At 35.9% G+C, this 72089-nt stretch overlaps 1 protein-coding gene, 1 long non-coding RNA gene and 1 pseudogene across 7 annotated transcripts; 2 read left to right on the top strand and 1 right to left on the bottom strand.

Moving 5' to 3' along the window:
- The first annotated feature begins 27500 nt into the window (after nt 1-27500).
- Nucleotides 27501-28933, top strand: LOC139893007 (uncharacterized). The gene is made up of 5 exons (XR_011774302.1): nt 27501-27811; nt 28169-28234; nt 28319-28417; nt 28549-28641; nt 28732-28933. It is a non-coding gene; the product is annotated as an uncharacterized lncRNA (long non-coding RNA).
- Nucleotides 28934-37231: 8298 nt separating this feature from the next.
- LOC139893006 (uncharacterized) lies at nt 37232-57688 on the top strand. 6 transcript variants are annotated; one of them, XM_071876139.1, is made up of 11 exons: nt 37232-37583; nt 38432-38607; nt 38754-38806; nt 54756-55016; nt 55287-55416; nt 55508-55820; nt 55902-56025; nt 56104-56153; nt 56236-56368; nt 56904-57050; nt 57138-57688. In XM_071876139.1, exons 9-11 carry the CDS (start codon nt 56333-56335, stop codon nt 57480-57482), a joined length of 528 nt encoding a protein of 175 aa, XP_071732240.1. In that variant the 5' UTR covers nt 37232-37583; nt 38432-38607; nt 38754-38806; nt 54756-55016; nt 55287-55416; nt 55508-55820; nt 55902-56025; nt 56104-56153; nt 56236-56332; the 3' UTR covers nt 57483-57688. The 6 variants fall into 6 exon arrangements, with proteins under 6 accessions (XP_071732240.1, XP_071732237.1, XP_071732239.1 ...); XM_071876136.1 differs by lacking the exons at nt 54756-55016; nt 55287-55416 and adding exons at nt 39415-39471; nt 39558-39657 and having other exon boundaries at nt 55734-55820; XM_071876137.1 differs by lacking the exons at nt 37232-37583; nt 54756-55016; nt 55287-55416 and adding exons at nt 38297-38321; nt 39415-39471; nt 39558-39657 and having other exon boundaries at nt 55734-55820.
- A 202-nt stretch (nt 57689-57890) lies between these two features.
- On the bottom strand, nt 57891-70621 carry LOC139889633 (replication protein A 70 kDa DNA-binding subunit B-like; annotated as a pseudogene).
- Nucleotides 70622-72089: the final 1468 nt, after the last annotated feature.

The raw sequence follows: 72089 nt of genomic DNA, 5'->3' as shown, positions 1-72089 counted from the left end.
TGATCACCCAAATGTTTAGCTTATTTTCTTTAAATTTTTGCAATTTTTTCTTTTTTGCATTGTATTTGTTGCATATGTAATTACTTTGAAAATGCTGATAAAATTTTTTACTTGCGGATATTATATGTAAAATAGGTTACATGCGTTTCCTGGATACTTAAGGGGTGACCTCTAGCCCCCTTGCGACATGTGTCTGTTTGGTTACAAGACTATAATGCCATGGTTGGTAAGGGGCATTAGTTTGCCCCGAGCCAAACAACTCGCATATTAAAAGGCTGTCAAGTAGACTTAAAACAATGAACATTGGTTTGCTTGTGTTTATAACATTTTCTAAATATTGGTTTACTATGAGAACTCTTAAGTGAATAAGCATTGGGTTGTTTGTTCAAGCTTTGCCTAACTGCACACTATGTGTACCCCTACTATGCTACAGTGGAATAAACGTTGTAGGTTATGAGCATAAACAAGTTTTGGTGCGGATACACACATGAGTTTTTTTGCGCATTATATTGGATTATTTACGTAATTCTCAGTTTTGCACATGGTTTTAGCTAACTTATGAGAATATTTGTGGATTTTGAAAGTTGTCTTAATTCACGATAATAGACAATAATCATCACACACATACACATAAAATTTAAAGTATGTAAATAAATATATAACAGACACAATTGTAAAATTGTTCCAGCACTCAACCACATTGGACTTTTAGTGACAAAATATTGTAATTGTTCGTTTCAAACACGACACGCAAGAAATTAAAATTCGGCGGCAAGCAGTTCCTCCACGATCATATTTTCATCCGCGCAAAGTTCATTCAACTTAGGGATTTCAATCTTCACAACAGCCGCTTTCGCTTCCTGATGTGTGCAAGGTGGTGTACAAAATAGTTATATTTTTACTACAAAATACTATTAAATACGATACAATTTTACACAAGTTATTTATTTATTTATTGAATGGATATACCTAAACCTTGCTACAATACTTATAGGCAGTGTACCTAATCGTACAGTAATGTAGTTTTTAGTAAGTCCGGTTCGTCCTCAGGGAACTCGCCAAGTTTAACGCTATATTTTTTAACTTATAATTGTAAAAATACAAAAATATATATAAGTAGTATTATTATTATAAAAGGGGGTTTTTACCGTTTAATGACCGGTTTGTCGATTTTAAAACTTTAGTCGCAGTTAAAACCTAATGTAAAATATTAAAAATAAATATAACTTAATTTAAAGCGTAAAGTAAATAACGATAATGAAATTGCGATAAATAAAAGTGCGATAAAATAAAATTTGTGATAATTAAAAGGTACGATAAATAAAATGACAATAAATTAAAGTGCGATAATTAAAAGTGCAATTAAATATGAAATATATAAATTATGCTTATTTAAACTTCCGTAATCATGATGTTTGACGTGTTGATTTTAGTTTATTACCATGGGTTAATTGTACCTTGTCCTGGATTATTCAATATGTCCGTCTGGTTTTTGTCCATAACAATCCATCAGTCATAAATATAAAGTGCGAGTGTCCTCGTCAAATTATCCTTATATCCGAAGTCAAATATTCCAACTAATTGGGGACTTAAACTATAATTACACCAAGTGTCCTTGTATATAATTCACCCCTGTTTTAATAAGTCCATTAACTATTAATTCATTCCCGTGTCCGGTTAAATGAACGATTATTAGTACTTATAAATATCCCGCCCATCGTGTCCGATCGAGTGTATATGGTTATTTATATGTACGTCCAATTGTAAATCTTTATATTAAATTAACAAACTATCATTTAATTAAACAAATATAAAGCCCATTAATAGCCCATAGTCTAATTTTCACAAGTGTTGTTCTTTTGTCCAAACCCCAATTATGGTACAAAGCCCAATTACCCCGTCTTAATATTTTAGCCTAACATCACGATTACTTTGGCTTAAATAAGCATAATAATAACTTAGCTACTAGACATTAATTTAAAAAGGTTGAACATAACTTACAATGATTAAAAATAGCGTAGCGTTACACGGACAGAATTTCGACTTACACCCTTACAACATTCGCTAACATACCCTTATTATTATAATTTAAAATTAAAATTAAAATTATAATATATATATATATATATATATATATATATATATATATATATATATATATATATATATATACGTGAGAGAGATAGAGAAAAAGATATATAAATTCGTCCAAAAATGCTGAAATTTATAGATGTGGCTAGGTAACTGGTGCCATGCGATCGCATGGATTCTTCTCTTCCAGGCCATGCGATCGTATGGCCTGCTTTTCCAGGTCACATGTCTTTGTTTGCTAGTTTGCCGACGGTTTAATAAATAAATATAATATATAAATAATTTTAAGAATTATTTAAATATTATATTATATTTATGTGCATAGTTGACTTGTAATTTTTAGTCCGTTGCGTCGAGCGTTGAGAGTTGACTCTGGTCCCGGTTCCGGATTTTTGAACGTCCTTGCGTACAATTTAATATCTTGTATTTTAAGTTTTTCAGCTTGTACTCTTGTAATTTTGAGACGTTTCTCACCAATAATTTGAACCACTTTGATTGTACTTTGTACTTTTTAGCTTTTTGGTCGTTTGTGTCTTCAATTCGTCGAATCTGTCTTTTGTCTTCACCTTTTATTATTTAACGAATATCACTTGTAAATAGAACAATTGCAACTAAAAGCTTGTCTTTCTTGAGGGATAATGCTATGAAATATATGTTCGTTTTAAGAATTATCAAATATTCCCACACTTGAGCGTTGCTTGTCCTCAAGCAATATAGTCTTGAAATAAAAATACTAGAATCACTTCTTTATTCTTCACACTTTATACATCAGTGATTTCTATACGGCGGTATAAACAATGATAGTAACGTTGTGGTTTACAGTCCCACATGACTATGAAAATTTAGATCCTTAAGGAAATTGGATCTTTATGAAAACATTTGATCTTTTGAAAATTCAATCTAGCTTTTACCCTAGATAAGTTTTCCGGAATAACCCTTCACCGGTGTTTGCGAAATTGTTTTTGTGGGTTTGGTGGGTTCCAGATTTGAAAATTTTAGCTCAAAACTTGCGGTTTTGTGTCACCCACTTGCTAACCTTGTATTGGGAAAGCAACACGTCCAGTATACTTGTTCCGTATATTACCTTTCGGTAAACTACCATCCGGTTGTAAAGGAAAGCGTTGAACAAGCAACTGTTAAGGCAATGTCCCCTGACATGCTTTTAATTATGGTCTATATCGTGTCGGATGCAATTACTATCCTTTGTAGGAGCAATAGTAAAGCTCACCCTATAATTTTTTGGTCTGGCACAAGGTCCTGTCTTTGACCATGCTATGCAACCACCGTTCATATGGTTGATACCCAATTTGGTTCAGGTGACCTAATGAATTCCAGGTGAATTCCTAGGATTTTACGTTCAATGGTAATGAACGCATTGAAAATATGTTTTTAGAAAACAAATCGGTTTGTAATTTTGATCAAAATATTTTCTCGTTCAAGCTCGAGTTTAGATATCATCGAATTCCATGAGTTTGTAATTCTCAATCTTTAAAAGTCAATCTCAAGGATTGAGTAATATCAGTCTTAAAAGCTAATTTTTGATCTTTTAAGGAGATTATCCTTTCTGGGGATCTGATTCATTAGTCTTATCAAGCTAATTTGCACGGTGCCCTCTCCATTTTACGAGACAGATCCTCTCATGGTTAGGATAAGTCTGACCACTTGGCGACCCTGTTTGATGCTGAGGTCCGTGGATTTCCAGCTGATTTTCGAGAAAACTTTTCAAGGTTTTTCGTAGACTCTACAACTGGTCTGGACGACAACTTCATGACCTAAATTAAAAAGCGCGCTTCTTTTTCGGAAGACTTTACTTCCTTTTAATGATGGAATTGATTCATCGTGTAGAATCATCTTTCTTTCAAATATATTACAATTTTTCCGACAAAATGGTTAATTTTGTCCAAAACAAAAGTATCTTCAATTATTTGTACACAAATATGTGATATATGTTCAAAATAACTTGGTAAATATTCCCACACTTGGCTTTTATTTTCCTTTCTTTTCCTTTTTATTGTCCTCTATTCCATTTTAAATGAATTCTAACATTTTGGGTTGTTTCTCAATTTATGTCCTTTCCGAGGTAACAATAATTTTGGTATTAACACCTAGTTTTATCGTTCATAAATATGTATAAACATGATTTTGAGTTCATTTAATTGAAAATTTTGAAAATTTTTACTAGAATTGGGTAGTCAGTATATAAGACTAGGGCTGTTCTTTATTATCAGAGAGCACTAGATTCTAATACAACTACTGCGTTACTAGTATTTTTAATGGTAACCAAGTGTATAAGTTAAAATTTTAAAAATTCGAAAGAATTTAACCCCTTCTCACACTTAAGATCTTGCAATGCCTTCATTTGCAAGAAATCAGTAACAATTTAAATTATTGAGGGTGATTAGCGTAAAAAAATGATTAGAGCGGATTGTAGCGAGAAATTTGGTGAAATTTGGGTGAAAAATGGTGATTTTTGGTGATAATATGTGTGTGTTTTCGTATATGTGTGTGTGTAAAATATGGAGACAGAACACAGCTCGCTGGAGCTTTTGATCCTGGCCAGATATTGGCCTCCATGCGATCGCATGGATTTGTAGGCCAAACCCCATGCGATCGCATGGGAATCTGGTATTTTTTTTATATATAAAAACCTTATACTAATAAAACATAAATTAATAAAATTTTAAAAATTTGTTTCTTTTTAGGAGTGAGGGTGTTTCGGATCGTTGTCCTAGTCCGTCCCTCGATAAAATTTTAAAATTTTTCATTTTTAAGCGCAGTTTTAAAAGCAAAGATTTTTGGGTTTTTTAAATGTTTTTGACATACTTTAATTCAATAACATTAAAAATAATGATAATAAAAGTTCTCGTCCCTCCCTTGGGTAGAGCAATTTCGGTTCAACGACCTAGTTTTCAACTCACGACGAATTTTAAAAATCATATTTTTAACTTAGTGAAATAAAGTAAATTTTTGTTTTTAAATTCACAACAAACTTAAATTTAAAATGCATAAAATTAAAAATTCATATTCATTAAAATTTTAAAAATTCACACCAAATTTATATTATAATTTTGTTTTTATACATACAAACTTATATTAAAAACATAAATTTTTTAAATATTTACAAACTTAAATATATTAATTTAAAAAGTTTACAATAATAATTTAAAAACAAAGTAAAAATAAAAATTAAAAATCTTTTTGGTCTTTTATCCCACTTTAATCAATCAAATATTATCAAAAATATACGCCCCTCTTTTCGGTAAAGTAATTTTGGCTATATTACCTAGTTTTACTCCTGACGAATTTCTGAAATATTTTGGGTTGATTGATTAAAGATATTTATACCTTAAGAATAAACGGTAAATTTCGCAGTGATGTAATAAATTTTTGCATGATATCAATAATTTCGGTTACGCATACCTAATTTTATTGAATACCAATTTAATACTTTATAGCGAACGATTTAGCGTTTATTATCAAAAGGTTAAAAGCAATAAAATAAAAATAAAAACTGTACATACTTACCTGTGAGAAAGAATTCTCAGAGACCTGCTTTAGCCGACTCATAGGAGAGTCGTGTGATTTGGTTCTCCATAGCTACGTATGCAGAACCTCGAATCTTCAATATCTTTTTTTCTAAACATATGAATGATCCTTCTCTGCATAGAGTAACAAATTCGGTATTTGAATATGTTTGATTATTTGAACATTTACCTTCGTGTGACCATTTTCCGCATTTGTAACATCTTTCAAGGTGTCGTGCTCTTCTTTTTGTTGCGGATTTTGATTTTCCTTTACCAAAATGTATCTTATGATGATCTTTTCTGAGTTCTTTTCTTACTTCGTCACATCTGCTTCTTATTACTGACACCAGGTCACTCGGAAGTGTGTCATTATTACATTTAGTAATCAAAGCGTGTAGCATTAGACCATAGTTCAGATCAAAGGAATTCTTCATCTCGTAAAACCTAAAAAAATAAAAATTCAGAATGGGGGGAGAAGACTAGTTCTTTAGGGTCTGCTAGGGAAAGACCATTCGGATTCCATTCTCAGAAACTACACGAAAACAGAATATCTAACTCTAACAGAAATATATATTACCCTAAAAAGATTCGAACCTTTCCACACTTAGTTAGCTGTGGTGTCGAAATTGTGATTAATTTCATCTTCAACTTCCATTAGATTATCTATTTAATGTTTAACTCTGTGACCATTAACCTTAAATTCAATCTCATTTGAATTTATTAACTCTACTGTTCCATATGGGAAAACTCTTTTGACTATGAATGGTCCAGACCATCTTGATTTCAATTTTCCAGGAAATAGCTTGAATCGTGAATTGAAAAGAAGAACTCTGTCTCATTCTTTAAATTCTTTTGAACTTCTGATTCTTTTATCATGCCATTTCTTCGTTCTTTCTTTATAGATCAACGAATTTTCATATGCTTCATGTCTTAATTCTTCTAATTTGTTTAGTTGACTTAACCGTAGACGTCCAGCTTCATGTAAATCAAGATTACATGTTTTCAAAGCCCAAAATGCTTTGTGTTCAATTTCTACTGGAAGGTGACATGCTTTTCCATAAACGAGTTTAAAAGGTGTGGTTCCAATTGGAGTTTTGTAGGCTGTTCTAAAAGCCCATAGTGCATCCTAAAATTTCATGGACCATTCCTTCTGATTTGATCTTACGGTTTTCTCTAGAATACGTTTTAACGCTCGGTTGGTATTTTCAACTTGTCCACTTGTTTGTGGATGATAAGCGGTTGAGATTTTATGAGTTACTCCATATCTTTTGAGAACTTTCTCAAGTTGATTATTACAAAAATGAGTACCCCGATCACTTATTAAAGCTTTTGGTGTTCCAAACATTGCAAAAAGACGTTTTAAAAAGTTGACTACAACTCGTGCATCGTTAGTTGGGAGAGCTTGTGCTTCCGCCCATTTAGATACATAATCAATGGCAATGAGAATGTAGAGATTATTATGAGATTTTGGAAATGGACTCATAAATTCAATACCCCAAATGTCAAATACTTCACATACTTGAATGACATTTTGTGGCATTTCATTACGTTGACTTATTTTTCAGGCCCTTTGACAAGCATCACAGGATTTGCAAAGAAGGTGTGCATCTTTGAAAATTGTAGGCCAATAGAATCCAGCATCGTAAACTTTTCTTGCTGTGAGCTGAGGCCCATAATGCCCTCCTGTTGGTCCTGTGTGACAATGGTTTAAGATTTGACTGGCTTCATCTCCGAATACACATCGGCGTATTATTCCATCGGGACAACTTTTAAACAAATGTGGATCTTCCTATAAATAGTGTTTTATATCACTAAAGAATTTCTTTCGTTTTTGGTATGATAATCCTTTTTCCTCCACATACTAAGTAGTTTGTATAGTCTGCAAACCATGAAATTTTATTATAATCTATCTTCAATAGATATTCATCAGGAAAGTTGTCTTGTATGGCCGATTCATTTAGAACTTCTAATTCAGGATTTTCAAGACGAGAAAGATGATCAGCGGCGAGATTTTCTGCTCCCTTTTTATCTCGGATTTCAATATCGAACTCTTGTAAGAGTAAGATCCAACGGATTAATTGTGGCTTGGCATTTTTTTTTGAAAATAGGTATCTAAGAGCAGAATGGTCAGTATAGACCACCGTTTTTGCTAGAACGAGATATGAACGAAATTTGTCAAAAGCAAAGACAATAGCAAGGAGTTCTTTTTCAGTAGTTGTGTAATTCGTTTGTGCTCCTTGTAACGTCTTACTAGCATAATAAATAGGTTGAAATCGTTTTTCAATCCTTTGTCCTAAAACGGCTCCCATTGCAAAATCACTTGCATCGCACATAAGTTCAAACGGTAGATTCCAATTTGGAGTTATCATGATCGACGCATTAGTAAGTTTTTCTTTAAGAATATTAAAAGATTTGATGCATTCATCTGTAAAGATGAATGGAGCATCCTTTTCTAGGAGTTTATTCATAGGAGTGGCAATTTTAGAAAAATCTTTTATAAAACGTCGGTAAAAACCGGCATGCCCTAGAAAACTCCTAACTCCTCTAACATTGGTGGGATGTGGAAGTTTAGCAATTACATCTACTTTAGCTCTATCCACTTCAATTCCTTCCTTTGAAATTTTATGACCAAGAACGATGCCTTCTTTAACCATGAAATGATATTTCTCCCAATTAAGAACTAGATTTGATTGTTCGCATCTAATAAGCATTCGTTCAAGATTAACTAGACATGATTCAAATGTATCACCGAAGACTGAAAAATCATCCATGAAAACTTCCATGCATTCCTCTATCATGTCGTGAAAAATCACCATCATGCACCTTTGAAAGGTTGCAGGGGCGTTGCAAAGTCCAAATGGCATGCGTTTGTAAGCAAAAGTACCATAAGGGCATGTGAATGTGGTTTTCTCTTGATCTTCGAGTGCTATTGGAATTTGAAAATATTCGGAAAAACCGTCAAGAAAACAATAGTAACTATTTCCGGCTAATCTTTCCAATATTTGATCAATGAAAGGTAAGGGAAAGTGATCTTTTCTGGTGGCGTCATTTAATTTTCTATAATCAATACAAACACGCCATCCTGTTACAGTCCTAGTAGGAATAAGCTCATTTTTTTCATTTGTGATGACAGTCATGCCACCCTTCTTAGGTACGCATTGAACTGGGCTTACCCATGAACTATCAGAAATTGGATAAATTAAATCTGCATCTAGCAGCTTAATAATTTCTTTCTTAACAACATCTTGCATATTCGGATTTAGTCTTCTTTGGCGTTGCACATACGTTTTATGACCTTTTTCCATAAGGATTTTATGTGTGCAATACGAAGGACTTATTCCTTTAATATCATGAATCTTCCATGCAATAGCTGGTTTATGAGCTTTTAGCACAGAAATGAGTTGAGATTTTTCATTTTCAGTAAGAGAAGACGATATTATTACAGGTAATTCAGATTCACCATGTAAATAAGCATATTCTAAATGATTTGGAAGTGGCTTTAACTCTAATGTCGGTGGTTCTTCTATCGATGATTTATATCGATATCTGTCTTCCTCTTTTAGCATTTGAATTTCTTCTGTTGTTGGTTCATATCCATTAGCCATAAGTGTAGCTAACATTTCAGTTTCATCAATTGGTTCAGTTCCTTCTCCTAAAGAACATTCTCCTGTTCCTTGTAATTCTGGAAATTCTTCTAACAATTCTGCATGTGAATCTATAGTTTGAATATAATAACATGTATCATCTGCAGATTGCGGTTGTTGCATGGCTCTATGCACTGAAAAGGTAACACTCTCATCCTCTATACTTAGGGTCAGTTTCTTACCAAATACGTCTATTATTGCTTTAGCAGTGTTTAAGAATGGTCTTCCTAATATAAGAGGAACTCGAGAATCTTCTTCCATGTCCAGAATAATAAAATCTACTGGAAATACTAAAGTACCAACTTTAACTAGCATGTTCTCCATTATCCCTCTAGGATATTTTACTGATCTATCTGTCAGTTGTATGCTTATTCGTGTTGGTTTCAATTCTCCAAGGTCTAGTTTAGCGTATAGTGAATACGGCATTAAATTTATACTAGCACCTAAGTCTGCCAATGCTTCTATTGAACTAAGACTACCCAGAAAACATGAAATTGTGAAACTTCCTGGATCTGAAAGTTTTTCTGGTATCTTATTCAATAGTACTGCAGAGCAATTAGCATTCATAGTAACAGCCGAGAGTTCTTCCATTTTCTTTCTATTTGTGATTAGATCTTTCAAGAATTTAGCATATCTAGGCATTCCTGAAATTACATCAATGAAAGGAAGATTGACATTTATCTGTTTAAACATATCCAAAAATTTAGATTGCTCGGCTTCAAGTCTCTCTTTTCTCATTTTACTCGGGTAAGGAAGTGGTGGTTGGTATGGTTTAACATAAGGTTTAGCCTTAACTGTGTTATCTTTATTAACCTTTTCAACTACCGGTTCTTTTTCCTTATCTTGCTCAGATTGTGGTTCTTGTGAAGTAGGAATAGTGTCCTCAGAAATTACAGGTATTTCAGGTGGTTTAAGTGTAATACCACTTCTTGTGGTAATGGCTTTAGCTGTTTCATTCCGGGGGTTAGCATTTGTATCACTAGGTAGACTTTCCAGTTTTCTTTCACCTATCAACCTTGCTAGGTTACTTACTTCTTGTTCCAAATTTTGAATAGAAGCTTGTTGATTTCTAAATGCTTGAGCATTTTGTTCATTGGTTTGTTTCTGAGATGTGAAAAATTGAGTTTGAGATTCAACTAGCTTCGACATCATGTCTTCTAAATTTGGCTTTTTATCATCGGTTTGTGGTGGTTTATTTTGAAAAATAGGTCTTTGCTGATTGTAAGTATTATTAGGTACTTGTTGATTGCTTGGACCTTGTTGGTTGTTGTATGGAACATTTCGGTTATAATTCTAATTTTGATTGTAAATTGGTCTTGGCGGTTGATAATTATTCTGATAATTATTTCCAGGCCTTTGGTTTATGTATGAAACATTCTCTCTTTGTTCCATTGTTAGTTCAATACTGAGACAATCTTTTGTCAAATGTGGTCCTCCACACTGCTCATAACTAATTCTTATTGAGTGAATATCTTTAGTCATCTTTTCCATTCGTCTTTCGACAGCATCTATCTTTGCAGAAATGGAATCGAAGTCATGACTAGAATCGGCTCTAGCTGCTTTAGATGATCTAACGATATCTTTTTCTTGGTGCCACTCATGTGAGTGGGAAGCAGTGTTATCAATAATTTTGTAAGCGTCAGTTGCGGTTTTCTTCATAATGGAACCACCAGCTGCTATATCGATGTCTTTTCTTGTAATGATATCGCATCCTTGGTAGAATATTTGTACTATTTGACAAGTGTCTAAACCATGTTGCGGACATCCTCTTAATAACTTTCCAAATCTTGTCCATGCTTCATATAAAGTTTCATTTGGCTTTTACGTGAACGTAACAATTTCTCCTTGAAATCTCACGGCTTTAGATGCCGGAAAGAATTGTTTAAGAAATTTTTCAACTAAAACATCCCATGTATCAATCACCCCTTCAGGTAACGATTCTAACCAATCTTTGGCTTCTCCCTTTAAAGTCCATGGAAATAACATGAGATATATCTGTTCATCATCAACTTCTCGGATTTTAAATAGTGTACAGATCCTATTAAATGTACGAAGATGTTCATTTGGATCTTCCTTCGGTGCACCACTAAATTAGCATTGATTAGTCACCATGTGTAGAATTTGTCCTTTGATTTCATAATCTGGCGCATTAATGTCAGGTTGAGTAATTGCGTGACCTTGGCCAGTGCGTTTAGCTCTCATTCGGTCTTCCATACTTAGAGGTTCCAGATTTTTCATGATTGAATTTGTTGAATCTGAATCACTAGAGGATTCTGATTTAATGGGTTGTTCCTCGACAATTTCTGTTTGAATGATTGGTGGTTCCGGAGGAAAGATTAGTGGTTCAGGATCTCTGAATTGTCCCTGAATATCCTCCGGATTCTCAATTGTGAGGTCGGGTTCAAAAAATGGATTATCGAAAATTTGAATTGGAGTACTTGGTCGACTGGATGACGATTCTAAAGAAAAATCAACAGCAACAATATTGGCTAGATGTCTTGATCGAGTTACAGGTGGTGAACGTACAAAAGGTGGTGAACGTTTTGCTCGGTGCATTCACTGAATATCCTATTAGTTAAAAAAAAAAATAAAAATTATATAAGTTATCAAATTAATAGACTTTTCTGCTTTTGCCCACGTTTCGAATAGCCAATAGATGCAGCAGGGAGCCAGAACCCTTTAAATCGGAAGCTCACAACTCAGCCACTAATAAATCCAACTATTACTACGAAACAGAAAATTTGGATGTCTATCAATTTAACCACTTAAAATAATTTTTCGTTGAAATTTAAAGAAATTTTAGAGAAGAAATAAAAAAAAAAAATTTAAGTCCTAAAAACTAGAGCGTCGAGGAATAAGAAAGAAAAAGAGCGCGTCGGAAAAACGTCGAAAAATAAAAGGTCAAAAAATAAAAATAAGAAAGTAGCGCGTCGAAACTTAAAAAGGAACTAAAAACTAAGAATTAAAAGTTGCGTCTAAAAAATATTAAAGCTTAAAAGAAATACTATATCCAAAACGGTAATAACTTAAAAAGTACTAAAATTTATAAAACGGCGTCGAAAAATTCTAAAGCACCTAAATCTTAGTCTAAAGAAAAAGTACTTAAGGGATTTTACGGCAAATCCTAAGAGTCTAGAAATAAAAATAACTATGGCAAAAACTATGACTTAAAACTAAATACGAACGAAAAATACAAATATTACGCTAAAACAAATAAAAAGATACAAAATATAAAAATAAACTTAAAGTTGTAAAAAGTACAATTTTTATAAAAATATTATTTTTATATTATTTATTTTATAAAAGTATTAATTTTTATATATTTATAAAACTAAATAAACATAAAATACAAATTAATTAAAAACTAAAATTAAATAATTAAAAACACTAACCCTAATTAGGGTTCTAATTAAATAATAATAATAATAATAATTACCCCGTAATTAATGTTGAACTAGGTCAACTTCGGCGTGTCAGACAGCCTCATGCGGTCGCATGAGTTCTACGCCTCTGGGCCATGCGATCGCATGGCTCTTGGATCCTGGCCAGAAGACTGGGCTGCAACAGTGTCAGGCCCGAGTGTTTTACTTTTTTTTTCTGTTTTAATTTTCTGTTTTAATATTCATAAAAAGTATTTATATAAATTAAATAAAACTTATATTTTTACAAACAAAAATAGAAATAGAAATATTTATAATTTATATATTTTATGAAACTCTTAAAAATATAAATATATTGTTATTCTTTTTATGGTTTTTGTATTTTTAATAATTAAAACGTATTTTTACAAAAGCGTATTTTTACAAAAATAAATTAAAAAGAAGTAAAGTATTTTTTTTCAATATTTTTTTATATATATAGCGTTTCGCTTTCGGCGTTTTAGTGTCCCCGGCAGCGGCGTCAAAAATACTTGATGTGTGCGAGGTGGTGTACAAAATAGGTATATTTTTACTACAAAATAATATTAAATACGATACAATTTTACACAAGATATTTATTTATTTATAGAATGGATATACCTAAACTTTGCTACAACACTTATAGGCAGTGTACCTAATCGTACAGTAGTGTAGTTTTTAGTAAGTCCAGTTCGTCCTCAGGGAACTCGCCAAGTTTAACGCTATATTTTTTTTAACTTATAATTGTAAAAATACAAATATATATATAAGTAGTATTATTATTATAAAAGGGGGTTTTTACCGTTTAATGACCGGTTTGTCGATTTTAAAACTTTAGTCGCAGTTAAAACCTAATGTAAAATATTAAAAATAAATGTAACTTAATTTAAAGCGTAAAGTAAATAACGATAATGGAATTGCGATAAATAAAAGTGCGATAAAATAAAATTTGTGATAATTAAAAGGTACGATAAATAAAATGACAATAAATTAAAGTGCGATAATTAAAAGTGCAATTAAATATGAAATATATAAATTATGCTTATTTAAACTTCCGTAATCATGATGTTTGACGTGTTGATTTTAGTTTATTACCATGGGTTAATTGTACCTTGTCCTGGATTATTCAATATGTCCGTCTGGTTTTTGTCCATAACAGTCCATCAGTCATAAATATAAAGTGCGAGTGTCCTCGTCAAATTATCCTTATATCCGAAGTCAAATATTCCAACTAATTGGGGACTTAAACTATAATTACACCAAGTGTCCTTGTATATAATTCACCCCTATTTTAATAAGTCCATTAACTATTAATTCATTCTCGTGTCCGGTTAAATGAACGATTATTAGTACTTATAAATATCTCGCCCATCGTGTCCGATCGAGTGTATATGGTTATTTATAGGTACGTCCAATTGTAATTCTTTATATTAAATTAACAAACTATCATTTAATTAAACAAATATAAAGCCCATTAATAGCCCATAGTCTAATTTTCACAAGTGTTGTTCTTTTGTCCAAACCCCAATTATGGTACAAAGCCCAATTACCCCGTCTTAATATTTTAGCCCAACATCACGATTACTTCGGCTTAAATAAGCATAATAATAACTTAGCTACTAGACATTAATTTAAAAAGTTTGAACATAACTTACAATGATTAAAAATAGCGTAGCGTTACACGGACAGAATTTCGACTTACACCCTTACAACATTCGCTAACATACCCTTATTATTAGAATTTAAAATTAAAATTAAAATTATAATATATATATATATATATATATATATATATATATATATATATATATATATATATATATATATATATATATATATATACGTGAGAGAGATAGAGAAAAAGATATATAAATTCGTCCGAAAATGCTGAAATTTATACATGTGGCTAGGTAACTGGTGCCATGCGATCGCATGGATTCTTCTCTTCCAGGCCATGTGATCGTATGGCCTGCTTTTCCAGGTCACATGTCTTTGTTTGCTAGTTTGCCGACGGTTTAATAAATAAATAAAATATATAAATAATTTTAAGAATTATTTAAATATTATATTATATTTATGTGCATAGTTGACTTGTAATTTTTAGTCCGTTGCGTCGAGCGTTGAGAGTTGACTCTGGTCCCGGTTCCGAATTTTTGAACGTCCTTGCGTACAATTTAATATCTTGTATTTTGCGTTTTTCGACTTGTACTCTTGTAATTTTGAGACGTTTCTCACCAATAATTTGAACCACTTTGATTGTACTTTGTACTTTTTAGCTTTTTGGTCGTTTGCGTCTTCAATTCGTCGAATCTGTCTTTTGTCTTCACCTTTTATTATTTAACGAATATCACTTGTAAATAGAACAATTGCCACTAAAAGCTTGTCTTTCTTGAGGGAAAATGCTATGAAATATATGTTTGTTTTTAGCATTATCACTTCCCTCACACGCTCCTCGGTACCTTCCTCAAGTTGCGCACTGATTCTTACGGCAATGGAACATTAAGCTTATTCAACTTAGGGATTTTATTCTTCACAACAGCCGCTTCTACTTCCCTCACACACTCCTTGGTGCCTTCATCAAGTTGCACAATGATTTCCTGCGGTAAAGGATCAGGAAGTGTGCAATGTGTAAATCAAATGACATGGTTAACATCACAAAATAAAAACTTGGCGTGCGTGTGTGTGTGTTATCCTACCCTTGCCACTTGGCACAATGATTGTTGGCCTTCTATCTGCCCATGACCAATTCATGGAGATCTTTCCAAGTTTGAGTACAATATTATCGTAAGGCCGATGTACCTTGGTGTTACTGCATTTCGATAGGAGGCGCTTTTCATCATCATCATCAAGTGTGGTAGTGACATTGACTCTCGCAACCAACTTATTTTGCTACATCAGGGTTTGGTCGAGCGTAAACAAAGATTGGTCTGGAATGTAAAGAAAAAGGATGGTAGCACTAGTCCACATTATTAGTAAAATTATGTAGGATTAACGAACACATTATTAGTAAACTTCTTTTACGTGCAATGATAACATGTCAAGAATATGATTCTAAACAATGATAAGATGTCTAGAAATGATTTTTTTTTCGTGCAATTATAAAATTCTTTTGATGTTTTACATTTTAGAATATGATTCTAAACGATGATAAGATGTCTAGAAAAGTAAGAATAATTTCAAAAATTAATGAATGATCATTAATGAGAAAGCTTTAATATTCTCTATTTCAAATCAAAGTAATTGGTGAGAATGAATGAACTGAATATATTTTATTTTATTATTATTATAATTCGTGGGTTTTTTGACATTACACCTAACAACTTTTATTTATCGATTGAATTGACATCTAATAATAAGTACTATTAAGTAAACTTAAGTAATTAGAAAAAGAAATAAAAAATATATTTTCCTCATTTTTGTCATTTTCATTACAACTTTTAAATTTACATGTTAGTTAGTGGTTAACATTGTTGCGTTAACGTTACCGTGTAAATTTACATTTTTATGTTTTTACTTTGTACAAATAATGTATAACATTTTTCATTAACGAATTTATATATAAAAATTTACGCTAGGTTTATGTTTAATGTTTAATGTTTTTACTATTAGAATGTATATGTTTGTATATTGTATAACCTATAGTTAGCCCAATAGCAATTATGTAAAGCTTCATTAAGGTCCATACACTTTTAGGGTTTCATGTCTATATATACGGAGTATCAAATTAGTGAAAGGAATTTATTATTGAGAGATATTCCTCTTTATGGTATCAGAGCCATAATTTTTTTAAAAAAATCCACTTGCTGACTCTCCTGCATGCGCTTACCATGACATCTGGCATTTACCATTTGGTGACTCTAGAATACCTTCATTTTGCATATGACACGTATTGTTCACTCATTGATTAATGTACCATCAGTTTTCAATTTTAATTACTTCCTCTTCTTTATTCCATTACTACTTCCTCTACAAATTCTTCGGGATGTGTGGTTTTTCAATTGAAAGTTCTTATTAGTTTGTTTTGTTATTGTTATTAGTTATGGTTCAAAGGTCTGGATTTTGTTTATGGGTCTTTCATGTTCAGATCCATGCTCACATCAATTCCCTTTCAGTCGTTATCTTCATATTTCTTCTTCCTCATCTTAAATCATAATATCCCGTTTAGGTTTCTTAAAATCCTCACGTGGAATTCTGTTTTTAGATCAAAGAAAGAAAAAAGTGATTCATAATTTATTTTGCTAGAAAGGTAATTCATAATTGAATTGTCTTGTTTTGGTGGTAACACGTGTGGACTATTGCTATCATCCTTTTCTTTACATTCTAGGCAAGGGTAGCAGTTGGTTTATATTCGGCCAATGAAGGGTATTGTTTGATCATGTGGGCAATGTATTGTGGTGTCAGTGGCGAAAGCATGAATTTTTTTCATTAGGGGCGAATTTTTCTAAAAAACATAGCAATTCTTTTGGGCAAAATATGAAGGTTTTTTTTTTTTGACAAAATATGAAGTTTTTGGGCAAAATACAAAGGCTTTGGGGGAAAAATATGGAGACTTTTGTGAAAAAAAATTCACTGAGGGCAAAATCGAAAAATTTAAAAAATTTACATTGAAAATTACAAATTCACTGGAGGCGGACGCTCCACCCTGCCCCCACATATTTCCACCCCTGTGTGGTGTGAGGACGGACGGTTGGTCCCTCAAAGATATTTCGTATGATTTTGCCATCGTATATATGTGTGATTAAGTATAAACAGAAGAAAGAGAAGTGGGTAATGACCTTGGATTATGATTGGAAATTGTATTCATTGACGGAATGTTGGCCAGAGGAAAATTTGCGGAGGAAGATGGAGTGTTTTGAAGGGTTGTGTGTGAAAAAGTGAAAAGTTGGGACCCGTTTGGCTCAAGGAATCCAATAATATTCCGGCGAAATTAAAATTGAATTTAAATATGAACGTGTATAAATTCAATTTCAGTTACGCCGGAATTTCATTAGATTCTGTGAGCGAAATGGGGCCTTATGTAGCGACCCCGACAAATCGTCAAGTGACGGCGTCGACTACGTAGGTCCCATTACATGGTCATAAGTCTTTAAGACAATGTTTGACCAAAATATGTCGCATTCATTTCAATGTAAAAGGGTGTTTCAAGTTTACAAAAGAAGTTCGACGGCTAGTTACATTACAATGTTAAACGTACAATTGAAACCTATGCGACACAATTTAAAAGTAGCCAAAAATATGCTCCAAATATGCATGTATACTCGACATCCAAGCAAGTATCAAAAGAGTGTGGAAGCATGTATCACTTAAGCATTCAAAACCTGAGAAAAACATAGAAGAATCTGTCAACGAAAACGTTGGTGAAATCATAGGTTTAGTAAGTAAAATGTATTGAACCACAAGGTTCTTTATGAATTGCTTAACCAAAATCGTTCACATTCCAAAATAGTATTTGTATCACGAGCACCCAATTATCAAGGCTTAACTGAATCTTCCCTCTGAATTTTTGAATTTAGTGTTAGAACTTACACTATACATTGTTGAAATTATATTTCATTCACTAACGGTAGCGAACCGTCTGAATGAGGGTTTGTTAAACCCGTATGGCCACACAACATAATTACACGCTTACACTTACACCCTGCAAGTGGAACTAATGATAATTGGATTGAGGACTTTTGTTCAAACTCGTATGCATCTTTGTATTCGTATTTGTTCACAATGTAAAAGCATGAAAAGTATATAAGTATGAAATGTATGTGTTTCTCAGCCCACGATGTAAAGAATAAAAGTGATTAAAAAAAAAGTGGGACTATGATCTCACCTTGAGTGCAAGAATTAATAAAGTACTTCAACAAGTAAACGCGTGCAAAGACAAAGCTAGTCTTGACCTAAACATATATGTTATATCAATAACGGTAAACACAAACGGTCAAAGATGTTCAATTAGTCCTATGGCTCGTTACGACTCGATTATAAAGCATGTGAATCAAATTGTCAAGTTTCATGCAAGATACAAGTAAAGAATCATGTTAGAAAGATTGCATAATTATTTGGTTAAGTTTGACAAAAAGTCAAACTTTGGTCGGGTCAAAGTCAACGAAAAAGACAATATGTTCGGGTCGGGTCCCGGACTATTTTTCTATGCTAATTATTCATATATAAGTATATTAGAACAAGTTTCATGTGAATCGGAGGTCGATAGCTAGTCAAACATTTCGCGTGAAATGTGCCAAATGAAGCAGAATCTGGCCAGGCTAATCCGCGCGCCGCGCGGGGATGGGGCGCGCCGCGCCACCATCTGGGCAGACACTTTTCTGTTTTTCACAAGTATGCACGAGCTAAAACCAAATAACCACATCTTATGATCCGCAAACAATTAGAACATGTATCTTATATCATCGGAAAGGTAATTTGACGAGGAAAACACCTAGACACATTTCATCAAGCAATTCAACACTTACAACAACCCAAAACCGCATTAAACGTTCATAATCAAAGTTTCAAGTTCTAAAAACGCATTTCATGATTCGGGCAACCAATTTACATGTATGATATGCCGTTTTGAAGGTAATCAAGCACACATTGCAACCAAACACTTATCAACAACAATTCATAGCATTTGATGAACCAAAAGTTCATATAAAGCTTATCAAATCCTAATCCAAGTTCACAAAATCACTAATCATGTTCTTGAAGTTTTCTTAATCAACCTATACACCAAAACGAAGCTAATGATACTAGTAACACAATTAAAATATGGACTTTAACAATCTAACAACATATGAGCATCCAAAACACAAGATTAAGCAAGCATTTTTCATATTCAAGCTAGTTACACCAAAAACAACAAATCGAGCATACAAATTACATACACGACATCACAATGAGCCATAGACACTAATTAACAACTTTATAACTCAAAAATCTCAAGAACACATAAAATTAGTGATTTTAGAAAGTTACCCAAATGAGATGAAGTTGGTATCAAATTGAAGAGGATGAAGAGAGGATTCCAAATATGTATTTTGTTTTGATTGAAGTTTGCTAGATCATGAATGGATGATGAATCTTTGTAATGGAGAATTTAAGAAAAATAGGGAAGTATTAAAGAAAAAGAGAAAATGGAGAGGATAATGAATGGAGGAGGTGGTTTGACCACTTTGACCTAGTCAAAGGTTTGGTCTTTTGAAAAGTCTAGTCCCTCTAGTTTGTAATCGGGTGCGGGAATTAACCAAACGAATTATTTTAAGTTACACGAGAGTACGGGAGACGTTATAATCCAATAACGAAAATATTGTAAGAATGTAGCTAATGGAGGATACGAATCGAGATACCGAGGATATAAAATAAAATAAAAAAAGACGGCGTTAAAAATAATTTAACGAAAAAACGCGGGATGTTACATTATCCACACCTCAAAAGAAATTTTGTCCCGAAATTTAGTTGGAAGTAATAATCGACGTCTCTTACTCGAGACCTAGTGTTGTAACTCTACGAAGGAGTGAAGGCACTTTCTTGGACATTCCACGAATCCGGATAGTCGGGGTGTTACGTAGTGTTGAGGTTTGGGTTCACGATCCATGATTTCAACCAGTTTTCCCATGAAGGAGAGTTTGTCATCAATGTTTGGTGCATCTAGAAGGATTGCACATTCCTGTTCCGCAGGACACGTTACTAAGTTGTTACACGAAATGTAAGGTAAACGGAAACTTAATTGAGTCGGCAGCTCTAAACGGTAGGGAGCGGTTCCAATGCGCCCCAAGGTTTCAAAAGGATCAATATTGCGGATATAACCTTCCTCGATTTCCCAAATGGATTACACCTTTCCAAGGTGTAGTTTCTCAATATTACGCGGTCACACAATGGGACTTTGTGAGGTTTTCATCTAAGTTTGGTATAACTCTTATGGCAACTACGGGTCGTCTCGAGCACTTCTCGGACTTGAATGATCTCAATTGTTGTTTCTTGATGAAGTTCAGATTTCGGTGTTTGCTTGCCACATGCGTTGGTCCAACGAATAGGGGTATGACATTTGCGGTCCTATAGGGTTTCGAAAGTGCGGCGTTAGTACACGAATGGTAACCGTAGTGGGAGAAATCAACTAAAAGCGACCATACAAGTTTGAAACATGTCCTTCCATGATGTAATTCGTTCGTTTGTTCAGTTCGTCGGTTTGTGGAAGATACGCGGTACATATGTCTAAGCGGGTTCCCAAGGTCTCTTGCGAAACGAGAAGTGATACGAGTATTTTGATCCGAGGTAATTGGCAATGGTACACCGTATTGGAAAAGAATTCCGTAAGATATGTTTGAACAAGTTAGTTAGGGTTCGAAAATGTTCGTTAGGACTATTCACCCTCGTGGCGAATACTAATGTAATATGAAGAGTTTCTCTATCCATTGAGAAATGTTACAAGGAGTTTCCTCATACGGGGGTGCGAGCGATGAAGATAGAAGTGAAATGAGAACTTAGAGTAGAGTGAGTTTACATCTCGAGGTTGCCATATCGTGCATCTAGTTGTCAAAAGTTGAGGTTTGAAAAAGAAACAAGATAGTACACGAAATTTTATAGTTCGGGGTTGAATAGTAGTTGACCGATTATCCGAAACACAAGGACGTTAAGTCAAAGAAGAGTGAAGTATCCTTGGATCATGGGTTGTCTTAAGTCCCAGTAATATCAGACGGTAACGGTGAAATAACAGAGGTATGTAATATGGTACGTGATGACGAGAAAATTGATCGGATCCAATATTAAGTATTCAAATTTTTCGTGCTAAATAACGATTTTCAGTTTTCCTTTATTTCGAGTCGAGAAAGTATGCCTTTCTGGCGTTCAAGTAGAATTATTTCCATATTTGAGTTCCATCTGGTGCTATACGAATTAAGCTAGCAAGGTTGGTGTGAATAATCACGTTCAAGATTCGGGCACGTAGAGGTTTAGATTTCTACCTTAATGAGTTATCGAGGGTAAAGAACAAGCATCATGAGGAAAAGTCGAAATTGAATCTTTGGTAACAACCGGTGAGATCTAAGATTTTACGAGTATAAGTCTGAGTTGGGAGAGTTCCCTGATTACGTGTGGCTTGATTTCGAGATTGGTTGTAATGCCTCGACCATTAGCATCATGGTCTAGAAAATTGGACTTTGTTCAACAAAAATTCCCACTCGGAGAATTTGGTATAGAGTTGCTCTTTTCTCAACAGTTCGAGCGTAAGACGGTAAAGTTGTTCGTTTTCCTTCTTCACTTGAATAGGTTAAGATATCATCAATAAATACGATAACGGATTTGTCTAGATAAGTTTGCATATGCGGTTTAGGAGGTTCATGAATACGGACGGAGTCCTAGAATGGTACTAAGATAGATTTACAACTAACGTTGCGAGTTCGAAAATGGCTTAGGAAACATCGTCACCGGAACGGATGTCGTTTTAGGACGCACCCGGGATTCATGCAAAAATCATGAGGTCATGGATACAAGGAAGAGGGTATCGGTTTCCAACCGAAAATTACTTAGTTAGCAATCATCTAAACACAATTGTAGGGAAAATAGTTTCTCCTTAACGAATAGGTTTTGAGCTCCTTAGTTCTATAGGTGTCAAGTCGAAATTATTAACGTATCCCCTCCGATAAAATTTATAGGCACACAATATTTCCATCGGTCACTTAAATTGCCTAAGTAGGGTCTAGGGAAAAGGTGGAGTGCAAAGGGTACGAGTCAAAGTCTTGGTTATAAAACGTCTAGCTGTAACCGAATTGAATAAGTATGAAATATACGGTTGGTTGTGAAGAAACGTACCCGTGACTAGTCCATCGTCGTCTCGGGCATCCTAGGTGTCGATGTTGGAAGTTCAACGGCGGGTGTTGGGGTTGATTTTCTTATTTGGGCACGCACTCCTAAAATGACCCGGTTGGTCACATTCAAAACAAACACCCGTCTTGGGTGCATTGGGCTCCTTTTGAGCGACGGGAGCGGTATTCCTACAATCATGGGCTACATGGCCACTTCTTTGACACTTCAAGCAAAATGGTTTGCCACATTCGCCTAAATGATGTTTGTAGCACTCGTTACAATACGGTAGGTGTCCGGTATAACCTTTCTTGCCGTTGGGGATGAAGGGCTTCTTTGCGAGGTTGTTGTAATTGCTTGATTGGGGGGCTTCCCATTTTCTTTTATTGTCACCCGACTTATCCTCGGCTTTAGGTGCCGGCACTTCAATCTCGTCCACTGTTTCAATAAATTGACGGGCCATATTCAAAGCCTCTTGGTGGTTAGCGGGTTTGGATGACATTACTCCTTGTTTGATGCTCTTGGGGAGACCATCCATGTAAAGTTCAACCCTTAAAGATTCGGGGTTCACAAGATTTGGGCACATCAAAGCAAGTTCGGAGAATCGTTGATTATAGGCCTTAAGGTCGTTCCCGACCGCTTTCAGAGCTCTTAGCTCTTGTTCGAGCCTTCGGGTTTCTTCGCGAGGAAAATATTCGGTGATCATCTTTCCTCTTAAGTCGGCCCAAGAGAGAGCGTGGGCTTCGTGGATACCCACAGATTGTACATACGAATTCCACCATGTGAGAGCGATACCGGCGAAGGTGTGAGTGGAATATCTAACCTTGTCTTGGTCTCGACAACCGCTTATGCTAAAGACGGCTTCCGTTTGCTCAAACCATCGGGTGAGCACAACCGGTCCCCCGGTTCCATCAAAAGTGTGAGGTTTGCACCCCATGAAATTCTTATAGGAGCATCCTTCGTTGGAATTTCCGGCTCCATTGTTGTTATTGTGATGATTGTTGTTATTGTTGTTGTTGGAGGAGTAACCGGCCATGGCCGCATCCACGGCAGTGGCTATCATACGTTGGAGGGCTTGTTCGGGAGTTTCGGGAGGAGCGCGTCGACGAGCCATTATTCCTTCAAAACACAAGAATATCGTTGGTTAGTATTCTCAATAATACTAACCGTGATATGGAATGAGGATAAAGAGAAAAAAAAATTTCCTTGACTCGCCTTAAATTCTTTATGTCATAATGTCGGAACGTCCATGTGAATCACTGTAATATAATCCAGGAAATTATATTACCCTGATTCACATGTGCATTTAACATTACTTTATAAAGTCAAGGTGGCGCGTCAACAAAATTTATCAACGTGAGATTAAGATCGAATACGACTTAGATATGATAGAAAAGTTCGAGTATAATGCACAAATAGTCAAGTAATTCCTACTTCAGTCTATATGCCGGTTGTAGTCTAGATTCACCTATGTACCCTATGACTCGTGGTGGACACAAATGAACTCTAAATCCCTACAACCAAGGCTCTGATACCACTTGTAGCGACCCCGACAAATCGTCAAGTGACGGCGTCGACTACGTAGGTCCCATTACATGGTCATAAGTCTTTAAGACAACGTTTGACCAAAATATGTCGCATTCATTTCAATGTAAAAGGGTGTTTCAAGTTTACAAAAGAAGTTCGACGGCTAGTTACATTACAATGTTAAACGTACAATTGAAACCTATGCGACACAATTTAAAAGTAGCCAAAAAGATGCTCCAAATATGCATGTATACTCGACATCCAAGCAAGTATCAAAAGAGTGCGGAAGCATGTATCACTTAAGCATTCAAAACCTGAGAAAAACATAGAAGAATCTGTCAACGAAAACGTTGGTGAAATCATAGGTTTAGTAAGTAAAATGTATTGAACCACAAGGTTCTTTATGAATTGCTTAACCAAAATCGTTCACATTCTAAAATAGTATTTGTATCACGAGCACCCAATTATCAAGGCTTAACTGAATCTTCCCTCTGAATTTTTGAATTTAGTGTTAGAACTTACACTATACATTGTTGAAATTATATTTCATTCACTAACGGTAGCGAACCGTCTGAATGAGGGTTTGTTAAACCCGTATGGCCACACAACATAATTACACGCTTACACTTACACCCTGCAAGTGGAACTAATGATAATTGGATTGAGGACTTTTGTTCAAACTCGTATGCATCTTTGTATTCGTATTTGTTCACAATGTAAAAGCATGAAAAGTATATAAGTATGAAATGTATGTGTTTCTCAGCCCACGATGTAAAGAATAAAAGTGATTAAAAAAAAAGTGGGACTATGATCTCACCTTGAGTGCAAGAATTAATAAAGTACTTCAACAAGTAAACGCGTACAAAGACAAAGCTAGTCTTGACCTAAACATATATGTTATATCAATAACGGTAAACACAAACGGTCAAAGATGTTCAATTAGTCCTATGGCTCGTTACGACTCGATTATAAAGCATGTGAATCAAATTGTCAAGTTTCATGCAAGATACAAGTAAAGAATCATGTTAGAAAGATTGCATAATCATTTGGTTAAGTTTGACAAAAAGTCAAACTTTAGTCGGGTCAAAGTCAACGAAAAAGACAACATGTTCGGGTCGGGTCCCGGACTATTTTTCTATGCTAATTATTCATATATAAGTATATTAGAACAAGTTTCATGTGAATCGGAGATCGATAGCTAGTCAAACATTTCGCGTGAAATGTGCCAAATGAAGCAGAATCTGGCCAGGCTAATCCGCGCGCCGCGCGGGGATGGGGCGCGCCGCGCCACCATCTGGGCAGACACTTTTCTGTTTTTCACAAGTATGCACGAGCTAAAACCAAATAACCACATCTTATGATCCGCAAACAATTAGAACATGTATCTTATATCATCGGAAAGGTAATTTGACGAGGAAAACACCTAGACATATTTCATCAAGCAATTCAACACTTACAACAACCCAAAACCGCATTAAACGTTCATAATCAAAGTTTCAAGTTCTAAAAACGCATTTCATGATTCGGGCAACCAATTTACATGTATGATATGCCGTTTTGAAGGTAATCAAGCACACATTGCAACCAAACACTTATCAACAACAATTCATAGCATTTGATGCACCAAAAGTTCATATAAAGCTTATCAAATCCTAATCCAAGTTCACAAAATCACTAATCATGTTCTTGAAGTTTTCTTAATCAACCTATACACCAAAACGAAGCTAATGATACTAGTAACACAATTAAAACATGGACTTTAACAATCTAACAACATATGAGCATCCAAAACACAAGATTAAGCAAGCATTTTTCATATTCAAGCTAGTTACACCAAAAACAACAAATCGAGCATACAAATTACATACACGACATCACAATGAGCCATAGACACTAATTAACAACTTTATAACTCAAAAATCTCAAGAACACATAAAATTAGTGATTTTAGAAAGTTACCCAAATGAGATGAAGTTGGTATCAAATTGAAGAGGATGAAGAGAGGATTCCAAATATGTATTTTGTTTTGATTGAAGTTTGCTAGATCATGAATGGATGATGAATCTTTGTAATGGAGAATTTAAGAAAAATAGGGAAGTATTAAAGAAAAAGAGAAAATGGAGAGGATAATGAATGGAGGAGGTGGTTTGACCACTTTGACCTAGTCAAAGGTTTGGTCTTTTGAAAAGTCTAGTCCCTCTAGTTTGTAATCGGGTGCGGGAATTAACCAAACGAATTATTTTAAGTTACACGAGAGTACGGGAGACGTTATAATCCAATAACGAAAATATTGTAAGAATGTAGCTAATGGAGGATACGAATCGAGATACCGAGGATATAAAATAAAATAAAAAAGACGGCGTTAAAAATAATTTAACGGAAAAACGCGGGATGTTACACCTTAGCATTTTGGGTGTATTTTTGGGATGTAATCATCATTTGTGCATGACAAAATTCAAAAAAAAAAAATCCTTTATTTCTTAGAGTAAAAGAAAATAACAAGATGAAATAACAAGATGTGAGTTGTAATACCTTGAATCCAATAATTTGCTTGAAATCCAACGGACCAATCAGAGCGCGACATGTGGCGCAACAATCACATGTGAGTGAAAAAAAATTAAAAAAAATATTTTTTTTAAATAATTTTTTTGAACATTTTTTTTAAATTTTTTTTAAAATTTAGTATTTCAAATCCAATCACATGTGATTGTAAAGCCCAATCACATGTGATTGTAAAACACAATCACATGTGATTCTGCATGTTAAAAAAATTTCAGCCGGAAAGCGACTTTAATTTGGTGATTTGATCAAGTTTGTTAGCGTTTCGTGATCATATCTTCAAAATTTCAGACTTTAATTCGGCGATTTGATCAAAAACTTGGTGTTTAAAGGTTTTAGCACAAATTAACTGAAAATCGTCATTTTACTATAAAAAAAAATTCAATCACATGTGATTGAATTTGACATGCTGAATCACATGTGATTGGATTTTACAATCACATGTGATTGGCATGCAGAATCACATGTGATTTACTGCATGTCAAATCCAATCACATGTGATTGGAAAAAAAATTAAAAAAATCAAAAAAAAAAAATTCGGGAAAAAAAATTTTGAAAAAAAATTAATTTTTTTTTCAATCACATTTGCTTATCACGTCACGTGTCGCACTCTGATTGGTCCCTTGAATCTCAACTTAAAATTTGGTTTCATTTGAATATTCCTTAACAAGATGTATATATATTTTACAACACTAATAAAAATTACCCCCTTGACAAGATCTTCGCGTATATATGAAAGTTACTTTCCATTTCTTACTCCTTATATTTTATGAAAACGGTAATAAAAATTAATAGAATAATTAGTGTAGTTGCTGAGGCATAAAGCTAATACCCTGTGATATACAGTAATGTAAAACTATAAATAGCATCACAAACCCTTTCCCTTTACAAAATACTCCATGACCGTGTCTCCGTGATTAAACACGCTCTAATTTCTAAACCCTACAAAACGCTCAAATGTTTACCGGCAATTGTTTTGGACCTTCCAATCCTCCATCACCGTCGCAACAGATTCAGTTGATTCCACTATCCGACGCTCCTTTCCCACTCTCCTGTCTCTAACTTTCTTTTACTGATGACAATTTGTATATTACAGTAGTTCTTGTATGAATAATTAGAAGGTTTTCATCTATTTCATGGTGTACTTTTTTTAGCGGCGGCGGGGGCAACGTTCAAAGTATTCCGGAGGTGTATCGGAAGATGGTACAGAGTCATAAAGAGATTGTAAACGATCCAGCCAGTTTCTTAATGAAGCTGTTAATCGTATGTATGTTATCTCAAGGTCTGTCAAAAAAGGATTTACTTATTTATTTATTTTATGGTTTATGATTTTTGTTTTAGGGTTTTTTGTTTTTGTGGTGTGTTTGATAAACAATGGTGATTTCTCTTTTGCGAATTAGGGTTGTTTCAGTGTCAAAATATGAAGATTGGGGTTAATTTAAAAGAAATTGTATATAATTCATGCCTGGAGGTTATTTTCTAGAGCAAGGTTTTTTTCTTTCGGCTTAACTTAACACAGTTTTATAAAAGCCTGCTTCAGATATTTGATTTTTTTATAAACCTTGGTTCATATGTTTGTTCTTGCAATGAAAGAAGCTGAACTTTTAACATGAATTATGTGCTATGGACTTTTGTGAAGTTTGCTGGTGAGGATCGCACCGATTTTCTGACACTTGTTAAGTTCTTGAAGATATTTAGTATACCGGTGAGTCTAATGCAATCCTTTATATAATATTTTCAAGATAAATCAGTGATATATTTTCCTAGTGTCATTACTTATCTTTTTCAGGCTTCGAGCAAGGAAGGTGCATCCATTGTGTATGATTTATTGGGCAGAATGACACAGCACAAGTAGTTCATACATTTTGTTTTAAAGGCAACTTATCAGGTGGACAACACTACACATTCTAGCTATTTTTAGCAGATAATATTTTAATGAGTCTGCTTATATCTTGAGAAAATTAGTGGGATATAATGTTATTGCTGCTACTGACATCGTAATCGTTTTGATGGAAACAGGTTCTGATAACTTCTGCATTTGTTCAATTTCCATATACGTGTTTCTTTAATTGATCATAGTTTATTCGTATCAACAGAGGGGATATCGTAAAGGTATTAATAGCTTTCTTGTGACTATCAATGTAAAGGTAATGTAAACATATTCATTCTTTACTGTTGTAACACGTTTAATTGTCTATTTAGGTATAACAAAGAGAATGACAACCATTGAAGATATGGCACTAATGGTTGTGTTGTGTAGTGATAAACCCAGCACGATTAACTCTCATCCAACTTTTGGTGGACAACGATTTGATTGAGGTAATTTTCTTTAGCAAGAGCCCTTTTAATATTAATAAAACCATTAAAGAATAGCCTGATGGTAAAATAAATGGGTGGACACATCAATTAGGGTAACATTTTCATTTCCTATGAACTATCATATATCACATATTATCTAACTAATTCATACTGCGAATGTTTGTATCATTTTCTTTTTCCTAGAGAAAGCCATTGACCCGCTTGAGATAACATAGACTAAGACTAAGTTACTGTGTTGTTCCTCATCAGAATGGGTGCAGTTGGTGGGTTAGTATATCTGTATATGTCAAAACAGGTATGGGTATTTGGTTATTTTAATAATAATAATATACTTTCTAGAATAGGATGCTTTAAGAAGGGTTGGCATTATAAACACGCTTTAGCAACTTTCTACTATTTTGACTTGTTAAGCTATTTTTGTTAATAGTATATATTATCTGTTTGTTTTACTGGTTAGAAATGAAATAGAACCCCAAACCAAACCCACTCATAAGCAAATTAGATGAATTTGCATACATATGCAAAAGTTTAACTTTTTTATTTGCAATTTCTTGGATTCAAATGAGAAATTTCTCCTTTCCTCCAGATATATATATATAATGTTGTACCAATCACTATACGTATTGTGGTAAGCTTAATCAATACCTCCTAAATCAAATTATTGTTCATGTGAAGATGTAAATATCACCATTTTAATCTGTAACACTGTTAATGGTGGTACTTCCATACAAGGACAGCCTTTTGTTTATTCAGCAGATATTTGCAACAATTGGTCATGGAGTCCCTCGGAAAGGAATTTGACCTTGATGGCAATAGGGTATGGATTAATAATAGTTAAAACACAGATTGTTTCTTAGGAAATTTGTAAATAAAGAATAATGAATTGTTTGTGCAACTTATTATATGGGACTTACTTTTAATTTTTCTTACACTTTAAATTGCATCCTCTGTTTCCATAGGTAAATCAAGGTCTTGATGTGTATGGAAATAAACGGAGCACAGATCAGCATGCGTAAGTATTCAGTCTGCATTGGTACACCAATTTAGTAATTTTTGTGCAACCGGAGTCGTTGTAGGCACTTACGTTGCCGTGATGATGGTCATATTCTTCCATTTGGCTACTCGGACCAGCTTTTCGAGGTACGAAGTTCACTTTTTTTTTTATATATATATATATATATATATATATATATATATATATATATATATATATATATATATATATATATATATATATATATATTTTGACAATTGACAATTGACAATTGACCCATTTATTGATTAATAATGGGTCAATTCAGGGTATGTTTTTATCTTACCAAGGCAAACGGATTGGAGGTTGCCCATAGTGTGCATGCTAGTGCTAACTCATGTTTATGCACAACTTATATTGATATTCAGATACAGTGTAGTTTATGCAATCATATTTGTGGATAATAAACCATTTCAATATAACCTAGTGGTTGGAGTCAAAACATCGATGTCTAGTGTTTGAACGTCACAAAATTATCATCTTTAATATTATGTAATTAACTAAGGGGTTGAATAGTTACTTAGTGTATTTTAGTTAAGTTTAATTTCTTTAGTTTAAAAAATACTTCATGGTTTGCTTAATCTGGTTGAAGATACTTGTTTACTTTTTTCCCATTAAATGATGTTATCCATATAGATGGTTATATGGATATAGATGTCAATATGGAATAATTCAAAATTGATAAAATGATGTTTACTTTTATGACTATATATATATATATATATTATCTGAATGATGTAAATGACAAATTTATCCCTTACTTGAATATCTATTGTTTAACTGCTTTCTATTCACAGAAATTGGACATAACAATTTATTTGACAAATCAAAAAATTACCTTTAAAATTTTACATGGTCACACATAAAATTCAATACTTATAAATTAAAAATTAAAAAATGGCAACTCAATTATAACTTAAAAGAATATACACACTTGTAAACTGAAAATGGTAACTCAACCACTTCCATCGAACATCGTCCCTAGTTATTCCATTATCGTCATCTTCAATTTATCGAATCGGAGATTATAGAAATTAGAGATAGTAACTTCACTTCCGTTATCGTCATCTTGGATCTATTAATTTCAAAGGTAGAAACTAGGGGGAAAAAAAGGAACAAAATAGGAAAAATGGTAGAAACAAGAGATGGGTGATTTCCGTCACACTTACGTTCTATTATCTGCAGATAGTATTATCTGCAGATAGGGGAAAAAATACTTTGGGGATGTCGTATACTCCAACCATCGATTTGGTGATTTCTTCAATTTGGGGATTAAATATATAGAGGAAAAAAATAGAAACTAGGGATGGGTATAACAGGGAAAATGTAGATTAATAAGGAGCCATATCTAGACAAGTGCCCTTTTTGGGGTGACTCAAACAGCATTCCAGGAGTACATCTTATTAATTTAAGCTTCAAGTAAACAAGTCATCTTAGTGACCGAATAAGCCATCCAAAACACTCAGCTCATTAATGCCTATGTAAACAGGCCCTTAGTGTATTTTAATTAAGTTTAATTTCTTTGGTTTAAAAAAAACTTCATGGTTTGCTTAATCTGCTTGTAATATAAATAAAATCAAGTTTAAGAGATAAGAAAGGAAACATGTTAACCAATCCTCCTTAATTCACTCCCCATTTCTCCAATCGAGAATTATCTTCAACTATGAATTCTAAAAATTTGGTGGAGAGCCGATCTCATAAAGTAACACTAGAGTATCCTTAAGGTCATTTAAAGGAATATTCTAGCTTTAATCAACAAGAACACTCGAGTGCTATTAGCAAGAAAAATTCTAACTTTCAAAGTCCGTTATGAAAGTGAGTCACAAAGTAAACGACAAATTATAAATGTAAGATCACGGTTTGCACTCTTAATTCTATAATTCTAAAAGTATAAAATCTCCCTTGCTAATTAATCATTTTGATAATGATGCTATGAAGGCTGTGATGACCTTATCTAGTGTTTTTGAAGTTTCTCGCTAATAGGACCTTATCTAGTGTTTTTGAAGTTTCTCGCTAATAGTGCATATAATAACATACACATGTCAAAGGATATTATGGTCTTTTTGTATGAATGTGAGAAACACAGGTTTAGAGTCCTAAAAATAAAGTCCAATAGCAACCTCTACTGTTGGGCCAAATGATGGCCCTTCCATCTATAATGTCATCCATAATGATTCCTTCAGGGTTTAGTAATAGGATTAGAATATATTCTCTCATTAGTTACTCAGCCGCCAAAAAGGCAACATAAGAATTGATTGTAAACCATAAACCACCCTCCAGTAGATTCTCATATGAACTATATAACGGTATCCTATCGTGACCCAACCCAAATCCAATCAATCTACCCGGATTAGCCCTGAAGTACTTATGCTCAAATGACGCCATCCGGAGTACCGATGACAATAACTGCAAGTTTACGGTTATTTTGTCTTTTTAAAATAGATACTCAGGTCCGAACATTATCAATGGCGAACAATGCATCTCTTAAGCAGAAAAGTGCGACTAAGCGCGGATGAGTACGACTTCGAGCACCCTAGCCCAGGCGATAGTAACCTAAAACCTACTCAAAAGTGCATAAAAGACTAGATGATGACGAATACGAATAAGAGGTCATGCATATAGGGTCCATACCGATCCGATGAACAGAAGATCGGTATGGAGGGAGCAGCTAAAGTTAACCTAACAATCTCAGGATACCTCACACCCTCTGCAGTACAAGAATTCGCGAAAAAAAGGGATGTGGTAGTACCGGAAAACAGTATAAGCAACGCTGCTAATCGGCCATTCGCTGCTGCGAAGCTTGCAGCGTCTCAAGGTACGGCTAAGTTGGCGTCAGTAGCACTATCAATGGTGGAAGGTGCGCCATCAACTAATACTTCCTTTACCCTGGAGCAAGCGCAAGCACTCTTAAGAGCTGTTAAGAGTGTTGTTTCAAAATATGGTGGCCGCAGACCCGCACCCACTTTTGCCAACCTGAAGCGGCGCAAGAGTTATTTAGAAATATGTTCACAATGATGACAAGTATGAAGGTGAAGCGATCCTTTGAGTTGTCCACGACTACATAAAAGTTTGTAGAAGGCATTGCAAACTACCCGCTTCGCGCTAAGATAGGTGTCCCACCTACCCTAGTCTACTATGATGGGGAAAACAGACCCCAAAGATTTCCTACAAAGGTTTGAAGGGGCAATAATTTATGAACATTGGGAAGCTCCGGTAGCCTGCCACATGTTCCCAAGTGTCCTCCAAGGGGTAGCCAGGGAATGGTTTAACAAGCTAAGCTTGAAAAGTATACTCGGGTTCGCCGATCCACGTACAAAATTTCTACAACAGTATAAGCACATGCGACCACGAAAAAAGACTTTCTTGGAGGTGCATGACTTAAAAGAAAGGCAAAGAGAATGCTTAGGAGACTTCGGATATCAACGAGGAAAAACCAGAGGAAAAACCAAATCGCAGGGTTAGTATTTGGAATATGTGGGGACAGACACCCCCTCCTTGGTAAAAAACGTTGCACAACCAGGCCTTAGAGACTTGCTCCGAAGCCCTTGAGCTTGCATGGGAATACATGCGTGCGGGAGACGATAACGCTCTTCCCCGCCCCGTTGGCTAAAACAAGGATATAAATGTTAGGAAACTCGACTAGGTGAGCCCAAACAAGACAAGATAACCCCAAGTTATCTAACCCACTTCCAACAAATGAAAAATATAGTGATAATCGTAAAACTAGCAAGAATGATAAAAACACGAAAATTTAACGTGGTTATATGCAATCGTTTGTGATTGCTTTAGTCCACGGCCAACCAAAGAGTGTTCTTATTGATTAAATTTCGTGGTGGTGAGTTTACAATGAGTTACAATGAGGCCTATTTATAGAAAACCAAGAACACACTTGTGTTCTTCAACTTGATCTTCAAGATCACATAAAGGAATCAACATGGACAACTTGCAAGCCTTTACACCCATACAATGGCATGATCACAGCCAACTTTGATGGTGTAAAGCAGCCCAACATGCACCTAAAGTGCAACTTGAGTCAATCAAGATCGGATCCCATGTGCAAAAGTTGATCCACTTGCTGCCAGCAGGAGATGCGCCGCATCTCCCCACGATGCGCCGCATCGAGCACCCTTGACACGCCATATTCCTTTAACACGCTGCATCACAAACTTTCGGCCAAAATGCTGCATGGATGCGCCGCATCTCTTGAGTGATGCGCCGCATCACGCCTGGAACTTCCTGAATTCAGGTTTCACGCAACCCAAAATCTGCAAAATCCGTGCAACACTTTAACTCACCTTTTGTGGCGACATTTCCAACTTTGTTTAAATGTCTCCACACCTCAACAAGAAAGAGAGACGACGATGATAGTTATCGAGGTGCGGGACGATGCTCGGGTGGGAAGAAACCGTATAGTGGTTCAGGACCAATGAGGAATGATAAGAATTAAAGGTCTAACAGGAATTCAACCCACTACAACCATAATCCAGTGCAAAAATGTACCTTTCAAGAGTACCAATTAGCGCAAGTGTGTGACCTATCTAAGACACCAAAGGAGATCCTTGCGAGTGAGCCCATAAGCGAATGTTTTGACGCGCCATCAAACCTTCATGACTACCACACTAAGCACAAAGAGCAATTTGTGGATCATGGTCACGACACAAATGATTGCAGACAATTGCCGGAGCAAATCATAGTATAGCTCAAGGCAGTAAATCTGGATCACTTGAAACCGAAAAAGAAGACAAGAAGGAAGACGGAACGAGGGCCTTCTCATGGCAGATATAGGAAGATAGTAAGGGGAGGGAGTCGCTAGGACAATTAACATGATACAATTAGGAGAATCACAAGAAGGGGTCGAATGAAGGACAACAATCATCCAAATGCAAATAGTAGAGATGACCTGGAAAGTGTGAGAGCACACCCGATTAGATTTCCGCCAAACTTGCTGGAGAGCAGTAAAAATGCTCATGTGGTGTCAGAGTCCACCTCGAGGGACGTAGCTCCACAAAGGCATATGTCGATCTCGAGAGCGCGTTGGACCTCATTAATGAAAACCACTTCATACGCCTCCTAGAGAATGTCAAAGCATGTATCAAGGCTCCCACGTTTCCCATCGCGGGCTTTAGTGGAGAACAAATCTGTCCAAAGGGAAGCATATGCCTGACAACACAGCTTGAAAAGGGCCGCTGGTCACAACAAATGGTTATCAAATATTCTGTTGTCCCAGCATACTCAAGATTACGATGTCGTCCTAGGGCAAATAGCTTTGCATCAGTTTGGTGCAGTCGCTTCAACCGTTCACGGATTGTTAAAATTCCTTACCAAAGGGCAAACATACATACTTTGCACAAAGTGGCCGGATGGAAAAGTGCAGGGTGGACTGAGGAAAGCTAATACTCGATCCATGGTATATTGTAAAACTATATATACCATCACCACCCTTTCCCTTTACAAAATAAGTAAACACGCCCTAATTTGTAAACCCTGCTGATCAAACGCTCATATATTTGCTGGCAATTGTTTCTAACGTTCCAATCCTCCGTCGCAAAAGATTCAGTTGATTCACAATATACGACACTTTTTTCACACTCTCCGGTCTCTCATTTCTTCTGGTGATTATTTGTGTTCACAATCTCATTTATTTCATGGTGCATTTTGGTTAGTGGCGGTGGGGTCTGCGTTCAAGCTATTCCGGCGGTGTATCGGAAGATGGTACAGGGTCATAAAGAGATTGTAAACGATCCAGTTAGTTTCTTAACGAAGCTGTTAATCATATATATGTTATCTCAAGGTCTGTCAAAAAAGGATTTATATTTATTTTATGTTTTATGATTTTTGTTTTAGGGTTTTTTTGTGTGGTGTGTTTGATATACAAAGGCGATTTTTCTTTCGGGAATTAGGGTTGTTTCAGTGTTAAAAACATGAAGATTGGGGTCCACTTAAAAGAAACTGTATGTGTGTTATCAAGATTTGGATCAACATGTAAACTACTAATTAATGCCTGGAGGTTATTTTCTGAGCATGTTTTTTGTCTTTCTGCTTAACACAGTTCTTCGAAAGCCTGCTCCAGATATTTTATTATATATAAACCTTGGTTCATAGGATTGAAGCTTTGAGGACTGAGATAGAAGATAAATGTAAATAAAACAAGTTATAGTTAGAAGACTTGTGTGTTCTTGCAATTAATGAATCTGAACTTTTATCATCAATGATGTCATATGGACATTTGTGATGTTTTGTTGGTGAGGATCACACTAATTTCCTGACACTTGTTACATTCTTGAAGATATTTAATATACTGGCGAGTCTAATGCAATCTTCTTTATAATATCTTCATGATAACTCAGTGATATAATGTTTCCTACTGACATTGTAATCGTTTTGGCTCAGGTTAGATGGTTAAGTGGGCTACAAAAGCTTACAGCTTATTTTGGTGAACCCGGTAGATAAACTCCCGATAGTGTAGTATATGAACCCAACCTCCCCTATTGCATAGGACCATCAAAGTGTAAGATCTTTGATATATGAATTCTCAGGTACAGAGTAAATTTGGTTGTAGGCTAAATTATTTTTGCTGTTAATTATTCAGTAAAAAGATCAAGAAAAGATCACCCTTTTTTGCCAGTATGGTATATGATTCTGGGAATTTTCATAGACAACACAATCCAAATTCAGTAATCTTGGAGTCTAAACTTTTTGTATGCTTTGAGGTTAGGAACATCAGTCTTCTTTCTGTTGTATTCATTATTTTGTATAATGTTATCAGTATAAGTATATTTGAACATTTTTTTCTAGATCCAATAGTGTGTATATTCAACTTGTTTGCCTTCATGTGTATTTTTAGCACTTAGACTATTTGTAACGGGTGCAAGTAACCACGTTACTTGCCTACATGGACCAAAAGTAACGCCAAAACAGGCGGTAACGGTGCGCCTCTTCCTGGCGTGTCTTTGGCGTCCAGGAGAAAGCAACGCAACAAGAAACGGCTGTTTGGCCACGTGTATGCGATCGATTGGTTCATATTTATGACCGTTTGACCCATATAGCCGTTAGAATTTTTAATAAAAAAAAATTATTCAATATATATATATATATATATATATATATATATATATATATATATATATATATATCTTATCTTACTACTATACATAAAGTACTTTCAGCTATCTTGTACTTCAACATCTGACACGTGTCATTATGGACCTTTTTTCATATTTCTTTTACTCCAACCCATCTGAGTCCATACATCTCCTTTGTGACAGGTGGCATCTTCCTATTATCTCTTCTCCTAAACTTGACAGCTTTCACAATACATTCCATATCTCATCCGACCCGTTTTCTCATATTTCCTTTACTCCAACCCATCTGAGTCCATATATCTCCTTTGTGACAGGTGTCATCTTCCTGTTATCTCTTCTCCTAAACTTGACAGCTTTCACAATACATTCCATATCTCATCTCCTATTTCCTCTTTTCCTAAACTTCATATCTCTCACAGCTCATTCCATATATCATATGTTCTTTCTACCATTTTCTATCACAAAATTCTGTAACTCATATTTTCTTACAATAATTTGTATTACCAACCACGTAACTGAATCGTTGTTTGTCCTATTGTTATTAACCTCCACCAAAAACAAATTCACAAAAGGAAGACGGTGTCGTGTTGATCTATCATCGTACATGTTTCCTGACTTGGGTTAGTGTTTGCTTTTCTATTTCAGGTGTCTATCCAGGTTAATTGTTCACTAATTGATCTGATTCACCTGTTGTTTGACGCTTTTAAAGATATAAAGTCGAGTAGCTATTTCAAATTTTTATCACAAAATTCAATTAATCCGTGAATGCTACTCCGTAATTGAAACTCAACATTATGAAACATACAACCCACTACCATTGAAGATTAAGTTACCGTACACAATTTTGCAACGATACCCTTTTATATAATTGAACTTTTGCAATACATTTTTTCCACTAAATTAATTAAAAGTTACTTTTTTCAAGTTTCTTATCTAAAGTATTTTGTAGGGCTAAGTCAATATTAGATCGGTTCAGTTACCTCTTACCTTATAGTTGCTGTTTTATTTTACATAGGCAGACACACATATTTAGGAGCCGAATCAAGTTTGAGTTTTTTACACAATTACACTTATATAAAGTCCCACAGTTGCCAATGGGGCTTTGCCTCATTGGTAACCATGCTTGCATGGTTTCGAGGAGACCCGGGTTCGAGTCTCACCAGGGGGTTTTCCCACCTGCCCGTTTGGATGGTGGCGGTTTCCTCCTGGAAAGTGCGATGCGATGCGATCTAACCACTAACCGTGCGATGAAAACTAACATGCCTTTCAAAAAAATAAAAATAAAAAAATAAATAAATAAATAAAGTCCCACAGTTTGAGCTCGAGTTGCTAACTGACAAAGTCAAGAATTATAGCAGGTGCAGTCAACGCAGTCAACTAACTGGCATTTTCTCTGATATTTGTATATGTGTGTGTGCTCTACACATATATAAAACCTAATTTAATATTAATGTATAAATAAATACAGATAGAAATAGATAGGAATTGGATAGAATGGGGTCGGCATGTTTAAGGAGTGAAATGATGGTGATTGAAGATGCAATTACAGAAGCTGGTTGTTACTCGTAGGCTTTAGTTGCTGTCAATATTTCTCTTGCTTTTATCGATATTGTTATTGTTATTGCCGTTATTACATTTCATCAGGTACCTTCTAATCTCAATTCATAATTAATTAGCTACCAGTAATTTGTTATTTTGATTACCTATATGAAATGGTAGGTTGGTGTAACGCCTCAAACCCAAAATTTAGAACACTAATTGATGAGGTCTGACGTATTGAAATTTTGTAGAGGGGATACTAAAAGTGCTTGGCTTAAACGTTTTAGCTGGTAGGCAATAGATGGTACGCTTTCAATCCTTTATGTTCTTATTTGTTTTATGACCCTTACTTAGTTTGACTATTGTTATGCAACTGCTGATCTACAACTTCCAATTGGCTTACCTCATATTTTTTTGAAGTTGAAACAGTCTAGCTATGCAATCGAAAGCATTAAATACTCATATTAGGCTCTGTGATGTCAATGTTGTTCAACTTTGTAGCGACAACCAAACATTGACATCTAATGATACAGACCCACATATAAATAGAGCAACCAACCTAGAGGCGTCGCAACATTACATGTACAAATACTTTAACAATAACTTACATACCCCATCAATAAATGAAACCGAATTCGCAAGCAAAAGAGAATACAGAAGACAATCAATCATAAGATGGAAAAATAAAAAGCGTAGAGTTAGCTCAACCATTGCTTATGAACAACCACAAACATACGTGATACGTTCAAACAAATAACAATTTAGACCTACCCGAGTCTTCAAGTCGGCCAACATTCCCCTCAAACGACATCCCTGGTTCGTGGACCTTATTCATACTTAACATATATAACAGGTTACAATATGCACAACAACGTTAGATACTTTCGTTTTCATGATTTTTCCTGACATCAGGGTGCAACAACTCCGGAGTGCGTCGTCCAAAAAGGAATGCCCTACCTCTTAGGCAAGGTCAGCTTCGCTTTTCAACTTGCTCAAATTTATACATATTATGCGCAATTATCAGTAACCTCTTACATACAACTTCTGTCTCTCAGGACAGAGTTCTAAAACGGGTAGACGCCAATTAGACACGGTCCTTTTCGTTACAGCCACATCCCCACGGGCGACAAACTGTTCTGCTTGCGGTGCAGTCAGGTTCTACTCTGAAAGTAGCAACTTCTGTTGTTCGAATGGTCACATTGTCCTAACGAGTAACAATCTCCCAGATGAACTAAAAAACCTTCTGAATTCCGCATCAGAAGAAGCAAAGGCATTCAGAACATACATTAGGACCTACAACAACCTTTTCGCTTTTACTTCATTAGGAGTGAAATCAGATACCAACCTCAACAAGAGGAACAAGGGAATATACACATTCAGAGTGCACGGACAGGTTTATCATTTCATAAATGATTTGTTTCCTGGAAAAGATAACGCAAAAAATCTCCAGTTGTATTTCCATGACACTGAACACGAGCTTCAAAACCGATTGGGTTGTTGTGAAAGGTTAAGCTAGCAAACCCTACAAACATGTATAATCACACTTCGCCAAAATCCTTACGCGTGTTTCTTTAGAGGCTTGAAAGACATTCCTCAACTAGAAAACTATAAGATTACCCTTAAAACACTTCCCTATCAAGATCAAAGAGTGTACAACAAGCCCACCGTTTCACAAAATGCTGCAATTTGGGTGGATGGAGATCAAAACGTTGAAAATACTCATAGAGATATCGAGGCTAAAACACACAGCAACCAATCCAAAAAAAATTGATTATTATTATGGTTGTTATGATCCCTTACAATATCCATTAATGTTCCCATTTGGAGAACTTGGTTGGCATCAAGTAATTCTCAAACGAGGTGAGAAAAAAAAGAGAGGAAGGGGCAGGCCAAAGGAAAGTGCTGCAACACTTATATCTCCTCACAATGCTGTCAACGCTGAAAACTTGTTGTACATGGAGCAAGACGGTAATTAAATGTGTAACATCCCAGGTAACACGTTCCCCGTAGCATGATATTGTCCGCTTTGCCCGTAGGCGCACGGATTTTTCTTGGCGACCAAACACGACGAGCACTTTCCCAGTTGGTCACCCATTCTGGTAGTGCTCTCGCCTGAGCACGCTTAACTGCAGAGTTCACATGGGATCTGCTGCGCTTGTGGTCCCAAAACGCGTCATGCTAGGAAAGGTCTCCACACCCTTATAAGGCATGCTTCGTTCCCCTCTCCAACCGATGTGGGACGGATGTAACACGGATGTTACAATCCTCCCCCCTAATGGGACAGCGTCCTCGCTGTGCACGTTTGATCCGGGGCCTGGCTCTGATACCATATGTAACATCCCAGGTAACACGTGTTCCCCGTAGCATGATATTGTCCGCTTTGCCCGTAGGCGCACGGATTTTTCTTGGCGACCAAACACGACGAGCACTTTCCCAGTTGGTCACCCATCCTGGTAGTGAAATGTCCCGTTCATATTGATTATAAACGTTCCATATTAATTGATTTCGTTGCGAGGTTTTGACCTCTATATGAGACGTTTTTCAAAGACTGCATTCATTTTTAAAACAACCATAACCTTTATTTTATCAATAAAGGTTTTAAAAACATTACGTAGATTATCAAATAATGATAATCTAAAATATACTGTTTACACACGACCATTACATAATGGTTTACAATAGAAATATATTACATCGACATATGTTTCTTGAATGCAGTTTTTACACAATATCATACAAACATGGACTCCAAATCTTGTCCTTATTTTAGTATGTAACAGCGGAAGCTCTTAGTATTCACCTAAGAATAAACATGCTTTAAACGTCAACAAAAATGTTGGTGAGTTATAGGTTTAACCTATATATATCAAATCGTAACAATAGACCACAATATTTCATATTTCAATACACATCCCATACATAGAGATAAAAATCATTCATATGGTGAACACCTGGTAACCGACATTAACAAGATGCATATATAAGAATATCCCCATCATTCCGGGACACCCTTCGGATATGATATAAATTTCGAAGTAATAAAGCATCCGGTACTTTGGATGGGGTTTGTTAGGCCCAATAGATCTATCTTTAGGATTCGCGTCAATTAGGGTGTCTGTTCCCTAATTCTTAGATTACCAGACTTAATAAAAAGGGGCATATTCAATTTCGATAATTCAACCATAGAATGTAGTTTCACGTACTTGTGTCTATTTTGTAAATCATTTATAAAACCTGCATGTATTCTCATCTCAAAAATATTAGATTTTAAAAGTGGGACTATAACTCACTTTCACAGATATTTCCTTCCTCGAAAATAAGACTTGGCCACGGATCGATTCACGAACCTATACAAATATGTACATATATATTAAAGTATGATCAAAATATAATTACAACCATTTTTATTATATTTTAAAGATTTGAGTGTATTAAGTTAGTTGTCCTCGTTAGTAACCTACAACTAATTGTCCACAGTTAGATGTACAGAAATAAATCGATATATATTATCTTGAATCAATCCATGATCCAGTGTATACACGTCTCAGGCTAGATCACAACTCAAAGTATATATATTTTTGGAATCAACCTCAACCCTGTATAGCTAACTCCAACATTACTGCATATAGAGCGTCTATGGTTGTTCCAAATAATATATATACATGGGTCGATATGATATGTCAAAACATTTGCATACGTGTCTATGGTATCCCAAGATTATATAATATATTAGAATACATGTATAATACAATATAAGTTAGCTAGGATATGATTTGTATAGATTTTATAAACATTTCCCGTAGCTAAAAAGATCAAAAATATCCAATCTTGTTTTACCCATAACTTCTTCATTTTAAATCCGTTTTGAGTGAATCAAATTGCTATGGTTTCATATTGAACTCTGTTTTATGAATCTAAATAGAAAAAGTATAGGTTTATAGTCGGAAATATAAGTTACAAGTCATTTTTGTAAAGGTAGTCATTTCAGTCGAAAGAACGACGTTTAGATGACCATTTTAGAAAACATACTTTCACTTTGAGTTTAACCTTGATTTTTGGGTATAGTTTCATGTTCATATGAAAAATCATTTTCCCAGAAGAACAACTTTTAAATCAAAGTTTATCATAGTTTTTAATTATCCAAACCAAAACAGCCCCCGGTTTCACTACGACGGCGTATATCCGATTTTATGGTGTTCATCGTGTTTTCAGGTTTTAAATCATTAAGTTAGCATATAATATAGATATATAACATGTTTTTAGTTGATTTTAAAAGTCAAGTTACAAGGATTAACTTTTGTTTGCGAACAAGTTTAGAATTAACTAAACTATGTTCTAGTGATTACAAGTTTAAACCTTTGAATAAGATAGCTTTATATGTATGAATCGAATGATGTTATGAACATCATTACTACCTCAAGTTTTCTGGATAAAACTACTGGAAATGAGAAAAATGGATCTAGCTTCAAAGGATCCTTGGATGGCTTGAAAGTTCTTGAAACAGAATCATGACACGAAAACAGTTCAAGTAAGATTTTCACTCGAAATAAGATTGTTATAGTTGTAGAAATTGAATCAAAGTTTGAATATGAATATAACCTTGAATTAGAAAGATAACCTACTGTAAATAACAAAGGTTCCTTGATCTTAGATGATTATTTGGAATGGATTATAAAGCTTGGAAGTAGACTTGCAAACTTGGAAGTATTCTTGATTTTTATGAAACTATAATTATGGAATTTATGAAGAACACTTAGAACTTGAAGATGGAACTTGAGAGAGATCAATTAGATGAATAAAATTGAAGAATGAAAGTGTTTGTGGGTGTTTTTGGTCGTTGGTATATGGATTAGATATAAAGGATATGTAATTTTGTTTTCATGTAAATAAGTCATGAATGATTACTCATATTTTTGTAATTTTATGAGATATTTCATGCTAGTTGCCAAATGATGGTTCCCACATGTGTTAGGTGACTCACATGGGATGCTAAGAGCTGATCATTGGAGTGTATATACCAATAGTACATACATCTAAAAGCTGTGTATTGTACGAGTACGAATACGGGTGCATACGAGTAGAATTGTTGATGAAACTGAACGAGGATGTAATTGTAAGCATTTTTGTTAAGTAGAAGTATTTTGATAAGTGTCTTGAAGTCTTTCAAAAGTGTATGAATACATATTAAAACACTACATGTATATACATTTTAACTGAGTCGTTAAGTCATCGTTAGTCGTTACATGTAAATGTTGTTTTGAAACCTTTAGGTTAACGATCTTGTTAAATGTTGTTAACCCATTGTTTATTATATCAAATGAGATGTTAAATTGTTACATTATCATGATATTATGATATATAATATATCTTAGTATGATATATATACAGTTAAATGTCGTTACAACGATAATCGTTACATATATGTCTCGTTTCGAAATCATTAAGTTAGTAGTCTTATTTTTACATATGTAGTTCATTGTTAATACACTTAATGATATATTTACTTATCATTTAACATAATTAACCAAGTGTATCAATATCTTAATATGATTCATATGTACCTAGTAAGACGTTGTTATAACGATAATCGTTATATATATCGTTTTCGAGTTTCTTAATTTAATAGTCTCATTTTTATGTATATAACACATTGTTAAAATACTTAATGAGATACCTACTTATAATAAAATCATGTTAAATATATATATAACCATATATATGTCATCATATAGTTTTTACAAGTTTTAACGTTCGTGAATCACCGGTCAACTTAGGTGGTCAATTGTCTATATGAAACCTATTTCAATTAATCAAGTCTTAACAAGTTTGATTGCTTAACACGTTGGAAACATTTAGTCATGTAAATATCAATCTCAATTAGTATATATAAACATGGAAAAGTTCGGGTCACTACAGTACCTACCCGTTAAATAAATTTCGTCCCGAAATTTTAAGCTGTTGAAGGTGTTGACGAATCTTCTGGAAATAGATGCGGGTATTTCTTCTTCATCTGATCTTCACGCTCCCAGGTGAACTCGGGTCCTCTACGAGCATTCCATCAAACCTTAACAATCGGTATCTTGTTTTGCTTAAGTCTCTTAACCTCACGATCCATTATTTCGACGGGTTCTTCAATGAACTGAAGTTTTTCATTGATTTGGATTTCGTACAACGGAATAGTGAGATCTTCTTTAGCAAAACATTTCTTCAAAAATCAAGACGTGGAAAGTGTTATGTACAGCCGTGAGTTTTTGAGGTAGCTCCAGTTGGTAAGCTACTGGTCCGACACGATCTATAATCTTGAATGGTCCAATGTACCTTGGATTTAGTTATCCCCGTTTACCAAATCGGACAACGTCTTTCCAAGGTGAAACCTTAAACATGACCATTTCTCCAATTTCAAACTCTATATCTTTTCTTTTACTGTTCGCGTAGCTCTTTTGTCGACTCTGGGCGGTTTTCAATCGTTGTTGAATTTGGATGATTTTATCGGTAGTTTCTTGTATTATCTACTGACCCGTAATCTGTCTATCCCCCACTTCATTCCAACAAATCGGAGACCTGCACTTTCTACCATAAAGTGCCTCAAACGGCGCCATCTCAATACTAGAATGATAACTGTTGTTGTAGGAAAATTCTGCTAATGGTAGGTGTCGATCCCAACTGTTTCCGAAATCAATAACACATGCTCGTAGCATGTCTTCAAGCATTTGTATCGTTCTTTCGCTCTGCCCATCAGTTTGTAGATGATAGGCAGTACTCATATCTAGACGAGTCCCCAATGCTTGTTGCAACGTCTGCCAGAACCTTGAAACAAATCTACCATCCCTATCAGAGATAATAGAGACGGGTATTCCATGTCTGGAGACAACCTCCTTCAAATACAATCGCGCCAACTTCTCCATTTTGTCATCTTCTCTCATTGGCAGGAAGTGTGCTGACTTGGAGAGACGATCAAATATTACCCAAATAGTATCATAACCACTTGCAGTCCTTGGCAATTTAGTAATGAAATCCATGGTAATGTTTTTCCATTTCCATTCCTGGATTTCAGGTTGTTGTAGTAGACCTGATGGTTTCTGATGTTCAGCTTTAACCTTAGAACACGTCAAACATTCTCCTACATATTTAGCAATATCGGCTTTCATACTCGGCCACCAAAAGTGTTTCTTGAGATCTTTATACATCTTCCCTGCTCCGGGATGTATTGAATATCTGGTTTTATGTGCTTCCTCAAGTACCATTTCTCTTACATCTCCAAACCTTAGTACCCAAATTCTATCAGCCCTATATCGAGTTTCGTCTTCCCGAATATTAAGATGTTTATCTGATCCTTTGGGTATCTCATTCTTCAATTTTCCTTCTTTTACAACCCCCTGTTGCGCCTCCTTTATTTGAGTAGTAAGGTTAGTACGAATAATTATGTTCATAGCTTTTACCCGTATAGGTTCTCTGTCCTTTCTACTCAAAGCGTCAGCTACCACATTCACCTTCCCCGGGTGGTATCGAATCTCAAAATCATAATCATTCAACAGTTCAATCCACCTGCGTTGTCTCATATTCAGTTGCTTCTGATTAAATATATGTTGGAGACTTTTGTGGTCGGTATATATAATACTTTTGACCCCATATAAATAATCTCTCCAAGTCTTTAATGCAAAAACAATAGCACCCAATTCCAAATCGTGAGTCGTATAATTTTGCTCGTGAATCTTTAATTGTCTAGACGCATAAGCAATCACCTTCGTTCGTTGCATTAATACACAACCGAGACCTTGCTTTGATGTGTCACAATAAATCACAAAATCATCATTCCCATCAGGCAATGACAATATAGGTGCCGTAGTTAGCTTTTTCTTCAATAACTGAAATGCCTTCTCTTGTTCATCCTTCCATTCAAATTTTTTTCCTTTATGCGTTAATGTAGTCAAGGGTTTTGCTATTTTGGAGAAATCTTGGATGAATCTTCTGTAGTAACCAGTCAATCCTAAAAATTGACGTATATGCTTCGGAGTTTTGGGGTTTTCCACTTTTCAACGGTTTCGATCTTTGCCGGGTCCACCTGGATACCTTCTTTGTTCACTATGTGACCGAGGAATTGAACTTCTTCCAACCAAAATGCACACTTTGAAAACTTAGCGTACAGTTTTTCTTTCCTCAATACTTCTAGCACTTTTCTCAAATGTTCTTCGTGCTCTTGATCATTCTTTGAGTAAATAAGTATGTCATCAATGAAAACAATGACAAACTTGTCAAGATATGGCCCACACACTCGGTTCATAAGGTCCATGAACACAGCTGGTGCGTTAGTCAATCCAAACGGCATAACCATAAACTCGTAATGACCATAACGCGTCCTAAAAGCAGTTTTTGGAATACCATCCTCCTTTACTCGCATTTGATGATATCTAGAACGTAAATCGATTTTCGAATAAACCGACGAGCCTTGTAGTTGATCAAATAAGTCGTCAATTCTCGGCAGTGGATAACGGTTTTTGATGGTAAGTTTATTCAACTCTCTGTAGTCAATACACAACCTAAATGTACCATCCTTCTTCTTGACAAACAAAACAGGAGCTCCCCATGGTGATGTGGTTGGTCGAATGAAACCACGTTCTAATAGTTCTTGTAGTTGGCTTTGTAGTTCTTTCATCTCGCTGGGTGCGAGTCTGTAAGGAGCACGAGCTATTGGTGCAGCTCCTGGTACAAGATCTATTTGAAATTCAACAGATCGATGTGGAGGTAGTCCCGGTAATTCTTTCGGAAATACATCGGGAAATTCTTTTTACGACGGGAACATCATTGATGCTCTTTTCTTCAGTTTGTACTTTCTCGACGTGTGCTAGAACAGCATAGCAACCTTTTCTTATTAGTTTTTGTGCCTTCAAATTACTAATAAGATGTAGCTTCGTGTTGCCCTTTTCTCCATACACCATTAAGGGTTCTCCTTCTTCTCGTACAATGCGAATTGCATTTTTGTAACATACGATCTCTGCTTTCATCTCCTTCAGCCAGTCTATGCCAACTATTACATCAAAACTCCCTAACTCTACTGGTATCAAATCAATCTTAAATATTTCGCTACCCAGTTTAATTTCTCGATTCCGGCATATATAATCTGCTGAAATTAATTTACCGTTTGCTAATTCGAGTAAAAATTTACTATTCAATGGCATCAATGGACAACTTAATTTAGCACAAAAATCTCTACTCATATAGCTTCTATCCGCACCCGAATCAAATAAAACGTAAGCAGATTTATTATCAATAAGAAATGTACCCGTAACAAGTTTCGGGTCTTCCTGTGCCTCTGCCTCATTAATATTGAAAACTCTTCCGCGGCCTTGTCCATTCGTGTTCTCCTGGTTCGGGCAATTTCTAATAATATGGCCCGGTTTTCCACATTTATAACAAACTACATTGGCATAACTTGCTCCGACACTACTTGCTCTGCCATTACTCGTTCCGACACCATTTGTTCCTTTCGTTCTGTTAACCCCTGGTCCGTAGACCTCACACTTCGCCGCTCTATGACCATTTATTTTACACTTGTTGCAAAATTTGGTGCAGAACCTCGAGTTATACTTTTCACACCTTTGGCATAGCTGCTTCTGATTGTTGTTGTTGTTGCGGTTGTTATCGTTGTTGAGATGATTGTTGTAGTTGTTGTTGTTGTTGTTGTTGTTGTGCCATTTGTTGTAGTTGCGATTGATGTTGCGATTGTTGGGATAGTTGTTGTTGTATTGGTGACTCTTATCACCGTTTTCCTCCCACTTTCTTTTGACTAGCTTCACGTGGGCCTCTTCGGCTGCCTGTTCTTTAATTCTTCCCTCAATCTGGTTTACTAGTTTGTGAGCCATTCTACATGCCTTTTGTATAGAGGCAGGCTCGTGTGAACTTATATCTTCTTGGATTCTCTCCGGTAACCCTTTCACAAACGCGTCGATCTTCTCTTCCTCATCTTCGAACGCTCTCGGACACAATAGGCACAATTCTGTGAATTGTCTTTCGTACAAAGTAATATCGAATCCCTGTGTTCGTAACCCTCTAAGTTCTGACTTGAGCTTATTGACCTCGGTTCTGGGACGGTACTTCTCGTTCATCAAGTGCTTGAATGCTGACCACGGTAGCGCGTAAGCAGCATCTTGTCCCACTTGCTCTAGATAGGTATTCCACCATGTTAACGCAATACCTGTGAAGGTATGCGTAGCGTAATTCACTTTGTCTCCTTCAGCACACTTACTTATGGTAAACACCGATTCAACTTTCTCGGTCCACCGTTTCAATCCGATTGGTCCTTCGGTCCCATCAAATTCTGAAGGTTTGCAGGCAGTGAATTACTTGTAGGAGCATCCTACACGATTTCTTGCGCCGTTAGCTGTATTGCTAGATTCAGAGTCATTGTTGGTATGTAGCGCGGCCTGTACTGCGGCTATGTTTGAAGCAAGAAAGGCACAAAATTCCTCTTCGCTCATATTCTAGGTGTGTCGAGTAGTCGGTGTCATTTCCTTCAAAATAGTCAAATGAAACAAGTTAATCATACAGAATATTAAGAGTAGTCAATAGTATCTCGTAGCATAATATGAACTCATTTATAAAAGCTTTTTCTTCATATTAGTGTTTTATAAGTTTAAATTCGGGTACTACCTACCCGTTAAGTTCATACTTAGTAGCTAATATACAATTCAACTACTACAATTCCATATGAAAAACTGATTATAATAATATATCACATACAAATATTCTTCAAACTTACAACTTCGCTATATTACATATAACATGAAATATAGTACACTATGATACAGGACAGTTTTGAAGATAAATCTAGTTAATACGCAAGTTGTTCAGCAAAGGAAATAAAGACACGTAATTCATAAGTCTAGAAACAAGTCATGCATTCTGGTTTTACTAAGACGACTTCCCATCCTTGGTCTTGTGGAAAATAACCGTTATGACCATTGGCTAGGCAGCATGTTGTAATGTCGTCAAAAGGACGAGGGTTTCGTAATGTCCAACAGCCCCGTAATAATCTAAAAACCTTGTTTCTCACCCCAACTACTGAATCCGTCACTTGTGGGAAAGTTTTATTTAAAAGCTGCAATCCGATGTTCTTTTTCTCACTTTGGTAAGAAGCGAACATCACTAACCCGTAAGCATAACATGCTTCTTTATGTTGCATGTTAGAAGCTCTTTCTAATTCACGAAATCCTATGTTGGGATATGTTGAGTCAAAATAGGTTCTTAACCCGTAGCGTAAAATTGCATTTGGGTTCCCCGCATTTAACGCTTTAAAGAAAACACGGCGTAACTTAAAGTCTCCCCAATGTGATATACCCCACCTATCAAATGAAAGCCTTTTATAAACTAAGGCATTTCTGGAAAGTCTTTCAAATGTTTGACAAGTTAATTTCGCCATAACTAAATGTGCTGATGAATTCTGACCGACTCTAGACAAGATTTTCTCAATCATATCCTCTGGTAGGTCTTCTAAAATATTCGGTTGTCTACCCTTAACATCCATTTTGTTTTTATACTGTAAAATAGACAAGGATTATATTCGTAAAAACAAACAATACAAGCAATTTTTACATAGAACATAAAAGTACAAGCACACTACAATACATTTATTACACAACATGCTCACACCCCTCTAATCTGAATCACTGGTTTCTTCTTCTTCGGACTTGGTTCTTTTTCCTAATCTTCTAGGGATATATGATGTTCCTCTAATACAATTCGTCGTTTTCCACATTGGTTTAGAAAAACCTGGTGGTTTAGAGGTTCCCGGGTTATTATCACGATATTGAAAATACGGGTGTTGACGGTACATATAAAGTTCATCGGGGTCGGAATCAGATTTCTCTATTTTGATGCCTTTTTCCTTATTATTTTCTTTTGCCTCATTAAATTGGGTCGGGGTAATTTCTATAACATCATCGGAATCCTCATCAGGATCTGATTCATCGAAAAATTGGTAATTTTCCCAATATTTTACTTCCTTAGCGGAAACACCATTGACCATTATTAACTTTGTTCCATTGGTTGAGGATTTTCTTTTATTTGACCGGTTTTCTGTGGTTCCTACTATTCCCCCCTCCGGAACCTCTTCTTCTTCCGGTTCCTCTTCTTCTGGTTCCTCTTCTTCCGGTTCCTCTTCTTCCGGTTCCGTTTCCTCTTCTTTCGGTTCTTCGGGAACTTGTGAATCTTGCCAATATATATTCGACTCTTCGTTATTATTAGGTGAGTCAATGGGATTTGTGCTAGAGGTAGACATCTATCACACAATATCAAACATGTTAAGAGATTAATATATCACATAATATTTACATGTTAATAATATATAGTTTCCAAGAAAAATGTTAAGCAATCATTTTTAAAGAAAACAATGTCGAAGTCCAGACTCACGAATGCATCCTAACAAACTCGATAAGACACACTAATGCAAATTTTCTGGTTCTCTAAGACCAACGCTCAGATACCAACTGAAATGTCCCGTTCATATTGATTATAAATGTTCCATATTAATTGATTTCGTTGCGAGGTTTTGACCTCTATATGAGACGTTTTTCAATGACTGCATTCATTTTTAAAACAACCATAACCTTTATTTTATCAATAAAGGTTTCAAAAACATTACGTAGATTATCAAATAATGATAATCTAAAATATAATGTTTACACACGACCATTACATAATGGTTTACAATAGAAATATATTACATCGACATATGTTTCTTGAATGCAGTTCTTACACAATATCATACAAACATGGACTCCAAATCTTGTCCTTATTTTAGTATGCAACAGCGGAAGCTCTTAGTATTCACCTGAGAATAAACAGGCTTTAAACGTCAACAAAAATGTTGGTGAGTTATAGGTTTAACCTATATATATCAAATCGTAACAATAGACCACAATATTTCATATTTCAATACACATCCCATATATAGAGATAAAAATTATTCATATGGTGAACACCTGGTAACCGACATTAACAAGATGCATATATAAGAATATCCCCATCATTCCGGGACACCCTTCGGATATGATATAAATTTCGAAGTAATAAAGCATCCGGTACTTTGGATGGGGTTTGTTAGGCCCAATAGATCTATCTTTAGGATTCGTGTCAATTAGGGTATCTGTTCCCTAATTCTTAGATTACCAGACTTAATAAAAAGGGGCATATTCGATTTCGATAATTCAACCATAGAATGTAGTTTCACGTACTTGTGTCTATTTTGTAGATCATTTATAAAACCTGCATGTATTCTCATCCCAAAAATATTAGATTTTAAAAGTGGGACTATAACTCACTTTCACAGATATTTCCTTCCTCGGAAATAAGACTTGGCCACGGATCGATTCATGAACCTATACAAATATGTACATATATATTAAAGTATGATCAAAATATAATTACAACTATTTTTATTATATTTTAAAGATTTGAGTGTATTAAGTTAGCTGTCCTCGTTAGTAACCTACAACTAATTGTCCACAGTTAGATGTACAGAAATAAATCGATATATATTATCTTGAATCAATCCATGACCCAGTGTATACACGTCTCAGGCTAGATCACAACTCAAAGTATATATATTTTTAGAATCAACCTCAACCCTGTATAGCTAACTCCAACATTACTGCATATAGAGTGTCTATGGTTGTTCCAAATAATATATATACATGGGTCGATATGATATGTCAAAACATTTGCATACGTGTCTATGGTATCCCAAGATTACATAATATATTAGAATACATGTATAATACAATATAAGTTAGCTAGGATATGATTTGTATAGATTTGTTAAACATTTCCCGTAGCTAAAAAGATCAAAAATATCCAATCTTGTTTTACCCATAACTTCTTCATTTTAAATCCGTTTTGAGTGAATCAAATTGCTATGGTTTCATATTGAACTCTATTTTATGAATCTAAACAGAAACGTATAGGTTTATAGTCGGAAATATAAGTTACAAGTCGTTTTTGTAAAGGTAGTCATTTCAGTCGAAAGAACGACGTCTAGATGACCATTTTAGAAAACATACTTTCACTTTGAGTTTAACCTTGATTTTTGGATATAGTTTCATGTTCATATGAAAAATCATTTTCCCAGAAGAACAACTTTTAAATCAAAGTTTATCATAGTTTTTAATTATCTAAACCAAAACAGCCCCCGGTTTCACTACGACGGCGTATATCCGATTTTATGGTGTTCATCGTGTTTCCAGGTTTTAAATCATTAAGTTAGCATATCATATAGATATAGAACATGTGTTTAGTTGATTTTAAAAGTCAAGTTAGAAGGATTAACTTTTCTTTGCGAACAAGTTTAGAATTAACTAAACTATGTTCTAGTGATTACAAGTTTAAACCTTCGAATAAGATAGCTTTATATGTATGAATCGAATGATGTTATGAACATCATTACTACCTAAAGTTTTCTGAATAAAACTACTGGAAATGAGAAAAATGGATCTAGCTTCAAAGGATCCTTGGATGGCTTGAAAGTTCTTGAAACAGAATCATGACACGAAAACAGTTCAAGTAAGATTTTCACTCGAAATAAGATTGTTATAGTTGTAGAAATTGAATCAAAGTTTGAATATGAATATTACCTTGAATTAGAAAGATAACCTACTATAAATAACAAAGGTTCCTTGACTTAGATGATTATTTGGAATGGATTAGAAAGCTTGGAAGTAGACTTGCAAACTTGGAAGTATTCTTGATTTTTATAAAACTATACTTATGGAATTTATGAAGAACACTTAGAACTTGAAGATGGAACTTGAGAGAGATCAATTAGATGAAGAAAATTGAAGAATGAAAGTGTTTGTAGGTGTTTTTGGTCGTTGGTATATGGATTAGATATAAAGGATATGTAATTTTGTTTTCATGTAAATAAGTCATGAATGATTACTCATATTTTTGTAATTTTATGAGGTATTTCATGCTAGTTTCCAAATGATGGTTCCCACATGTGTTAGGTGACTCACATGGGCTGCTAAGAGCTGATCATTAGAGTGTATATACCAATAGTACATACATCTAAAAGCTGTGTATTGTACGAGTATGAATACGGGTGCATACGAGTAGAATTGTTGATGAAACTGAACGAGGATGTAATTGTAAGCATTTTTGTTAAGTAGAAGTATTTTAATAATTGTCTTGAAGTCTTTCAAAAGTGTAAGAATACATATTAAAACACTACATGTATATACATTTTAACTGAGTCGTTAAGTCATCGTTAGTCGTTACATTTAAATGTTGTTTTGAAACCTTTAGGTTAACGATCTTGTTTAATGTTGTTAACCCATTGTTTATTATATCAAATGAGATGTTAAATTGTTACATTATCATGATATTATGATATATAATATATCTTAGTATGATATATATACAGTTAAATGTCGTTACAACGATAATCGTAACATATGTCTCGTTTCGAAATCATTAAGTTAGTAGTCTTATTTTTACATATGTAGTTCATTGTTAATACACTTAATGATATATTTACTTATCATTTAACATAATTAACCAAGTGTATCAATATCTTAATATGATTTATATGTACCTAGTAAGACGTTGTTATAACGATAATCGTTATATATATCGTTTTCGAGTTTCTTAATTTAATAGTCTCATTTTTATGTATATAACACATTGTTAAAATACTTAATGAGATACATACTTATAATAAAATCATGTTAACTATATATATAACCATATATATGTCATAATATAGTTTTTACAAGTTTTAACGTTCGTGAATCACCGGTCAACTTAGGTGGTCAATTGTCTATATGAAACCTATTTCAATTAATCAAGTCTTAACAAGTTTGATTGCTTAACACGTTGGAAACATTTAGTCATGTAAATATCAATCTCAATTAATATATATAAACATGGAAAAGTTTGGGTCACTACAGGTAGTGCTCCCGCCTGAGCACGCTTAACTGCAGAGTTCTCATGGGATCTGCTGCGCTTGTGGTCCCAAAACGCGTCATGCTAGGAAAGGTCTCCACACCCTTATAAGGCATGCTTCGTTCCCCTCTCCAACCGATGTGGGACGGATGTAACACGGATGTTACAAAATGTGCCCCCACAAACATGTTCCTTCTAACGTGTATATATATATATATATATATATATATATATATATATATATATATATATATAACCCTTATTAGTTACCTTCCTACTGCGAAATACCTAATACATATCTGATAATTACTCTTTTGCAGTTTTATCTCAAAAGGAAGATAAATCTGATTTCGTTTCAGTCAGAGAGTATTATGCATACAAACTTCAAATAAGAAACGTTGATGGGTCGTTTCTATTACATTTTGGGCGCCTATTACAACAGTACATAGTAGATAATTATGTCAAGCTAGAAACACAAAGGCTAGACTACTACAGATTACAACAAGCAAATAATGCCTTCAACTTATGTACAATCAATTTTGGGATATTGTAGAAAATACTGGTATTGAAGGAAAAAAAAGGTATAGTTGAAACTTTCTGAGTTGATTTCCATTATCGATTTGTTTAGAATCATTAGTGGTTTCTCCTCATCTTATTACTAAATTCCTTTTATAGTATCATACTACGTGTTTTATAGTAAAACTTATGTATATGAAGGCAGTCAAAAAAAGATGTCTTATGTGACACTTACATTAACCATGTTTGCTGAAATTAGGTTTTAGGTGTTGATTATTAGTTGTTAGAAAGTTTATGCATGTAAGTTTCATGATATATAGTGTTTGATAACGCAGGCGGAATGAATTGACCATTACTACACGCTGTGGATATTCACCCTCATATGAACCACAGTTGGACAGTGTTAATTCAAGTGCTGGAGAACCGTCATCTCCAACATAGCAAAGTTGGAACAGAGTTCAAAAGGTTCATTGTAACAGACACTTTCATGACTCTTACATGAAATTATCTTTGGTTAATGTTCTCGGCTAACCTTGTATCCACTGTTCTGATACAGGGTCGAAAGCTAACGCTTCTTATTTACTCCTCAAACCTGCGTTTTTTTGAAAAGACACTAACACGCTGTTCTTACCGTGTTCATTTGAATTCATGAGGTTTAGTGATTTACACAAACACGCTGACTCAGACAACTTGCAAAGTACTTTTTATCTCTCTTTGTAGTTTATTCTTTAACTGATCTGTAAAGTGCTTCACTAACAGCTACATTAATCAATTAACATTAGATATTCGGGCGGTTGTTCTGAGATGCCTACCCGCCATTTACCATGGACCTGATGAGCCAACAAAAATATCGTAATCGTTGATTAAGAGTAAGATACTTGTCGTTGCTCGTTTTCATGTTTTAATTTGTATCGAACTTGACTTACATGTATGCCCTATACTGTGTGTAGAAAAAAACTTATACTCTTAACTTTGTGGAATGAATTGAGACATATGAGGGTGCAATACTTGCACGCATGGTAGATACAAAGCTCATGGTTTTCTTCATGAAACTCAAAGTCACTACCTTTAACTGTAAGAGACATTTTATCCAAGTTTTTCAAGTAGATACAACAAACTTTAACTTATGTCACAATGCAAATCCTTATGTAGGTCTCTCATTAACTACAAGGGGGGCGTCTGGAATAATGATTAATCCGCCAGTCAGTGAAGCTTTAGACCTCCGTGCATGGTACTCTCCTTTACCCTTGGCTGTATCTGACCAGGTAATCATTTTATGCACAGGTACAATGCAAATCGTGATGAAGTCGGACAGTTTGCAGACTCTGAGAGTTATAAAGACCACAACCTCCTCTTACCTTATCCAAATTCTAAAGATTTCATGCCAGTCGCAGCAGCTACTGCATCTCTAAACATTGTAAGTTACATGCTTAAACAAATGAGGTACCTTTTATGTGTTTTTTTTATCATATCTAGCATGCTACATCACAAAACAATGTAAATTACCTGCTTAGAATTGAGGTACCTTTTATGCTCTTTTTACCACATCTGCTAGATTCACAACCAAACACAACAAATGGATACTACAAAGTACAATCTGATTCTATGTGATATATCTACTCTTGGAATTTCTATTTCTATATCAGTTGCTTTTATCTCTATTATTTGGTTTTGTTTGTTGTGACTCTTTTTGCAAAAGATCTTTTAAATTATTGCCTTATTGGATACTCATAAAATAGGGACACACAGTATGGGTCAAAGGGAGGATGAACGTTTCCGCCAATCAAAAGAGTTAATGGTTCACAGCATGTGGTAACTGCCACAAATCATTAGACGCCGACATAACTTGGGTAGTTAACTGGCCCAGCTTGTAAGGTTGAATCTGAGGTGGTACCATTGTAAGTCATGGTTTAGCTTCAATGTTCTAACATGTCTACATCTATCTTATGCAGTCCACTTATAGTCGGACACTTCACAGGTCACGCCTAATCATAGACATCAACGATGAAACTGGTAGTATTCAGTCAATGATATGCTCACCCGAGGTCGAACAATTCATCCCGTTTACAGGGCTGGAACTTAGAGATTCAGAAGAACTGGTAAGTGTATCGTGATACCGGCATCTTTATACGCTTAACCAAATAACTTCTTTCCCATTAGTTTCTGATCATGTGTATCTACAACAGGGTATTAATGTTCGTGAAACCATCCAGAAAGCTATCCAACATCAAAAAATCGCTGCTTTTCTACGCTCCTTTGAGATGACCAGTAGGGGTCAGCCGGAGGTTAGTATGACCGTTGTTAAGGCATACAAATCATCCTCCCCATCGACGTCGCCAAATGCGTCTGCACCTGCGGAAACAATCGCCCAGGGTAAAGTGAAAGAGACCGGCCAATATGCACCATCTACTACCCTATCAGGGCCGTCAACACCTGTTTTAGGAAGAAAACAAGGTCCCAGGCCGCTGGGTAGAGATGACCCTACCAAAAAAACCAAACCTTCCTCAACTTGGATAAAGTCACCCCCGTAAGCTGCTTCGTACAACAAAAGACGTATCGATCCACCTTTTGCCGTTAACACATGTGTTTTGCTAATATGTGTATGGTCTATTATTGCAAAGACTTGTTTTTGAAGTCAGGCTCATCCAAGCTGACTTTGTGTAGGAACTATTTTGGCTAATATTACTAGAACCTATGTAGTACTCTCAGTGATGTAAAGTGTTCACTTTTGGAAGTAGCCTATGAAGTTCAACAAATATGTAAAACTTGTGAACTTTCGTTTATAGCATCATCAGCTTAGATAATTTAATTGAAGTTCCATTTCATGGGTCGTGCATTATGCACGGCCATAACCAATGTTTACCAATTTTTACATAATTTATTTGTTTACCACCTCCGTCTGGACCACCTCCGTCTGGACTTAGAACATTAAAGCTAAATCATGACTTACAATGGTACCACCTCAAATTCAACCTTACAAGCTTGGCAGCTAACCAAGTTATGTCGGCGTCTAATGACTTGTGGCAGTTACCACATGCTGTGAACCAGTAACTCCTTTGATTGGCGGAAACATTCATCCTCCCTTTGACCCTACTGCATGTCCCTATTTTATGAGTATCCAATAAGGCAATAATTTAAAAGTTGTTTTGCAAATACAATTTCACATGGCAAACAAAACCAAATAATAGAGATAAAAGCAACTGATATAGAAATAGCAATTCCATGAGTAAATATATCACATAGAATCAGATTGTACTTTTTAGTATTCATTTGTTGTGTTTGCTTGTGAATCTAGCAGATGTGGTGAAAAGAGCATAAAAGGTACCTCAATTATTTAAGCAGCTAATTCACATTGTTTAGTGATGCAGTATGGTAGATGTGATAAAAAAAAACACATAAAAGGTACCTCATTTGCTTAAGCATGTAACTTACATTGTTTAGAGATGCAGTAGTTGCTGCAACGGGCATGAAATCTTCAGAATTTGGATAAGGTAGGAGGAGGTTGTGGTCTTTATAACTCTCAGAGTCTGCAAGCTGTTCGACTTCATCACGATTTGCATTGTACCCATGCATAAAATGATTACTTGGTTAGATCAAGAAAAGGTTGATTCCATAAATTTAACAAATCAGCCATGGGTAAAGGATAGTACCATGCATGGAGGTCTAAAGCTTCACTGACTGGTGGATTAATCATTATTCCATACGCCCCCCTTGTAGTTAATGAGAGACCTACATAAGGATTTGCATTGTGAGTTGTGGCACAAGCTAAAGTTTGTTGCATCTAGTCGAAAAACTTGGATAAAATGTTTCTTACAGTTAAAGGTAGTGACTTTAAGTTTCATGAAGAAAACCATGGGCTTTGTATCTACCATGCGTGCAAGTGTTGCACCCTCATATGTCTCAAATTCATTCCATAAAGTTAAGAGCAAAAGTTTTTTCCTACACACAGTATAGAGCATACATGCAAGTCAAGTTCGATACAAATTAAAACATGACAACGAGCAACGACAAGTATCTTACTCTTCATCAACGACCACGATATTTCTTTTTGTTGGCTCATCAGGTCCATGGTAAATGGAGGGTAGGCATCTTAGAACAATCGCCCGAATATCTAATGTTAATTGATTGTAGCTGTTAGTGAAGCACTTTATAGATCGGTTAAAAAATGTTGGGGAAATATTGAATTAGTGGGTAAAGAATCAACAACCGGATTGATACTAGAATCGTGAAACACTTTCTTAATAGAGTATTTCGACCCACTTGGTCACGGGTTACACGAAATCACTATTAGGATAAGACTAGTATGAACAATCGTCTTGACCAAAAGATAATTGTTCCTTGCAATTGTAGATTGCATAAATCTGTAAGTTTTGTGTTGAAAGTTTGTTAGACATGTCCAAAAATCTGGAACATTGTGTAAAAAGTCTAACCCTTCATATGAAAATGAATCCATATATTTATAATGGGTCAAAAGGTGTCTTTGAAAAGTCACACCTTTTCATATGAACCCATACAATGCTTGAAAGATAATACCCATGTATTTGTGCTTAAACAAGTCCAAATACATATAAAAACCGTCCTTAAATGTCCTGGAACAACCCCATAACGTTTGGGGTTCAAATGTGCCTTTTGGGTTGAAAAGACACCTTTTCAGCGAACCAGTGTTAAGCCGCGCCGCGGGCCTGAGAGCCGCGCCGCGGGCTAACAAAGAATCACACTTGAAAACAGGCCAAAAAACTCGACCTCAAAACCAAGCTTTAAGCCGCGCCGCGGGGATGAGGCCGCGCCGCGGCCTAACACTACCCAGCAAATCAAATTTCCAGTTTAAGGATTTTCGCGCTTATGGCCTTTTCAAGTCTCGTTTCGCATTCCTTATGTTCCAAATGTTATTTCCAAGCTCACTAACATAACCTCAAACCATTTTACGCTTTACGAACGTGTACTCCACATGTAACATCCCGCCTTTTTCCGTTTACTTTTCCGTTTAACTATTTAAGTTCCGTTATATGTTTATAACACATCCCGTTAATATGCGTTGAATTATCTCGTTTAGGTAATTCCCGCACTCGGTTTAAAGTTGAGGGACCAAACTTGCCAAAGGTTGAAACATTTGACTAGGTCAAAGAGTCAACCCCTTTTCATCCATTCATTTCACCTCCTCTTCCTCTTTTTACTACTTTCAAATCCTCTCAACATTCAAACACAAATTCATCATCTAAATCCGGAATAAGGAGCTAGCAACAAAACAAAATACATATTCGTGATCCTCTCTTCATCCTCTTCGATTTGATACCAACTTCATCACTTTTGGGTAACATTTCTAAAACACTAGATTTCTTTAAATTCGTGTTCTTGACTTAAAAGTATGTTAATTAGTGTCTATGGCTCATTGTGATGTCGTGTATGTAATTTGTATGCTCGATTTGTTGTTTTTGATGTAACTAGTTCATTATGAAAATTGCTTGCTAAATCCTTGATTTTGGATGATCAAATGTCGTTAGATTGTTAAAGTGCATGTTTTAAAAGTGTTAGTAGCATCATTAGCTTCATGTTGATGTATAGGTTGATTAAAGAAACTTCATTAACATGATTATTGTTTTTGTGATGCTTGACTAGGGTTTGATAAGCTTTATATGAACTTTGATGCACCAAATGCTATGAAATATTGTAGATAAGAGTTTGGTTGCAATGTGTGTTTGATTACCTTCGAAACCGCATATCATACATGTAAATTGGTTTCCCGAATCATGAAATGCGTTTTAGAACTTGAAACTTTGATTATGAATGTTTAATACGGTTTTTGGTTGTTGTAAGTGTTGAATTGCTTGATGAAATGTGTCTAGGTGTTTTCCTCGTCAATTTACCTTCCCGATGATATATGATACATGTTCTAAGTGTTTCCGGGTCATAAATTAGGTTAGTTTGATATTTGGTTCGTGCACTTAGGAAATACAGCAAACAGGGCCTGGAAACCGATCAGGACGCCGTCCAGATACTGGGGACGCCGTCCCACCTTTTGAACCTGGACGCCGCCTAGGATATCAGGACGCCGTCCCACCCTTCATTTTGGGACGCCGTCTAGCCATTTGGGACGCCGTCCCATTGTACTAAAACTGGCTGTTTGGGTTGTCATTTGACGAAAAATGTTTGGGATGTTCTAGACCTCCAATTCACTTGCAACTTGTTTTAACATGCTTATATATGAATAACTAGCATAGAAAATTTGTCCGAGACCCGACCCGAACATGTTGACTTTTCCGTTGACTTTGACCCGACCAAGTTTGACTTTTTGTCAAACTTAACCAAATACTTATGCAACCTTTCTAGCATGATTATTTACTTGTAACTTGCATGAAACTTGACTAGTTGATTCACATGTTAATATAATCGAGTCGTAACTAGCCATAGGACTAATTGAACATCTTTGACCCTTCGTGACTATCGTTATTGATACAACCTATTTGTTTAGGTCAAGACTAGCATTGTTCTTTGCACACGTTACTTGTCGAAGTACTTTTTGGTTCGTGCATACAAGGTGAGATCATAGTCCCACTTTTACTCTTTTTGAACTTACTTTTGGGATGAGAAAACATAAACGTTCTTTTAAACTACGTGAACACAAGTACAGGGAAAACAAACATTCTACATACGAGTTTGAACACAAATCCTCAATTCGATTATCATTAGTTACATCAGATGGTGTAAGCGAGAACTTATGTTATATGGCCATATGGGTTTGACAAACCCTCACTTCGGATGGTTCGCTACCGTCTACGGGTGAAATATATTTTCGGGAAACAGTGTATGTTCTAACACTATTATTACGGGGTTCAACGGACGGAATGTTAAGCTTTGATAATTGAGTGCTCGTGAATATTAACTTTTAGAATGTACTATGACTTTATCGATGTTGCAAATCTTGTGGTTCAACTTACTTTTACTCACTTACTTATTTAAACCTATGATTTCACCAACGTTTTCGTTGACAGATTCTCTATGTTTTTCTCAGGTCCTTGAACTTAGGTGATATATGCTTCCGCTCATACTTTTTGATACTTGCATTGGATGTCGAGTATACTTGCATACGTGGAGCGTCTTTTTGACTACTTTTAATCGTGTCGCACGTGTTTCATACAAACTTTAAACATTGTTATGTACTTGTTATGGAAACTACTTTTGTAAACTTTGAAACACCCTTATTTATGAAATGAATGCGACATACTTTTCGGTCAAACTTTGTTATAAAGACTTACGACCATGTAATGGGACCATACGTAGATGACGCCGTCATTTGACGATTTGTCGGGGTCGCTACAAGTGGTATCAGAGATTTGGTTGTAGGGATTTAGAGTTCATTGGTGTCAACCCCGAGTCATAGGGTACATTGGTGAGTCTAGACTACAACCGGCATATAGACTTGACATAGGAATTACTTGACAAATTGTGCATTTATACTCTAACTCTTCTACTCATATCTACTCTTATTCTATCTAAATCTTGCGTTATATAATTTAATTGACACGCCACCTTGACTATATGATGTAATGTCGAATGCACATATGAATTAGGGTAATATAATTCCCGGAAATTATATTACGGTGACTCATATGAACATACCGACATTATGACATAAAGAATTTAAGGCGGGTCAAGGATAATTTTCTCTCTATCTTTATCCCATATCACGGTTAGTATTATTTAGAATACTAACCAACGGTATTCTTTTATTTTGAAGGAACAATGGCTCCTCGCCGTGTACGACGCAATGAAACTCCCGAACAAGCCTTACAACGCATGATAGCCACCGCCGTGGATGCGGCCATGGCCGGTCACTCGTCTAACAACAACAATAACACCAACCACAACAACAATAACCAAGGAGCCGGTAACTCTAGCGAAGGGTGCTCCTACAAAGCTTTCATGGGGTGAAAACCTCACACTTATGATGGAACCGGGGGACCGGTTGTGCTTACTCGTTGGTTTGAGCAAACCGAGGCTGTCTTTAGCATAAGCGGTTGTCGGGATCAAGACAAGGTCAAATACTCCACCCACACTTTCTCCGGAATTGCTCTAACATGGTGGAACACCTATGTTCAATCGGTGGGTACCGATGAAGCTCATGCCCTCTCTTGGGCCGATCTAAGGGAAAAGATGATTGTTGAATATTTTCCGCGCGAAGAAACCCGAAAGCTTGAGGAAGAACTAAGAGCTTTGAAAGCGGTCGGAAACGATCTTAAAGCTTATAATCAACGCTTCACCGAACTATCCTTGATGTGTCCTAATCTTGTTAACCCCGAATCTCAAAGGATTGAGCTCTACATGCTCGGTCTTCCAAAAAGCATCAAACAAGGGGTGATGTCATCCAAACCCACTACTCATCAAGCCGCTATGAACATGGCTCGCCAACTAATTGAAACGGTTGACGAAGTCGTAGTACCGGCTCCTAAGGCCGAGGACAAGTCGGGTGGCAACAAAAGGAAATGGGAAGCCACTCCATCAACCAACTACAACAACAACACCTTCACCAAAAAGCCTTTCAACAACAACGGCAAGAAGGGTTATGTCGGAAACTTACCTTTTTGCAACAAATGCCACAAGAATCATCACGGCGAATGTAACAAGCTAGTTTGTCACCGTTGCCAAGGTGTTGGTCATAGGGCCAACAATTGCACAAGCGCCGCCCCCGTTGCTCGAAAGGGGCCCAATCCTCCAAAAACGGTCACTTGTTACGAATGTGGCCAAACGGGTCATTATAAGAACGAATGCCCGAAAAAGAAAGCCAACCCCAACAACCGAGGCCGAGCCTTTAACATCAACACCGAGGAAGCCCGAGATGACAATGAACTAGTCACGGGTACGTTTCTTCTCAACAACTCTTATGTTACTTGCTTATTCGATTCGGGTGCCGATAAATGTTTTGTGTCTAAGACTTTGGCTCCTACCCTTTGCACTCCACCACACCCTTTAGATACTACTTATTCCATCGAAGTGGCCGACGGAAAACTCTTAAGTGCCGACACATATTACCGGGGGTGTACTTTGAACATTTTGGGTAAGGAATTTGAAATTGACTTGATACCCATGGAATTAGGGAGTTTTGATGTAATAATCGGTATGAATTGGATGGTCAAAAATAAATCTCACATTCTTTGCGATCTTCACGCAATCCGAATTCCTATCGAGAATGGTGAACCATTGATTGTCTATGGCGACAAAAATTGCACCGGACTCAATCTCGTTTCGTGCCTTAAAGTTCGAAAGCTACTTCGCAAGGGTTGTTTCGCGATTCTTGCTCACGTTAAGAAAGTCGAGGCCGACGAAAAGCGCATCGAAGATGTGCCAATTGTTAGTGACTTTTCCGATGTATTTCCCGACGAATTACCAGGTCTTCCACCTCATCGACCGGTTGAATTTCAAATCGATCTTATTCCAGGAGCCGCACCCGTAGCGCGTGCACCTTATAGACTCGCTCCATCCGAATTACAAGAATTACAAAGTCAAATCCAAGAGTTACTTGACCGTGGTTTCATTCAACCTAGCCATTCACCATGGGGCGCTCCGATTTTATTCGTCAAGAAGAAAGACGGATCCCTACGAATGTACATTGATTATCGTGAACTAAACAAATTGACGGTTAAGAACCGATATCCCCTTCCTCGCATCGATGATCTCTTTGATCAACTACAAGGTTCTCGTGTATATTCAAAAATCGATCTCCGTTCGGGTTATCATCAACTAAGGGTTAAGGGGGAAGATGTCTCCAAAACCGCTTTCCGGACTCGTTATGGTAGTTATGAGTTCCTTGTCATGCCTTTCGGTCTCACTAACGCACCGGCGGTGTTCATGGATCTCATGAACCGCGTGTGCAAACCTTACCTCGACAAATTCGTTATCGTGTTCATCGATGATATTTTGATCTATTCTAAAAATGAAGAGGAACACAAAGAACATCTCCGACTCGTGCTCGAGCTCTTGAGAAAAGAGCAACTATATGCCAAGTTCTCCAAGTGTGAATTTTGGTTAAAGGAAGTTCAATTTCTTGGTCATGTTGTAAGTGATCAAAGCATTAAAGTCGATCCCGCAAAAATCGAAGCCATTAGTAAATGGGAGACTCCTACTACTCCTACTCAAATTCGTCAATTCTTGGGTCTCGCCGGATACTATCGTAAATTCATCAAGGATTTCTCCCTAATCGCTCGTCCTTTAACCGCGTTAACTCACAAGGAACGAAAATTCGATTGGACCTCCGAACAAGAAACCGCTTTTCAAATCTTGAAAACTAAGCTAACCACCGCTCCTATCTTGTCACTTCCCGAAGGCAATGATGATTTTGTTGTATATTGTGATGCCTCGAAAAACGGTTATGGGTGTGTACTAATGCAACGAAAGAAAGTCATTGCTTATGCCTCTCGACAACTCAAAGTCCACGAACGAAACTACACGACACATGATCTTGAACTCGGTGCCGTCATCTTTGCACTTAAGTTATGGAGACATCATCTTCTTGGTACCAAGAGTACTATCTTTACCGATCACAAAAGTCTCCAACATATCTTCGATCAAAAGCAACTAAACATGAGACAACGAAGGTGGATTGAGACCTTGAACGATTATAATTGCGAGCTTCGTTACCACCCCGGGAAGGCAAATGTAGTGGCCGATGCCTTAAGTCGAAAGGAAAGAGCGGTGCCTCTTCGTGTTCGAGCTTTGAATATCACCATCCACTCCAACCTTAATAGCCAAATTCGGGTAGCCCAAGATGAAGCTCTTAAGGACAACAACATCGCACGCGAACTTTTAAACATTCTCGTCTCCCGATTCGAAGTTAAGGAGACCGGACTTCGATATTACGCCAGAAAAATTTGGGTGCCTAGATATGGCGATCTACGAAACCTCATCCTAGACGAAGCCCACAAATCGCGATACTCGATTCATCCCGGCGCCAATAAGATGTACCATGACCTTAAAGAAGAATATTGGTGGCCGAACATCAAAAAGGAGGTTGCTAGATACGTCGCCAATTGTTTGACTTGCGCTAAAGTCAAAGCCGAACACCAAAGACCGTCCGGGTTACTTCAACAACCCGAGATCCCGCAATGGAAGTGGGAAAGGATCACGATGGATTTTATCACCAAACTACCGAAAACGTCGGGCGGTTATGATACAATTTGGGTCATTGTTGACCGTCTCACCAAATCCGCGCACTTTCTCGCCATGAAAGAAACCGACAAAATGGAGAAACTTGCACGACTTTACATTAAAGAGATTGTAGCCCGACACGGAGTACCGTTATCGATTATCTCCGACCGAGATGGTTGTTTCGTTTCTAGATTTTGGCGTACGTTACAAGAAGCGTTGGGAACGCGTTTGGACATGAGCACCGCATATCATCCCCAAACCGATGGGCAAAGTGAACGTACAATACAAACCTTAGAGGATATGTTACGAGCCTGCGTTGTTGATTTTGGAAAAGCTTGGGACAATCACTTACCTCTCGCCGAATTCTCTTACAATAATAGTTATCACGCGAGTATTAAGGCCGCACCATTTGAAGCGTTATATGGTGAAAAATGTCGCTCTCCTCTTTGTTGGGCCGAAGTGGGTGACGTGCAAATTTCCGGGCCCGAACTCATTCACGAAACAACCGAAAAGATTCTTCAAATCCGAGATAGGCTTCGGACAGCCCGGAGTCGTCAAAAATGCTATACCGACAAAAGACGCAAGGACTTCGAATTTCAAGTCGGTGACCGCGTCATGTTAAAAGTCGCACCTTGGAAAGGTGTCATCCGTTTTGGGAAACGTGAGAAACTAAATCCGCGGTACGTTGGTCCTTTCGAAATCTTAGAGCGTATCGGAACCGTTGCTTATCGTTTAAACCTTCCGCCTCAACTAAGCTCCGTCCATCCTACTTTTCATGTATCTAACTTGAAGAAGTGTCTCGCCGAGCCCGATATCGTCGTCCCTCTCGAGGAACTTACTATTAATGACAAACTCCATTTTGTGGAGGAACCGGTTGAAATTGTGGACTACGTCGAGAAGGAATTAAAACAAAGCCGGATCCTGATTGTTAAGGTCCGTTGGAACGCCAAAGGGGACCCGAGTTTACTTGGGAAAGAGAAGATCAAATGCGAAAGAAACACCCTCATCTATTCCCGGTCCCGGAAACGTCAGATTCCGAGGAAGAAACAACGACTACTACGCCTACCTAAATTTCGGGACGAAATTTCTTTTAAGGTGTAGGTAATGTAACATCCCGCCTTTTTCCGTTTACTTTTCCGTTTAACTATTTAAGTTCCGTTATATGTTTATAACACATCCCGTTAATATGCGTTGAATTATCTCGTTTAGGTAATTCCCGCACCCGGTTTAAAGTTGAGGGACCAAACTTGCCAAAGGTTGAAACATTTGACTAGGTCAAAGAGTCAACCCCTTTTCATCCATTCATTTCACCTCCTCTTCCTCTTTTTACTACTTTCAAATCCTCTCAACATTCAAACACAAATTCATCATCTAAATCCGGAATAAGGAGCTAGCAACAAAACAAAATACATATTCGTGATCCTCTCTTCATCCTCTTCGATTTGATACCAACTTCATCACTTTTGGGTAACATTTCTAAAACACTAGATTTCTTTAAATTCGTGTTCTTGACTTAAAAGTATGTTAATTAGTGTCTATGGCTCATTGTGATGTCGTGTATGTAATTTGTATGCTCGATTTGTTGTTTTTGGTGTAACTAGTTCATTATGAAAATTGCTTGCTAAATCCTTGATTTTGGATGATCAAATGTCGTTAGATTGTTAAAGTGCATGTTTTAAAAGTGTTACTAGCATCATTAGCTTCATGTTGATGTATAGGTTGATTAAAGAAACTTCATTAACATGATTATTGTTTTTGTGATGCTTGACTAGGGTTTGATAAGCTTTATATGAACTTTGATGCACCAAATGCTATGAAATATTGTAGATAAGAGTTTGGTTGCAATGTGTGTTTGATTACCTTCGAAACCGCATATCATACATGTAAATTGGTTTCCCGAATCATGAAATGCGTTTTAGAACTTGAAACTTTGATTATGAATGTTTAATACGGTTTTTGGTTGTTGTAATTGTTGAATTGCTTGATGAAATGTGTCTAGGTGTTTTCCTCGTCAATTTACCTTCCCGATGATATATGATACATGTTCTAAGTGTTTCCGGGTCATAAATTAGGTTAGTTTGATATTTGGTTCGTGCACTTAGGAAATACAGCAAACAGGGCCTGGAAACCGATCAGGACGCCGTCCAGATACTGGGGACGCCGTCCCACCTTTTGAACCTGGACGCCGCCTAGGATATCAGGACGCCGTCCCACCCTTCATTTTGGGACGCCGTCTAGCCATTTGGGACGCCGTCCCATTGTACTAAAACTGGCTGTTTGGGTTGTCATTTGACGAAAAATGTTTGGGATGTTCTAGACCTCCAATTCACTTGCAACTTGTTTTAACATGCTTATATATGAATAACTAGCATAGAAAATTTGTCCGAGACCCGACCCGAACATGTTGACTTTTCCGTTGACTTTGACCCGACCAAGTTTGACTTTTTGTCAAACTTAACCAAATACTTATGCAACCTTTCTAGCATGATTATTTACTTGTAACTTGTATGAAACTTGACTAGTTGATTCACATGTTAATATAATCGAGTCGTAACGAGCCATAGGACTAATTGAACATCTTTGACCCTTCGTGACTATCGTTATTGATACAACCTATTTGTTTAGGTCAAGACTAGCATTGTTCTTTGCACACGTTACTTGTCGAAGTACTTTTTGGTTCGTGCATACAAGGTGAGATCATAGTCCCACTTTTACTCTTTTTGAACTTACTTTTGGGATGAGAAAACATAAACGTTCTTTTAAACTACGTGAACACAAGTACAGGGAAAACAAACATTCTACATACGAGTTTGAACACAAATCCTCAATTCGATTATCATTAGTTACATCAGATGGTGTAAGCGAGAACTTATGTTATATGGCCATATGGGTTTGACAAACCCTCACTTCGGACAGTTCGCTACCGTCTACGGGTGAAATATATTTTCGGGAAACAGTGTATGTTCTAACACTATTATTACGGGGTTCAACGGACGGAATGTTAAGCTTTGATAATTGAGTGCTCGTGAATATTAACTTTTAGAATGTACTATGACTTTATCGATGTTGCAAATCTTGTGGTTCAACTTACTTTTACTCACTTACTTATTTAAACCTATGATTTCACCAACGTTTTCGTTGACAGATTCTCTATGTTTTTCTCAGGTCCTTGAACTTAGGTGATATATGCTTCCGCTCATACTTTTTGATACTTGCATTGGATGTCGAGTATACTTGCATACGTGGAGCGTCTTTTTGACTACTTTTAATCGTGTCGCACGTGTTTCATACAAACTTTAAACATTGTTATGTACTTGTTATGGAAACTACTTTTGTAAACTTTGAAACACCCTTATTTATGAAATGAATGCGACATACTTTTCGGTCAAACTTTGTTATAAAGACTTACGACCATGTAATGGGACCATACGTAGATGACGCCGTCATTTGACGATTTGTTGGGGTCGCTACACCACACTCCCCAAATCCGTGTAGCGTTTCAATGGTTCGATCACTTTCAACTTAGCAATCCAATCAACTAAAATGACGTTGGATCATGCTAAAATCACAAACAAAAAATAAAGTACAAAGAGAAATAAAAAGTACTTTGCAAGTTGTCTAAGTCAGCGTGTTTGTGTAAATCACTAAACCTGATGAATTCAAATGAACACGGCAGTGGAGGTGGAGTCGGCTCAACTACCTCTTCAACAGGTGTTCGGTTATTCAGTATCCATGAAAATTGGTAAGAGCTGATACGGAATCTATTGTCATTTGCTACGACGCTAGCGTTGGAGATGTAGTATCGCTTATATGGACTTAGTGTCTTGGTAAAAAACGCAGGTTTGAGGAGTAAATAAGAAGTGTCAGCTTTGTTCCCTGTTTTAGAACAGTGGATACAAGGTTAGCCGAGAACATTAACCAAAGATAATTTCATGTAAGAGTTATGAAGTACCTGAGTGTCTGTTACAATGAGCCTTTTGAAGTCTGTTCCAACTTTGCTCTGTTGGAGATGACCGTTCTCCAGCACTTGAATTAACATTGTCCAGTTGCGGTTCATATGAGGGTGAATATCCACGTGTAGTAATGGTCGATTCATTGAGCCTGCGTTTTCAAACACTACATATCATGAAACTTACATGCATAACCTTTCTAACAGTTAATAATCAATACCTAAAACCTAATTTCAGCGAACATGGTTAATGTAAGTGTCACATAAAAAACCTTTTTTTGACTACCTTCATAAACATAAGTTTTACTATAAAACACGTAGTATATATGATACTATAAAAGGAATTTAGTAATAAGATGAGGATAAACCACTAATGATTCTAAACAAATCGAAAATGAAAATCAACCCAGAAAGTTTCAACTTACCTTTTTTTTTTCTTCCTTCAATACCAGTATTTTCTACAATATCCCTAATTGAATTGAATGTACATAAGTTGAAGGCATTATTAACTGAGTAATAGAAATGTCTATGCACGTGCGAGTTGCTGATATGTGTGGACACGTGGGGATGCTGATGATCCATACCTATACCTATAACTCTATAAGGGTTTACACGTGGGTTAAAATTACAAGGGGTATAAACACGTGTATAAGCACTTGACCCTCCTTACTAATGCTGACAGCCAGGATTAAATTACAAACTCATTAAAAAAACAATTAGGGTACAGGTGTAAAGAATCTGGTATTTTTTTGGGCCTTTAAAGTTCAACTTTTTTATAGTGTTTTTTTTGGGGCCTTTAAAGTTCAACTTTTTTTTTAGTGTGAGGATTTGGCCCACATAGCTATGGGCTCAAAATTACTGATAAAATTTGTCAACACTACAAGTTCTTAAACTCAAAAAAACTTTTAAAATTCGTTAATATCACGGGATCTTAAATTCAAAAGGAATTTTTAAATTTTTTCAATACCACGGGCTCTTAAACTCAAAAGTATTTTTAAAATTTGTCAACACCACGAGCTCTTAAATAATTCTTATACTGTTGCTATTTTTTTAGTGTCGCTATTTACATACCATTATGAACTGAAAATTACATTTTTGCACGGTTTTTTACATACCCGTGCAACGCACGGGCTCAAAAACCTAGTGTGTGTGTGTGTGTGTATATATATATATATATATATATATATATATATATATATATATATATATATAACTAATTGGTTTAGAGTACTAGGAATTCATGTGCTTATATATAGGACATGTTGTTCGACTAAAAAACGAGCCTACAAAATATTGTTGTAGAGCCTTGCTTTAAGGAATAAAGGATGTATAAGATATAATCACCACTTTTAAAGATAGTGTTGGGAACATCAATGGCACTAAAACATTGTACATAACTAGCTATGATTTTGGTTTAGAATACAGATGTCACTTTGTTTTTACATCCTTCAATCTGGCTTCGGAACTAACTGGCTTTTAATCTGCATGAAGTCAAGCAATGGGTACCATATTACCAGAGATTCAAGTGAGAGATGCAAAACCTCTTGTTGCTTATCTATGTGTTCCTCGCAAGGCGATCGATAACAGTTCTATATTATATTTTAGTAATTGTTGGTTGAACTTCACTAACTGAGGGATATGTTATATTCTCATGGCTTACAGGTTCTGGAAAATAGGAACCTTGTTGAAAGAAAGCCACAGTTTCACGAGGTTGATCATATATCTGCCTCTTTTGTTGATGTGTTTGTAGCGACCCGTCAAAATCGTCATTGACGGCGCCGTCTACTTAGGTCCCGTTACGTGGTCATAAGTCTTTAAAATAACGTTTGACCAAAAGTATGTCGCATTCATTTCAAAAGTAAAGATTGTTTCAAAGTCTACGAGAATTGTTCAACCAAAGTTACATTACAAAGTTATAAGTACAATGGAACCAATGCGACACAGTTTTAAATAAAGTCAAAAGACGCTCCATGTATGCACATATACTCGACATCCAATGCAAGTATCAAAATAATGAGCGGAAGCATGTATCACATATCGTTCAAAGACC

The sequence above is a fragment of the Rutidosis leptorrhynchoides genome, chromosome 2, assembly GCF_046630445.1.
Source record: "Rutidosis leptorrhynchoides isolate AG116_Rl617_1_P2 chromosome 2, CSIRO_AGI_Rlap_v1, whole genome shotgun sequence".
Lineage (NCBI taxonomy): Eukaryota > Viridiplantae > Streptophyta > Magnoliopsida > Asterales > Asteraceae > Rutidosis > Rutidosis leptorrhynchoides.
Note: the sequence above shows the minus strand (reverse complement) of the source record. Positions and strands in the feature narration are given on the sequence as shown.

Excerpts from the sequence above, each read along its gene's own strand:
- LOC139893006 (XM_071876138.1), top strand. The coding sequence starts at position 56,333 with ATGCCAGTCGCAGCAGCTACTGCATCTCTAAACATT. Across the intron at positions 56,369-56,903 it reads CTACTGCATCTCTAAACATT|TCCACTTATAGTCGGACACT; the intron begins GTAAGTTACATG and ends TATCTTATGCAG. Across the intron at positions 57,051-57,137 it reads TTAGAGATTCAGAAGAACTG|GGTATTAATGTTCGTGAAAC; the intron begins GTAAGTGTATCG and ends TATCTACAACAG.